The sequence below is a fragment of the Myodes glareolus genome, chromosome X, assembly GCF_982192425.1.
Source record: "Myodes glareolus chromosome X, mMyoGla1.1, whole genome shotgun sequence".
NCBI classification, from domain to species: Eukaryota; Metazoa; Chordata; class Mammalia; order Rodentia; family Cricetidae; genus Myodes; species Myodes glareolus.
This window is the reverse complement of record NC_142053.1, coordinates 42,562,810-42,634,898: the sequence shown is the minus strand read 5'-3', so window position 1 is coordinate 42,634,898 and position 72,089 is coordinate 42,562,810. Positions and strand designations below refer to the sequence as shown.

Below are 72,089 nucleotides of genomic sequence, written 5' to 3'. Positions count from 1 at the left end.
TTTGAATTGGAAAGGAAGAAGTCAAACTTTTATTTGCAGACGCTATTTGCAGCGACCTCAAAAACTCTACCAAAGAACTCCTAGAGCTGATAAATAGCTTCAGTGATGTGGCAGGTTACCAAACCAGCTCAAAAAAATTTGTAGTCCTTCTACACACAAAGGAAGTGAAAGATCTATTTGACAAGAACTTTAAGGCTTTGAAGAAAGAAATTGAAGAGGACACCAGAAAATGGAAGGATCTCCCATGCTCTTGGATGGGTAGGATCAACATAGTAAAAATGGCAGTGATACAAAGGCAATCTATAAATTCAATGCAATCCCTAACAAAATCCCAACAAAATTCTTTACAGACCTTGAGAGAACAATAATCAACTTTATATGGAAATCATTTACATCTTCATTGAATTCATTTACCATGAGAGTTTAATGAGAGTTCCTATGTGAGAACAAGTTGCGGGGAAGAGCAATTCTTGACCTGGTTCAGGAGGATGCTGGGAAACATGAACTATGTTAAGGGAGTGCCAGAGAGGGTCTCCAGTAGGATGGTTGAACATGCATCTATTCAGCAAATATTTATTAGCTCTGGGACAATTTAGGGCCCAAGAGAAAAATGAGGGCTAAGTGCTGGAGGAAAGGAGACAAAAAAAAAATGTGAGATTAATTCTTTTTTGTAATTAATTAATTTATTTGTTTATAAAAATTTCCACTTCCTCCCCTCCTCCCCATATCCTCCCATTCCCCCCACTCCCTCTCCTCCTCCCTCTCCAGTCCAAAGAGCAGTCAGGGTTTCCTGCCCTGTGGGAAGTTCAACTTCCTCTCTTCCTCCAGTTCTAGGAAGGTGAGCATCCAAACAGACTAAGATCCCAAAAAGCCAGTACATGCAGACAAAACAAGACCCAGTGCCATTGTCAATGGCTTCTCAGTCAGCCCCCATGTCAGTCACATTCAGAGACTCCGGTTTGATCACATGCTCGTTCAGTCCCAGTACAGCTAGCCTTGGTGAACTCTCATTAGATCAGTCCCCTTGTATCAGAGGTGAACGCACCCCTCGCGGTCCTGATTTCCTTTTTCATGGTCAGCCTCCTACTGCTCCTCATTTGGACCTTGGGGGCTCAGTCCAGTGTTCGAATGTGGGTCTCCATCTCTATCTCCATCTATTGTCAGGTGAAGGTTCCCTCTGGTCTAGCCTAACCCAGACTCAAAAAGAGGAATATGGTATGTACTCACTCATAAGTGGATTCTAGCCATAGTTAAAGGTCTTTGAACCTATAATTCGTGATCCTAGAGAAGTTAAATAAGAAGGTGAACCTGAAGAAAGTCATATAGTTATCCTCCTGGATATTGGAAGTAGACAAGATTGCCAGGCAAACTTGGGTGCACGGTGGGTGGGGGGTGGAAGTAAGGGGAGATGGTTAGAGAGAAGGGAGAGTGGGAGGATTGGGGATGGCTTGGGGTAATGGGATGGGGAGGAGGGAGGAAGGATGGATATAGGAGCAGGGAGGTATATATCTCAACTAAGGGAGCCATTTTAGAGTGTGCAAGAGACTTGATTCTGGAGGGGTTCCCAGACCCAAGGAGAGGTCCCCAGATTGTTCCCTGGGCAGCAGAGAAGAGGGTGCCTGAACTGGCCTTGATCCATAACCATACTGATGAATATTTTGCATATCACCATAGAACCTTCACCTGGTGGTGGATGGAGATAGAGACAGAGACACATATTGGAACACTGGACTTAACTTCCTAGGCCCAAATGAGAAGCAGAAGGAGGGAGAACGTGAGCGAGATTATTTCTTTGGACACTCAAAGAATGATTTTTCTCCAAACATCCTATCTCTTCTTTGTTTTAGATACTCTGGGAAATTTCCTTATCATTGTGTTCCCTATCTGTTCCTAGTTCCTTTGCTTGTTCATTGATGGCACTACTGAGAGCAGCTATGGTGTACTCTGGATTCCCATTTTATTCTTTATATCTACAGAAGACATTTGCTTTATGCTTTATGTTGCCTTGGTTGAGCTCTGGATATTTTCATAAAGAGATGTGCAAGAGTCTTTTGTGATGAATAACTGGTATTTCCTATAATTGTGTTGAAAATATAAACTACTTTGTTATAAGAAAAATTATAATGAATTAAAGATTACAGTTAGCTCCATTTTGTAATAGAAGAATTAAATGACATTTTCTTCTATCAAATAGAATAAATATCCCCATGGACAGATCAGAGTTGGTTTTATGTTCAGAGAAGAATTGAATGAAGAAGAAACAAAACAAAATTATATTAGGTCATTTTAGAGTTCTTTTTCTTGTAAAGTTGAGAACGTGAGACAGAACAATAGAAAAGTAACTGACAGGTTAATATCATATTCCCTCAGATGAAAGCTCATGAAATGTCATCATAGTGACAGAAAATGACTGCTTTGGAGTTTGACTGTCATCATAGTCTTGATTTCACAAAAGGCCAAACTAACAAATTAGTGTTTTTTTGGTGCCATGGCATCTCAACATTAATGACTCTATTTTGAATTTTAGTGCCGTTTGTTAGGGTCCAGTGCAGGATCCCAGCCCCAAGTAATGGCCCACACTGTTTTTATTTAATAGCTAATTATTTTAAATTAGTACCTTCTAGGCTAGGGCTATAACTCAGTTGAGTCAGAAGCAGGAGGCTTTGATTCTCAGTGCTAAACAAAAAAATAATTCACCAATTTGTCCCGTGGCTTTCATTGGTGAAAAGAAATGGTTTGCTAAGGACTGAAACTTCAACAAAGGTATCAAGTATTACACATTCTGAATTAAAAGCCTTCTAATACTCTCAGGTACAGCTATGCTTCCTCCTCACTAGTTATGCCCAATCTTTGCCATAACATGCTATCCTTTTAAATTGAGGCAGTTTCTGTTTAAACTTCCAATTTCAGCAAATAGCCTTGGGCACTAATTTTTATGTTTGCTTTTTAATTGTAAATGCAGCTTCGATATGAGTGTATTTGGCAATTCTGTTGACATTTAACTTCAACTAATAGTATGGGGTAATCCAAATAAAAACCTAAGCAACTTATTTTATTTTTTCAATTTATTTATTTTTAGAAACAGTTCCACTCAGTAGCCCCGGCTGGTCTGCAACACACTTATGTAGACCAGGCTGGCCTCAAACTCATAGAGATTCCCCTATCTCTGCTTCCTGAGTGCTGGGATTAAGAGTGTAACACCACACAGCCAATTCCTTTTCTTTTCTTTAAAGAATAAAACCCAAGTCACATAACAATTTGGAAAGCCAGATCTGGGAGCTATGACGGTGCTGCCTTTTTGGAAATTTAACTAATCTGAGTAGCTTGTATAGGTGGAATAGGACAGTGTCAGTGCATTTGTTAGCCATGTTTACTTTATTCAGTAGAGTGTCCTGATGACTCATGCAAGATACAACATGTATTAGACTTACATTCCCTTCTACAGTCAATATTATTTTAGTCTATGTATACAGAACACTTTTATTTATCCATACATCTGCTGATGGAAGTCTGGGTTCCACTATCTTTAGCTTATTTTTGAGTAAAGATGCAATGAATGCACATGTATAATTATTTATGTGAGTGAGTCCCTGATTTCAATATTTTCTATAAATCTGAAAGTTGAAGATTCATGTGCTGATTCTATATTTAACTTCCTGAGGAATCAGCAGCTGCAGTATTTTGCACCGTTACCACGAACGTGCAAGGTTTCCAGTTTTTCTTATCCTTAACAATACATAATTTACGTTTTAAAGATTATATCTGTCCCAAATGATTTGAAGTGATTATGGCTGTGATTTTCATTTCCCCATGTCTAATGATTGTGAACATTTTTTTCTGTGTACTTATCGGCTGTTTGTGCATATTCTTTGGGAAGGTCAAGTATTTTGCTCATTAAATATTGTTTTTGAAATAAGGTTCACTGTGTGTCTTTGATTGCTTTAGATTTATAATGTAGACTGTGATGGCTAAACCTAAAGCATTTTCTCAGCTTCTGTCACACCAGTGCTAGGATTATAGCTGTGAGCCACCACAATTTGTTCATTTTCTTTAAAAAGACTCTTTTTTTATTATTTTAATTCTGTGTCTTTGTGTATCAGTGTCTGCTTTTGGAGGCCTTTGAAGCTAGATTTACAGATGATTGTAAACCAATCACAGTGATGTTGCAAACTGAACTCTGGTCCTCTGCAACAACAGTACATGCTCTTGACCAGTGAACACTGAGCAATTTCTGGCTGTCCCATTTTGTTGTTGTTGTTGCGCTTCTGCTTCTTCTTCTTCTTCTTCTTCTTCTTCTTCCTCTTCCTCTTCCTCTTCCTCTTCCTCTTCCTCTTCCTCTTCCTCTTCTTCTTCTTCTTCTTCTTCTTCTTCTTCTTCTTCTTCTTCTTCTTCTTCTTCTTCCTCTTCTCCTTTATTCCTTCTTTTCTTTTTTCCTTCCTTCCTTCCTTCCTTCCTTCCTTCCTTCCTTCCTTTCTTTCTTCCTTCCTTCTTTCCTTCCTTACTTCCTTTCTTATTTCTTGATGTTATTTGGTACTTTTTTTTTCTTTTTTGTTTGCTTAATTTGTTTTGAGACAGGATCTTTCTGTGTAATCCTGTCTACCGGGACCTTGCTATGTGTAGACCAGGCTGGCCTTGAACTCACAGAAATCCTCCTGGTTCTGTCCACATCTAACCCTTTTACCCACTTAAAATTCATTTTGGGTAAAGTTAAAACTAGTTAAAAATCCAAGAGACTGGGCTGGAGAGAGCTCAGGTGTTAAGGGCTAGACTCATAACTTAAAAAGAAAAGAATACCGGACACAAAGTGGAAGAATGCCTTTGTAGGAATTGTGCAGAATCAGTTACATTTTCTGTGTGAAGGGGACAAAATGGAAAACATGTAAGAAGCAGAATGCTGCAGGGAGATGAAGAGACCTAATAAAATCCTTCAGTTTAGTTAGCTAGGCAGGGAATTTGGGTTTTGCTTAATCAAGTCAAATGGAGGGCTTTGTATGCAGAATAGGATTGTCCATTGAAGGTAAGAAAGCCAAGAACAGTTAATTACAAACAATTACATATATGAAAATTTACATTCTGCTAAAACACTGGTAAATTGTTGAAGAAAGTTAGGTTCTGTTATAACTTCAGAGAAATGATTAGTAAAACCCGAGGGATCATTTATCTGATGTTTGTTATAAAGTATTTTCCCGTTGAGTTATTATTTAAATTTATAATATGCTTTTGATAGGAACAACATGAAAAAAGAATTTCTCATGTCAATCCAACTTGTCTCAGATATGCCTTTTTGCTAATATCCTGGCGCTCATGGCTTGCAACTGCCATCTGGTGGTGGTATGTTGGCATAACAGCATTAAGTATTTTCAAACAAACAAACAAGCAGATAGACAGACAAACAATATTTGGGAGCAATACTCACAAAACAAGAGCGCTAAAACAATATAAAGTGCTTCTGGAACCTAAATTAAAAAGGGCATTAATAAATTCCAGGCCAGTCATGGCTACACAGTGAAACCCTGTCTCAAAAAATAAAATACATGTATTTCTCATTTATTATTGACAATATAAAGACTAATGTGTCCAGACAGTCTATAGTTGTGAATAGTTAAATTGTCTTGGTGATATGCTTTACACTTTAAAAATACTGAGAAAATTATTAAATAAAAACAAGTACATGTGAAAGTCTATATTTTGTGAGCTGGAAATAAACTAAATGCCCCTCGACTGAAGAATAGATAAGGAAAATGTGGCACATTTACACAATGGAGTACTACACAGCAGAAAAAATGATATTTTGAGATTTGCAGGCAAATGGATGGATCTAGAAAACATCACATTGAGTGAGGTAACCTAGACACAGAATGGTAGATGTCACATGCACTCACTCATAAGTTGCTATGGAGATAAATAATTTGCTGTGGTATGGATCTTGGTTTATTGATATGAATTTAAGATCAATTTTGTTATATGTATATCTATTTCTGCTCTTGATTCAGGTATTGCAATTGTGTAGCTTATTTAAAAATGTAATGTATAATTAAGAAATATAGATTAATAGATACTCATTTATAATAGTGAAGCTTGTAATCAGGTTAGTTAGATTTTCTAGATGTATAGAGATATATTTCAGATGGATAGGCATTCTTCAAACCTTTCAAAGACTACAGAATGTGGCATTTAAAATGTTTTAGAACTTAGGACTTTTAGTGACAATGAGACACATCTATTCGTGGCAGCACTAGCTACTTCAAGAGAAAGATGGACATCGAAGAGGCTCTTAATGTAGTTAGTTAGCCATTTGTGCAAGAAACTGCTCTTGCCTGGACTGCTTCACTGAACATGCAGGACCCACAGAGAAATAACTGCTGAACTTGCCTAAGGGTGAGATGATCCTTTGGGGTTCCTGCTTCATGAAAGAGTATGAGAGACATTCTGCAGAATACAGAAGAAAGTGACTGAACTGTCTTTGAAATTTCCTGCTTCATGGAAAAGTCTGCTGGATACTATGGGCCTGTGGGCTGAAGATTGGATGCCCCAATGGTACAGAAGAATGTTGGGTGACTGTCCAAGCAGCAAGATGTCTCTCTCAATTCTAGAGTTTTGGAAGTAGCTTACAATGCACTTCCTGTTTACTTAGGTAATATAATACTCTTCTGGAGTCTTTGATGCAGTTGAAGAATAGACATATAGTTATAGTTATATTTTTCCTTAGTTATAATAAAAAATAAATATTGTAACTTTAATTCTTGCTTGATACTTCTTTTGTTATATGTAATTTTATTATATTAAAGTTAAAACCTTCCTTTTTATTTAAACAGAAAAGGGGAGGTAATGTGGGAGGGCCCTCTGTGTTCTGTGATTACTATTAATGAATTAAGAAACTGCCTTGGCCTGTTGATAGGGCAGAACTTAGGTAGGTGAGGAAGATGGAACTGAATGCTGGGAGAAGGAAGGTGGAGAGAGAGATGCCAGAGAGCTGCCAGAGTCAGACATGCCTAATCTTTGCTGATAAGTCACTGTCACATGGTGATACACAGATTAATAGAAATGGGTTAAATTAATATGTAAGAGTTAGCCAATAAGAAGCTAGGACTACTGAACCAAGCAGTGTTTTAATTAATATAGTTTCTGTGTGGTTATTTTGGATCTAGTTGGCTGGGATAAACAAGCAGCCTCCTTACAACAATTAGTGACTTTTAGACATAAAGCAAAGAAAATAAGCCTACAATTCATAATTCCAGAGAACCTAGACAACAATGAGAACCCCAAGAGACACATACATGGATCTAATCTACATGGGAAGTAGAAAAAGACAAGATCGCCTGAGTAAGTTGGGAGCACAGGAACAATGGGAGAGGGTAGAAGGGGTGGGAAGAGGAAGGAAAGGGAGCAAAGAAAGATGTATAGCTCAATAAAATTAATAAAAAATAAATAAATAAGAACTAGTTACGGACAAGCATAAGTTATAGGCCAAGCTTTCATAATTAATAAGAAGTCTCTATGTTGTTATTTGGGAGACAGCCAGTGGGACAGAAAAAGACTTGCTACAGATAAAGGAATTATACATTGGAGGCTAACTTGACACAAGAACTCTAGGACTGTCTGGACTATATAGCCAGACCCTGATGCCATCAAACAATCCCACACCAGTTCAGAATTAGGATAATAGAAGAGTTGTTTGTTTAAAGGGAAAAATTACAGATCACTGTCCTAAACAACAATCCTCTGATCACAAACAGGAACAGAGTCCAGCACCCATAACAAGAGAGCAGAGAGCCTGAGCAAGAGAGTGGGCACACAGTTCCCACTGCTTTTTAAACTATAAGAGACATTGCCCAAGTGGGTTGGTATCTTAAAGGCTATTGACTGAAGGAGCAGAATGTGCTCCCACAGCACCTCTCCTTTTTGTTTAAATAAGAGAGTTCTAAACCCAATACAAAACTGAATACACTAGGAACAGATATCAAGTATAATTAGAATTACAACCAGCATAAACAATATTAAGCAAGGAACATATGCTAAATCTTTTAATAAACATTCTATCCTATGGAGTCTAAGTCTTGTATTGGAAATGGCTTGGTTAGATCATAAGAGTATAGTAACTATGACTAATCTTCAACCCCATTGGAGGCCTGAGAAAGGAGATAATATTACTTGATTAGGCAGGAAGTACAATCAAGTAGCTTCCAAAGTGAGCAATATATGTCGGAGACAATTAGATACCTGAGCAATCACCCACAGTCTCATTTTGCAATGTCAAAAGCAACCAACTTGGGCTAAGGCCTCCTGTAACTGACAGATGATTTTTAGAGGCAGGAAATTTTTCAAAACTGTTTTACCCTGTCTTGGCAAGAATTGACAGTCCTGCTTATCCATTTCCAGATACGATGTAACTTGTCAGTGGTTGAGTCATTGTCAGTTCCTTGACCGAAGGCCAGTTTTGCCAAGAAGAAAACAAGCCCCAAGTAGAGTGTCCTTGGTGCTTAACATTCTCTCGGGAATAGATGGGTACTGTCAGAAGCAATCATGTCTCATGTCAGCAGATCCTCAAATTATTTAAATGTCATGTTCCACAGATCTCTAAAGTGGTTGAAGAATACCTATCTAGACAGAATACAATCTCTGTGTATCTAAGGAACCAACTTGATCTCACTATATGTACAATAAACATGATCAACTATTGACCTATAATTATTAATACCTGTATAAATTAAAGAGTAAAATTTCATGTAAGAATATTTATTAATAATCTGTAAACAAATGTGCAACAAATGAGGACAATGACCTCAAAATGTAAACAATCTGTAAGTATCTTGATCAGAGGTAGGAGTAAAATATAATGCAATATGAAAATATACCCTAAAAGTTGTATAAATATACAAAATGTTCTAAACTGAGATAGAAACGTGCATATATACAATCTGACAAAATAACTTTATATATATATGTACAAATAATGTAAACAAAAGTAACATATAATTTGAACTTGTATCAATATACAAAAATTATACCAGTATAAATTGGCCATAAATAATAGCTCCCACAGCAAGACCCAGTTTCAAAATAATTTATGATTACATCAAATATATTAAATATTAAGAAGCTTGTCTCCCAAAGAGCATCAGTTGTTTCCCATTAGGGACTGGGAGTTGGGGCCTACTGACACTATCTGGCATCACAGGAGAATACTAGACTGCATATCTTTAGCTTGGAAAAAGATCCAACTCAGACTTGAAGTACAGTTCTGAATGTATATCTTTTGTAACAGCACACAGTTCAAAAATCTTAAATCAAATTATCATCTTATGTCAGACTATATTTTGTTGAATAACACTGGTTGAAGTTGCAACTTTCATTTCCTTGCAAGTCCCTTTGTGAGCAATTAGATTCCTATATCATTGTTTCATAGTCAGGAGTTGCAGACAAAGAAAAGAGGAATGTGATGGGGATATTTTGTTCAGTTTTCAAAAAAAATTTGCATTGGTTATTTTCTTGACCCTTGCTAGTACATTAAGTCTCTGACATCTTTAGTGGTAGCTCAAAAAGATAGGCATCTTTAAAAATATTTTTTCTCACTTTTATATCCATCTCCATCTTTTTACAGGTTCTGGGGGATTAAGTACTCCAGGCAAAGATCTCTACCACTGAGCTATGCTCCTAGTTTTTTCATCTCTTCTCTAAGGTTATTATCCATTTGAGGTGAGTAATTTCACCAGTGTTCCCCGATAATCAGTAGTCAGTGTCAAATGACACATTGCTATTCATAATTTTAGAACCTTATTTTAAATTTAATATTTATTTATTTTATGTGTATAAGGGTTTGCTTTCAAAAATGTATGTATACCAAGTGCATGCCTATTGCCTGCAGAGGCCAGAAGAAAGTGTCAGATTTCCTGGAATCGAAGTTACAAGTTATGGGTGTTTGAAACTGAACCTGGATCCTCTGCAAGAGCAACCAGATCTCTTATCCATTGAACCATCCTTTCAACCCTCTAGAAAGCTAGTCTTGAACTCTCTATGTACCTACCTGCAGGTAAATGTAAATGTTCGATCCTCTGGTCTCTGTATCTTTAATGCTCAGCTTACAGGCATGGCCATCACTTATTAATAAGTGTCTATTCATTTTTAAAAATTTATTCTTCTCTCCTATAGCACATCCTTCTTGAAGTTTCCCTCCCTCCACTCTTCCTACTCCCTACCTCCCCCAGATCTACTCCTCTGCTTCCCTTCAGATAAGAGCAGGCCACCAAGGGATATCAACTGGACACAGAATAATAAGATACAATAATACTAGGTATAAACCCTCATATCAAAGCTAAGTGGGACAGCCCAGTAGGAATAAAAGGGTGCCAAGAACAGGGAAGAGAGTCAGTCACCACTCCCACTGTCAAGAGTCCCACACATACACCAAACTACATAACTGTTACATATATGCAGAGGACCTAGCTCTGACCCATATAGGGTCCATGATTATCCCTTCAGTCTCTGTGATTCCCTATAAGCCATGCTTAGCTGATTTTGTGGGCTGTGTTCTCATGATGTCATTGACCTACCTCTTGCTACTACAATTCTCTTCTCCATCTTCTGCAGGGTTCACAGAGCTCCAAAGAGAGAAACCCAATGGAGATCTCTAATTTGAAATCTCTCTTTCTCTCTCTGGCTAATGTTTGGCTCTGGGTCTCTGCATCTGCTCCCATCAGCTGTTGAAGGAACCCTCTCTGATGATGAGTGGGCTAAGCATTGATCTATGAATATACAATATCATCAGGAATTATTTTATTGATTTTTTTTCTATCCAGATCTCTGGGATATCCAGTCTCCAGGTCCTGGTCATTCAGGCAATGTCAGGCTCCCTCACAAGGCATGGTCCTCAAATTAGATCAGTCATTGGTTGGTCACTCTTACAAGTTCTGTGTTTCCATTGCCCTATCAGATCTTACAGGCAGAATAGATTATAGGTTGAAGGTTTTCTGGCTGTGTCCTATTTCTACTATTGGAAACCTAGCCTGGTTACAGAAGATGGCCTGTTTAGGAGTCATAACTTCCATTATTAGGAGTCTTTGCTACTATAACCTTCAATGAATTCTGGGAGTTTCTGCTGCACTAGGTTTCCACATTACTTCCAAATGCCCTCCAATTCCACTTGTCTCTCCCTATACTTTCTCCCTCCAACTCCCCATCACATGATTTCTCATTTTCCCATTCTCAACCTGCAAAATTTATTATATTTCTTCTCCCTATTAGTCCACCTTAGAGTTCAACTTGTTACTCAGCATTTCTGTGCCTGTGGATTATCATTTACTTAAAAGTTACATTTTCTCAACAGAGTATGACCCAACTGTTAAAAAAAGTCACCATGAAATTTGCAGGAAAGTATATAGAACTAGAAAAAAAACATTCTGAAAGAGTTAACCCAGACCCACAAAGATGAACATGATATGTACTCACTCATAAGTGACTATTAGCTGTTAAGTGTTTATTGTTTATGTAACTTTTCAATGGATACTATTTGTCAGTGGGCATTACTATAAGAATTGTAATAACTAAGTGGTCTCTCTGATTCCAATTTTGATACCATCTAGTCCATAGTACATAGAGAAAAGTTACATCACTTTTATTGGGCATCATATTCTCATAGTAAAGTTTTTAGAAAGTTCATAAATTGTAGTAGGAAGCAAGACCCCTTGTTTGTCCTGGCGACCCCACTATCTTACACCCAAAATAATCACACAGAAATTGTATTAATTAAATTACTGCCTGGCCCATTATTTCTAGTATCTTATTGGCTAACTCTCACATATTAGTTAACCCATCTCCATTAATGTATATCACCACTTGACTGTGGCTTACCGGCATGAGTCTAACCAACATCTGTTTCGGGCAGGAGAACCATGGAGTCTGCCTGACTCTGATCTTCTTCCTTCCAGAATTTAGTTCTGTCACTCTGCCTATCTAATTGCTACCCTATCAAACAGACAAGGCAGTTTCTTTAGTCAACCAATGAAAGCAATACATAAACAGAAGAACCTCTTACACCAGTTCCCCTTTTTCTGTTTAAAAAAGAAAGGATTTCACTTGAGCATAGTAAAATTACAAATAACAAAACAGGCACCAAGCTAGAATTACAGTTATAATATTTAGATCTATTTTATCTTTTATTATAATAAAGGAAAACTATAACTATCTATCTATTCTTCAACTTCATCAAAGATTCCAGAAGAATATAATATTACCCAAGTAAATGAGAAGCAGGCCACTTCCAAAACACTAGAAATGACAGAGATATCTCGTTGCCTGGATAGTCACCCAAAGTTTTTCCGTAACTTGGGGGCATCCATCTTCAGCCTACAGGCCTATAGTATCCAGCAGATTTTTCCATGAAGCAGTAAATTTCAAAGATAGTGCAGTCACTTTCTTCTGTGTCCTGCAGAATGTCTCACAGACTCTTTCATGAAACAGGAACCCCGAATGATCATCTCACCTTTAGGCAAGTTAAGCAGTCCTCTCTCTGCAGGTTCTTCATGTCCAGTTTATGTATCAGTCCAGGCAAGAGCAGTTTTTTGCCCAAATGGCTAACCAACTCCATAAGGAACCTCTTCGATGCCCATCTTCCTCTTGAAGTAGATTGGTGCTACCAGGATCAGACATGTCTCATTGACATGAAAAGTCCTGAGTTATTAAAAACATTTTAAATGCCATATTCTGTAGTCTTTGAAAGATATGAAGAATGCCCATTTGAAATATATCTATGCACATCTAGAAAATCTAACTAACATGACTACAAACTTGACTATCATAGATGATTATCTATTAACCTTTATTTCTTAATTATACATTGCATTTTTAAATGAACTACACAATCACAACACCTTAATCAAGAGCATAAATATGCATATACATATAATAAAATTGACCTTAAATTTATATCCATAAATCAAGATTTATACCAATACAAATTGTTCATATCTATATCAGATCCCTCTTTAAATGTAAAAGAACATTTATAAACAATATTTGAAAATATGGGCATAGTTATTTCTCTCCAAACTTCTTCCTGATGTATGGGGGTACTGTTAATCAGGTCTTTCATGGTATATCCTGTTTGCTAGGTTCATCTCAGTTAGCAGTTTAGCAAAGTAATTTTTTGAGGGTGTTCACAGTTACCTTTCAGGAGGGCATGGTCTATCATACCATATTTCTCTAGAAGCAATCCACAGGGTCTCATCCTCTGTGAAAATAAAAGAAGAACCTCTTTTCCAAAGCATCATATCCTTAGACCCAAATTCTGAAGTCAAGATACCTTTATAATATACATGCTGACTTAGTTTAGCAGCCCATATAATGAAATATATTTCTGTACTTAGCTCCTTCACAGTAAAAAAAAATTCAAAGAAAACACAATATACAAAATCCAGACTCTCTGTGGATTTTCCATTTTGATGTGGCTTATTTTTATTTCTTTTAATCTATTTTATTTCTTTTAATCTGTACTGTCTCTTTAAAGACTTTACCCTTTTTTAAAGCATTAACTTTATATTGTGTCTTTGTATACTCTTTTTTCTTCCTCTACCAAGCCTACATTTATTTAACACTATGACCCATTTAGAGGTCTTTTATGTTTAAATCTGTCTTATTGCATTGTCTTTAATTCTCTACTGTCTTGAACAGCATTTAAAATGTTAAGCAGCTTGGTTGCAACTGCTCTGGATGTTGTCTCCACCTCTCTCCAATTTCAAAATGGTGGATGTAGCATTTCTGCTAGCTCTGCGACTGCCAGGTAGGAGCCACACTCAACACTTTAATTCTGAGAATGAGCGTGAAATACATAAACTCTTTTTATCTGAGTTATAGACAAATCTGCCACACAGAGCACTGTGCAGCCTGAAAACATCTCTCTGTATGGTGGCAAAACTCTGCCATTCTCTCCTGCTTGTGTATGCCTATTAAACCTGATCCAGCTGCCTGCTCAGGCAGGGAGTGCTGAGTCACATGCATGGTCTCAGCCAGTTTCCTCCCAATCCTAGTGGGCACAGAAACACCCAGGCCCCACAAATGTCATTTAAATGCTTTATAGCTAGAGTTCGCACTGGTGGCACAGCCCAGGAAGCCACGTTTTAAAATGGCATGGCTTTTTTTTTCTGCTACAGCTGAATCAGGAAAATCTCTCTTAAGGGAGCTATGATACTCTGCCAGCAAACAGCAAAAAGTTACGTTAAACTCTGTATTTTTTGTTGATTGTTCTAGAATTTCTTTTTAAGCACTCTTAAAAAAGAAAAAAAAAGAGTGTTAGTAGAGTAAGTAGATGTTGGAACACCACTCTGTAGTAAGAGAACAGTGGTGCAGGAGAATTGTCTGTATTCTGTCAATCATGTTTTAAATAAACGCTGATTGGCCAGGCAGGAGGTGTAGGTGAGAAAACCAGACAGGAAGTGTAAATGATGCAAAGAGAACAAGAGAATTCTGGGGAGGAGGAAGTTGATTTCTCCCACTCCTGCTCAGGCCACCGAAGCAGCAGGATGTGAGCTGCCCCACTGAAAAAGGTACTGAGCCACATAGCTAAAATAGACCAGATAAATGGGTTAATCAAGATGTAAGAGTTAGCTAATAAGTAGCCTGACCTAATGGGCCAATCAGCTTTATAACTTATAGAGATCTCTTGTGTGATTTTTCTCTGAGACTAAACAGCTGGGGGGCAGGGTGGGAAAGAAGCCCAAACAAGCAGGTTCCCCTCATGTTACAGAACAGGGCCCCTTTATTCCTTCCTGCCTGGCTAGCTTAACCCCCAAAATAACCATACAGAAATTGTATTAATTAAATTACTCCCTGACCCATTAGCTCAGTCCTCTTATTGGCTAACTCTCACATCTTGATTAACCCATTTCTATTAAATCTGTGTATCACCACGTGACTGTGGCTTACTGGCAAGATTCTAACCTACATCCATCTCAGGCCAGAGATTCATGGCATCTGCCTGACTCTGTTCTTCTTCCTCCCAGAATTCAGTTCTGTCTACTCCACCTACCTAATTGCTGCCCTATCAAAAGGCCAAGGGCAGTTTCTTTATTCAACCAATGAAAGCAATACCAGAAGGACCTCCTACACCAATAAATCATGCATCCAGTTCAAAATTCATGACTTGATCTTTAAAATTCTCCTTATGGCTCCCATTCCTAATTTCCTCAGTATTAACTTGTTATAATTTTCAGTTATTGAATTATGAGTATTGTCTGTGTATAAGTTTTGTGTATGTAGGTGTAGTGCCTTCAGAGGCCAGAAGTGAACGTTGAATTCCCTGAAGCTATAACTACAAGTAGTTGTGAGTCACCTAGTATATTTTATGGGAATCAAATTCAGGTCTTCTGGAAAAGCAACTGTTGTGGAATATTATTTTAACTTTGTAAAGATGTGTTACATTTGTTTATGATGCATTTGTTTAATGATGTAAGGATGTGAGCTTAATTATGTAAACATGTCTTGCATCTGTTTTACATTGCCTGCTTAAGGAACCTGATTGATCTAATAAAAAGCTGAATAGCTAATGGCTAGGCAAAAGAGGGATAGGCGAGGCTTTTGGGCAAAGAAAATAAACAGGAAAAAGAATGAGAGAATAAAAGGAGTAGAGAATGAGAGGGAAAGAAAGGGACATACCTGGGGCAAGAAGCCAGGCAGCTGCCAGCCGGACAGACATGAGAATCAATAAAAGTAAGACATACAGAAAGTAAGAAAAGTAAAAACTCCCGAGGCAAAAGGTAGATGAAGCGAAACAGGTTAATTTAAAAGAGCTAGCCAGAAATGAACCTAAGCTAGATTGAGTGTTCATAACTAATAAGTAGTTTCTGTGTCATGAATAGGGAGCTGATTGGTGGCCCAAACGAGAAAACCTGGTACGAGCATCATGTACTCTTAACTGATGATTGATATCACCAACCCAAGTATATTCTGTTTAGAGTTCTCAGTGTGTGTACTCTTCACAAGCTCAACATGTCATAGATATTGCATTATCTTATTCCACCTGCACTATGACTTCATGATGTAAGTATTTTCAAATATTTTGTTGTCATTCTTGTTTGTGACAGATATCCCTGTGTAGTCTGGGCTGGTCTCAAGTTGGCAATTCTTTCTCTCTCAGCCTTCTTTTTATAAGCCTAAGCCATCAATCTAGACTACTGTTGTTCATTACTCTCTTTTTTTTAATTGTAGTGAAGATTGAACCTAGGCTCATGCAAGTGCTTTCCACTGAGTTATAGTCCCAGTTGTCCTTCACTGTTATTAATTCTTACTTTCATTTTATAGATGAGACTTTCTCCTGGTACACCAAGGCTAGAATAATTGTTGGAATACCTAAGGGCTGACTTTCAGCATTTTCTATTTCTGAAAATGTGTTTAAAAAGTTAGTATTTAAAATAAGTAAATTACAAAAAGAAAGAAAAAAGAAAAAACAAACAAACAAATAATAAAAAAATTAAGTTTTTTTTAAAAGGAGGGAAATTCTGATGTGAGCTATAGCGTGGATTGACCTCTAAGATGTGCCTAGTGAAAATTGTCAGTCACAAAAGAACCAATGCTGTGTGGCTCCATCTGAGGTAGCCAGAGTGGGCATATTCGTGTGGACAAAGGGTGGATTAGAGGTATCCAGAGGCTTGGCTGGGGAACGGGAAGTCAGTCTAACATGGATTCAGGGTTTCATCTAAGGAGGATGGAAAGATTGTGGGGATGGTGGGTGTGGTGGCTGCAAGTCCTTAACAGTGCGGAACTGTTGGCATGGAGAAGGCTATGCTCAGTTTACGGTAGCTTAGCTTTAACAATAATAAAATATCTGTTAAACAAAAACAAAAAAGTTAGTATTTAGATTAATGGGAAGGAGAAATTATGGGGAATAAAATTAGAGCTTTCCAAATGTTTATTACATTGTTTTTATTTCCCCCAATTAATGCTATTGAACTGCATTGGTTTTAATAGAAGAGATTACTAAGAAAAGTAATAGGTGAATTAAAATATATCTTTTATAAATTTGCATTATTGAAAATTTGGACTGTAAAACAACACTAAGATTTTATCTCACTGTATTCATAATAGTCAAGATCAGCAAAACAACAGACAGAAAATGCTGTTGAGGTTATGGATAAAGGAGAACCCTCATTGCTGGTGAGAAGGCAAATTGATGCAGTACCTCTGAATATCAGTATATAAAACTCTCAAAAAAAAACCTATCATATGATGCAGTTATTTCATTCTTTGGCATGTGCCCAGAGGACACTTGATGGAGGAGGGTTATCTGTCTATTGTGTTATTTTCATTGGTCAATAAAGAGACTGCCTTGGCCCTTTGATAGGACAAAAAATTAGGTAGGCGGAGTAAACAGAACAAAATGCTGAAAAGAGGGCTATGAGGCAGACGCCATGGAGCCAGCCACCGGGTCAGACATGCTGAATCTTTTCCGGTAAGCCATTACCTCATGGTGCTACCACAAGATTATTAGAAATGGGTTAATATCAAGATATGAGAGTTAGTCAGTAACTAACTCTCTAGAGATAATGGGCCAGGCAGTGTTTAAATGAATATAACTTGTATGTTATTATTTCTGGGGCTAAGCTAGCTGTGCGGGAGCCGGGCAGGATGAAAAGCAGGCCTGCCCACAGCCCCTCACTACAGATACTTGCTCAGCCATGGTCATTGCCACCCTATTCACAATAACTAGGCAGTGGAAACAACCTAAATATCCTTCAGATGTAAATGATAGACTTGTCTGTACATCCAGCGGTTCAGAAAAAATAGGCTATATTCTGTAATTTTGAAATACAAAATCACTGGCTGAGGTAGTTTGGATGGAGGAAGTAAGGGGCTGTCAAAACCAAAAGAGGTGTGAAGTTTGTATTATTATTATCAGAAAATTAATTACCAGTGAACTGCAACATTTATAGAGATAGTCACATGTGTGTGACAGCTGGGTTAATTGAAGATCTGATGAATCTTTTTACACATAACATAGTTTTTTTGTGCACACTTTAAGGAAGAAAGAAAATGTGACCAGTCAGTGGACAAATGAAGCAAATAAACATCAACCAGGGGATGTTCTGATCTACCAAACATAATGCTTTGTTTTCCTTAGCTTGTAAGATACCCTAGAAATTCAGTTCTGATGGTAAAAAAAATTACACCTTGAAAGTCCATACTATGGTAAAACTATATGGTAATGAGTTGTTCTGTAGTGTGTCCTAGATTTAGCTGTTATATGGAGGTGTTGTAAAAGGTGAAGTACTGAAGATCACCCACTTCTCAACAACAGTATATATAAATATAAGTGACCCTGATGTCATTCACTTTGATGGATACACTGACTTAGAATGTAGAATATTAGCAATGTCTGTGTGGCTTACCCAAACAAAATTACCTTATCTAAGAGGCTTAATTTGATTTTTTCCTTGTTTATATTCTCTTATACTCTTGTAAATTATTTTGTTTTTTTCATTTGCATGCACTAATACTGATGTATAATATAATATACAAAATTCAGGCTATCCTGTAGCTCTATTCCAGTGGTTTCAATTTGCTTTGTCATGAGTATACAGTATGTGCTTGTGTCCTCTGTGCTGTATGTGAGAGTCAGGAAATCAAATGAGATCTCTCAGTCTAAGTTGTACTTGGGATAAACTTGGAAGAATAGGACAAGCCTCATGAGAAATGTGTTGACTATAAGAAACTTCAATATAGACTCATACATAAAGTTAAGAGGTAAAGACCAGTCCAACTGGCCTTGGTGAACTCTCCTTAGATCAGTCCCCTTATATCAGTGGATGATCGCACCCCTCGCAGTCCTGATTTCCTTTTTCATGTTCTTCCTCCTTCTACTCCTCATTTGAACCTTGGGGGGCTCAGTCCGGTGCTCCAATGTGGGTCTCCGTCTGTATCGGCATCCATCGTCGGATGAAGGTTCCCTCTGGTCTTGCCTTCTTTGCTCACGTTCTCTTTCCTTCTGTTTCTCGTTTGGACCTAGGGAATAAACTTTGAAAAAAAAAAGAGGTAAAGACCAATAAGTCCGGTTTATATAATAAAAAGAAAGCTAGAGGATTTGGGTTGTTATTATATATTATATCCACACTTAAAAGCAAGAAAAGATCCAGGGACTAAAAAAGAGTGATTAAAAACAGAATTAAACTGTCCAAGAAGACTTAGCAGTCTTGAATGCATATATGCCAAACAATGGTTTGTTAACAGGACAGGTAAAGCATCATATAGCAAAAACAGAAAGAAGTGCTCCATGATACCTCAGACATTACCACCCCTCTATCAGCAGTTGATAAATACAGCTACTAGAAAATCAGTGAAGGACATAGGTAAACTGGATCTAAGTGATATTTACAGAATATTTTAGCTAACAGTAGCAGATGGCATGTTCTCAAGATCACAATGAATGTCCACCTAAATAAAAAAAAGTATTTGAAGCCTAATCAAATACTAATTTTAAAAGACTATCAATCACATAAGTTTGTTTTAAGATAATGTATTATTAGTCAGGGTTCTCTAGAGTTACAGAACTTATGGAATGAATCACCACCTTAAATTGTACTCTCAACAAGGGGATTTATTGAAATGAGTTACAGGTTGCAGTCCAGCCAATCCACAATGGCTATCTGTGAACAGTAAGTCAAAAAACATAGTAGTTTCTCAGTCCCACAAGGATGGGTGTCTCAACTGATCTTCAGTATGTGTTGGAATCCTGGAGACGTAGGCTCCAATGCCAGTGGGGAAATGGATGCTCTAACAAAGCAAGGACAAACAGGCAAAGAGCAAATCTTCCTTCTTTCCTTATGTTCCAGCAGAAGATGTGGCCCATCATCCCTTCCTGTCTCAATATTTGGATTAAAGGTGTGTGTCTTCCTGAATCAAGATCCAAATAAAGGGTTGTGTCTTCCCATCTCAAGATTTGGATCAAAGGTATGTGTCTTCCTACCTCAAAGGTTCAAACTGGGAGTGGATGGACCTACTTCAAACCAACAAAGAATCTCTCACAGGTGTGCTGTCCATTTCTGGAATGCAGTTTATTCAAGTATAGTCAACTAGACAATCAAGGATAACCATCAAAGATGACAATGGATTATAGATGAAATACATAAAATAATTACATATAGAATATCCTAAAGCTGGATATTAAACAGTGTAAGTTTTTATAGAACATGGGTAAAACGAGAAATCTTAAGGGGAATTTAAAAAATACTTGAAGCTTAGAGTATAGCTCAGGGTAGAGGAGGTGCTAATTTAGCATGAGGTCCTGTGTTGACACTCACCACCAAAGCAAATAAATAAACCCTGTTATTTTGAAGAAATGTGAAAAGACAGTTTATCAAATTTCTAAAATATAATAAAAGCAATGCTTAGGGGAAATTCTGTGGCATTGAACTTATGTCTATAAAAATCATAAGATTTAAAATCAATAACACAAACTTCTACTTCAGAAAGTAGAAAAAGAAGTTTCCTAAATAAAAATAATGAAATAATACTAAATTCAGAACAGATTTTTTTCTTCAGATGATAAAATCAGAGAAAAGACTCCATAACTCATTTTCTGAGTCTAGAATTATGTGAATACCTAATGAAAGATAAAATAAGAGGAAACTTTTATACCATTATCTTTCATAATGATAGATGTAAAATTCCTCAGTAAAATATGTGTGTATTAGACCTAATGGCATATAAAAAGAATTATACCTCACAATTATGTAAGATTTATTAAAAATATGGAAGGGCAGCTCAACATTTGAAAATTAATTAATGCAATCCATCATATTGACAGGCTCAAGAAGAAAGGTCATGTGATTATATTAATAGATGCTAAAATATATTTGATAAAATATAAACATGAGGTTAATAGATTATACTCAACTGCTTTCCTATACATCTATGATAGATTAGAATTTAAAATGAAAACCATGGGGCAAGGAGATGGCTCAGTAGTGAGCCCTCGTGCCATCAAGCCTGAAGATTAGAGTTTGATCTCCTGAACCTGTGCACTAGAAGAAGAGAACAGACTCTCACAAGTTGTCCCCTGATTTTGATCTAAAAGCCATTGCACATACATCCTGTCAGCTCACACACAGAGACACACATACACACACACACATTTACACACACACAAATAGATAACCCCTAATACTTGTAATCTAAATTTTGATTTGCTTTACTGTAATTTTGTTGAAGCTTATATATATATTTTTCTGTCTACAGTTTGATAGGAATCTATCACCCTGTACTCTCAACAAGCAACTAAACGGAAATAACTTTTTCAAATTTATAACAACCACTACAGAAAACCTAAATTCTATTTTGGTATGATAGATCAAACTCAAGACCTTCTGGACTCCATATAAACAATGTACTATTACATTTGCAACCAAATATGCAATTTTTCTTAATATTTTTAATAATTTGAGAATTTTATGCAATTCATCTTGACCATATTCACCCCTAATTCTCCAACATAGTTCTTCACAATCCACCCTTCCTCCTTACCCTTGTACTTCATGTCTTTTTTTTTTCTCTTAAAATTTTTAGAAGAGGCTATCTTGAAGCAGATTTCTGCATCTTCAGGCAATTACAATTTTCTGTCCCTTCTTTCAACAATGTTCCCTGAGTCATAATTGAAAGGCTTGGGTTGTAACATATATTAAACAAGGACTAGTACTCCATGGTCAATTGGTCTCCACATTTTGAGCAGAGTTACTTTCTTTAATGATCTACATCTGCTTTCATAAGAAGCTCCTTTGATGAGAGGTCAAGGAAGGGATCCATATCTGACCTGAGACTCACATAGGATTAAAAGGAGCCATGCAAGCTTCCAAGAAAAAAAAAAAGCAATAAATAGTTCTACCTAGCTGGAATGCTTACGGACTACAATGACACTATATCATCCTCAATGGTCAGAAACTAGATGTTTTTTTGTTTTATTTAGTTTTTTTTGGGGGGGGGTCAAGAAATGCATTTTGCTGACAGTGCTTCCCATCTCTTGAAACCAATCTTCCAAACTGTACTGGACACCATTATGAATGCAGTAAGACAATAAAATAAAATGTGTACAGATTATAAAGAATAAAAGATCCCCATATTTGGAGGGATCAGATAACATAACTATCCATGTAGAAAATAGAAAAGAACCAACAAACTTTCTTGCAACTAATAAGGAATTACAGCCAAATTATAGAACACAAGGTTAATATATAATGCTCAATTGCTTTTTTCTATGGAAATGATGAAAATTAGGATGTAAACTGAAAAAAATATTAGACTTTACATTAATTATTTATTCTATGGTTGGGTTTGCTTCTCTCTAGTTTTTTTTATAACTTTCTTTTTTGTCCATTCTTTATATCTTTCACATCATGCATCTGGATCCACACATCTCCTGTCCCCTCAATTCACCCTCTGCTCCTGCAACCTGTCCCTGCTAATTAAACCAAAATAAAATTCAAGATAAAAAAAGAAGAGAAAAAGAAAAAAAAAGGAAGAAAGGGAATATTTCATCATGGAAGCTGTAGTGTGACACAGTGAGTCACACAGTAAACCCCTTTATCCATACATCTTTATATGCAGGTGTTCATCACAAGGAATCATTGGTTTGAATCTGAGGTCCCTGGTCTCTGCTACACTATCGACACAGGACCCTCAGTGAAATTATTCTTGGATATCCAGTTGCTACAGGTCGCTTGTTTATCCCAGCCACCCAGGACTGAAATAATCACACAGAAATTGCATTATTTAAATCACTGCTTTGCCCATTAGCTATAGCTTCTCATTGGCTAACTCTTGCATATTAATTTAACCCATCCCCATTAATCTGTGTATCACCATGTGACAGTGGCTTACCACCAAAGTTTCAACATGTATGACTCCGGCAGCGGGCATCTCTCTGACTTCACTCTTCTTTCTCCAAGCATTCAGCCTAGCTTTCCATGCCTACCTAAGTTCTGCCTATAGGTCCAAAGCAGCTTCTTTATTCATTAATGGTAATAACAGCACACAGAGGGAGCTCCCAATCACCTTCCCATTTCTGTTTAAATAAAAAGGAAGGTTTTAACTTTAACATAGCAAAATCACATATAACAAAGAGGTATCAAGCAAGAATTAAAGTTACAATATTTCTATTTACTATCTTTTAGTATAACTAAGGAAAACTATAACTCTAACTATCTATCTATTCTTCAACTCCATCAAACACTCCAGAAGGATATTATATTAACTAAGTAAACAGGAAGTGCATTGTAAGCAATTTCCAAAACTCTAGAATTGACAGGGACATCTCACTTCCTGAATAGTCACTCAAAGTTCTTCTATATCATTGGGGCATCCATCTTCAGCCTATAGGCCCATAGTATACAGCAGACATTTTAGTCATTTTTCTCTGTGTTCTTCAGAATGTCTGACAGACTCTTTTATGTAGTAGGAACTCAAAAGAACCTTACCTTTAGGCAAGTTCAGCAGTCATTTCACTGTGGGTTCTGCATGTCCGGTTTATCAAGCAGTTCAGGCAAGGGCAGTTTCTTGCACAAATGGCTAACCAACTCCCTAAGGAGCCTCTTTGATGCCCATCTTCTTCTTGAAGTAGCTTGTGCTGCAAGGAGCAGATGTGTCTCATTGTATGAAAAGTCCTAAGTTATTAAAACACTTTAAATGCCATATTCTGAAGGTCTCTGAAAGATTTTATGAATAACTGAAATATAACCCTATACATCGAGAAAATCTAAATAACATGACTATAAGCTTGACTATTAACTTATATTTCTTAAAGTTTACATTACATTTTTAAATGAGCTAAACAAACATAATACCTTAATCAAGATCAGAAATACATGTACATGTAACAAAATTGACCTTAAATTTGTATCAATAAACCAAGATCTATATCAAAGCAAATTATTCATCTCTATATCATATCCCCCTTTAAATGTAAACAAACATTTATAAACAATATTTGGAAATATGGGTGTAGTATCTCCAAACTGCTTCCTGCTGTTTGAGGGTGCTGTTAATCAGGTCTTTCATGGTATATCCTGTGTGCTATGTTCATTTCAGTCATCAGGTGGGTGAAGTAATTTTGGGGAGATATTCACCATGACCTTTCAAGAGGTTGTGGTATATCAAAACATATTAGCCTGGAAGGCATAAAAAATATTAATCAAGGAACATATGCTAAATGTTTTAGTAAGCATTTTAACCTAAGGAGTCTAAGTCTTGTATAGGAAATGGCTTGGCTACATCGTAAGAGGACAGTAACTATGACTATCTAATCTTCAACCCCATCGAAGGCCAGAGAAGGGAGGGAGATAATATTACTTGCACAGGCAGGAAGTACAATCAAGCAGCTTCCAAAGTAAGCAATATATGATGGAGACAAAGCTGGGTGGCTGGGAACCAACAGGTGGCTTCCTCTAACACTACCTTGTGTTATGGAGCTCCTATATAGCTCTGGGTCCACAGGATAGTCCTCACCCCCAGCAGATCACAGGTTGGGGTGGATATTGATGTGGGTCAACACTTAGCCCTAGTTCTGGGCCTGGGTAGTTGCAGGGTTGGTCAGCCTGCCAGCTCTCCCATTTTCACCACTAGAGTGAGTTTGTGTTGTTTTTTGACGATGTCAAAATAAGTGATGCCAGTCAATCTTGTTGGCTACTTTAGACGTGAAGGCCGCACAACTTAAGGTGGGAAATACTTTTTCTATTGCTTTGGGAGAGATTGTGAGGACTAAGTGCTGATAATACCTTGTCTACATCATAAATGAAGTTTACAAACCTGGAGTTTTCTTAATTTTCTAACAATTTCCTCTCTTTATTTACTATGAATCTATTCAGACTTTCTATTTCTTATTGAATAAGCTTCAGAAGATTTTAGAATTTCTAAGTTAATCACAGTTTTTATAATTTTACTTTCACTAAGAAAATAACTGGAGAACATAGTATTCCCTCACCTCTCCCTAACAGCCTTCCATAGTAATGATTAATGATTAGTAGTGATTATTTCATTAACTTGTATTAGCATGTTATATGTGTGAAACTTAAGATAGTATGATCCATTAATGCTTATTAGTCTGGTCTGTCCTAGAAATTGCTATGAAGGCCAAATTCACATCAAATTCTCAGCCATCATACTGCTTCTGCCTCCAGTGGACTGGAATTATACACATACACTTCAGGTATTTTTCTCATCTTGTTTTTGCTCCTATTTAAAATAGGTTGGCCTGCTACCTTCTATGGAGTCTAGTGATATGGGATTCCCCTCTATATCCTGTGAATCTGTCTTATTACCATTAGGTAATAAAGAAGCTACTTCAACCTATGGCAGGTCAACCTACAATCCAGCTTTGCTTCAAACTCTTAACAATCCTGTTGCTTCAGCCTTCCAATACTTCTGCCTGTACTTCCAAGCATTAGGTTTTGTTTTTTTTTAACCACGTACCACCATGCCTAGCCTGCGTATGTTGCAAAGTCTCTTAGTTTTAAAATTCTGTGATGAGCTTATATCTACCGTAAAACCGTAATTTAGAATAATCAGTTTCACTATCAATCCCATAAAACTGCCCTAATTTTTCTTATTTCTCTCCCACTTTGAGCATCCAGTATCCACTGATGGTTTTACCCTTTGTAAAATGCCAAAGAGTTTGGAATATACAATATGTAGTCCTTGCAGATTGTCTCTTTTCAATTAGGATTGTACATTTCAATTTTATTCATGTCTTTGCAAGGTTTAATACCTGTTATTTACTTTTATTTTTGGTTTTTCATGACAGGTTGTCTCTGTGTAGGTTTGGAACTCATTCTGGCACTAGTTCTGTAGACCAGACTGGCCTCAAATTTACAGAGATCTTCCTGCCTCTGTCTCCCAAGTGTTGGAATTGAAAGGCAGGTGCCACCAAATCAGTCTTCACTATTTGTTCTTACATATTCCTTTTTTAGTCATTATATTTTTTTGTATAGACTCGTCCAGCCTGAAGCAGGAGACAAAAGAAAGCTTCAATGTCTCCAGTTAAGGAAGATTCTTCAAAAAGGTTTTCTTTTGTTTACAAAGGCAGAGGACTCTGAGAGCATGTGCATTCATTGAATAAAATGCATGCTAGATGGAAACTACAGTCTGCATACAAAATATGTTATTCAGGAGAATGTAAAAATATCATTAACCAGTATATGCCAGTAAAAATACCATTAACTTTTTAAAAAACATTACTATTTATTTTATGTGTATAGGTGCTTTACTTGCATGTATGCTTGTAGCGTGTTCATACATGGTGCCCACAGAGGTATAAAATTCCCTGGAACTGGAGTTATAAATGATGACTGAGGAATATAACTCAGATGCTTAAAGAGCATTCAGTGATCTTAACCATTGATCTATTTCTCCAGATCACAATTAACATTTTAAAATTATGGTACTTTAGCTGGGTGGTGGTGGCACATGTCTTTAATCCCAGCACTTGGGAGGCAGAGGCAGGAATATCTCAGTGAGTTTGAGGCCATCCACATCTACAAAGCGATTTCCAGGACAGCCAGAACTGTTACTACAAAAAATCCTGTCTCTAAAAAAATATCAAAAATAAGGTGCTTTATTTAAACAAATTAATTTGAGTAAGTCTTTTGGTACTTTTAGTTTCCTAGGAAGATACTTAAGCTGCAAACACAATACATGGCGTCATGATCTTAATTTTCTTTCATCCTTGATGTATATGAACAGAGGAATTCAGAATTTTTGTTTGTTTGATTAGTTTTCGAGAAGTGGTTTCTCTATGTTACAGTTCTAACTGTACTGGAACTCGTTTTGTAGATTGGACTGTTCTCAGACTCACAGAGATCCTCCTGCCTCTGTGTCCCAAGTGCTGATATTAAAGGTGTGCACCACCACCACCCAACTGATGAACACAGTTTTGTATCTCGAACCCAGTGTTCTATAGTAACCTAATACAATATATTTGACTAGTATTTAATAAATATGACAGATTTTAATATTTTTATTAAGAAAGTTTGTCCACTTTACATAATAAGCCCTGAGCAAGAAAGTCCGAATGCAGGTAGGATTCAAAAGAACTCACTCTACACTTAGCAGTGTCCCCTTAGGATCAATAAGTAGAAACAGAATCTAGTATTTTTGTTAGTTCTCTTTCTCTGCACACTACTGCCCAACATTCCATTTCCTAAAACTCCCCATTTTCTTTCTAACATGAAGAGGTTTTCTTTCTAAAGTCAAGGGCTCCTCATGAACATTTCCTTGCACAAAGAGAACTGTACAAATGAACCACAGTGTTAATTGGCAGCCCCTTGAAAACCGTTGGTTTGTACAAAGAACAGTAGTTTCCCGAAAACTGGAAATGTTCTGTATACAATCTAGCCTGTACTTCCCTGCAGGATTGCTTTTGAATAAGTCCTCCCCTAGTGGCTCTAAATCATTACCCATCATGTTTTATAGAACTCTAGAGAAGGTGTTTGGCACAACTTTGCACTGTTAATGTTTAATGTTCCACAAACTATCGTCAGGAAGAAATTCTCTTACGTTTTTTTTTAAACCTACCACTTCAGTGTGCTGCCATTTCATTTTCTCAAAAGATGGCACCTGCTTGTAAAATTCGTTCCTATCCTGAAGAATGTTATCAAAAAGTAGTGCATGATGCTTATGTTTTTAACTCCAGTGATCAATTTTCAGCTATCATTTCCTTGATCTGTTAGCATTACTGGTTCCTAGGGCGACACATTCCAAACTAATATCCTTTCTTCATTTTTTACCAGTACATAGAACTATCCCCTTTTTGTTTTAGCTCCCAAAGGAAGGTTACTTTATCCTATTTATAGCTGGTATGTAAAGATTGTGCATGCTTGTGGATTATAATATGATGTTCTGATACATGCACATAGTATGTCAGTTCATATTTGGGTACTTACCATTCATGTGTGGTGAGAACACTCAATGACCTCTCTTGTAAAATCTTTCTAAAATTCAGCATGAGATTTATTAACTGTAGTATCCTTAGAAAATAGCATGAGCAAGAGGTACAGATATATGAATTTTTAAAAATATGTGATTTGAATAATTGCAAATAATGTGAGTTCCCTGAGATTTGGAAAGTGAGGCGAACAGAGAAAATCAGAGATTTTTCTGAGCAGTGGATTATAAATTAGATTCCTACAGTGGAAAACTATTCATCAGTTAAAAGGAAAATTTAATATATCAATCCAAACCACATTATTCTATTGTTACTGCTCCTAGGGTCATTTTAATTTTGCAGTATGATGCTAGAGAGAAATTGGTCAGTACAAGTTTTGACATTGGTAGGAATGTTGGGTTTCCTCTAAGGAGTTTCTAGATACTTATCCTATTCTTTGAGAGAAAATCACACCACTGTTATCTCTGTCTGCCATGCTAATTTATTTTTCCTTACAGTACTCTGTCTGAAAGGAACAAGAAATTGCTTTTGGCATTTTTTTATTTTGTTGTACGTGTATTGGCCTTTTGACTGCATTAATGTCAGTGTCGCACATGTGTGCCTGGTGCTTGAAGAAGATAGTGGAGATCATCGGATCCCCTGGAACTGGAGTTCCAGCAGATTATGAGCTGACACGTCGGCGCCTGGGAAACAGAGGCAGGTCCTCTGAAGAAGTAGCCAGAGCTACTTCACTGCTAAACCATTCTTACAGTCCTCCATAAAGGAAGTTTTAAATAATATAAAACAGCTAAAAAAAAAAAAAACAACCCAAAGAGCATCCTGCAGATGCCATAGAGAACTTATATCCAAACTCAGTTCTTAAAATCAGAATTGTTATGCTCCCCAGGTGAGGTGCAGAGCCTAGTCTCCTGAAACAATATTGCAGCTAGTGAGGGGCAGGGTCAGCTCTCCTTCCTCTATGACCTCAGAGCCTGCTCTCCCTCCCCTATGACCTCAGCACCAGCTCTCCCTCTGTCTTCAGGTGTTCCTGTGTGGGGAGGCCACCACACTCTAGACGAGGCGGTACCACCTATGGCCCTCTCACACTCTCAAGTCTGCCACACCTACACCCCTGTCTACAGCGTCAGCTCTACTTAATGAGGTGGAGAGTCCGTCTTCTTGAGTGCTGAAGCTGGTGAGTGGTTGGGTCAAGAGAGTTGGCCCTGAGGACACAAGAGCAGGAGAGCTGCTCTGTCTCCCATAAGTTGCAACACTCAAGAGAGCATGCCTTGCACCTTGTCTGGGCAGCAAAATCGAGCCAATCCTGTTGGCAGGGTTGTCAGTAAGCCAGCCCTGAAGTTTCCAGCTTCAGTGAGCTGTTCTCATTACTCATCTGTCACATGACTGCATGGGTTCAGGGAGAGATGCCTTTCCCCACCCCTCCCCACCCCACACCATCCCGCCCCACCCCATCCCGCCCATCGTTGCCTGAAGCTGGTGGGAGATCTATCCCTGAGGTCCTAAGAGCAAGTAAGTTGTCATTCCCATGGTCAGCTGCAGCACTGGGGAGGGTGGCCTCTGACCCACGCATCTGGGCAACACAGCAGAGCTGGCCCTGAAGGTATAGGTGTGGGAGAAGTAACCCTGAGGATATGAAAGCGAGAGAACTGATCCTGCCCCTTGGTCATCGCTGCAAGAGTGTGAACTAGGGAGGGCATTGTAGGACCACGGAGCCTGGGGGTGAGAACAAGAGAGAGCTGGCAGGCTGACCAACCTTGTAATTACCCAGGCCTAAAACCAGGGTTAGGAATTGGTCCATCTCAAAATTCACCTCATCTGTGATCTGCTAGAGCAGGTGAAGGAACCAGTCCTGCATACCCAAAGCTGCAGGATCTCCCCAACACAGGGCAACAACAGGATATCCAAGAGGAGTCCCAGTGAGGGCCAGCATCAACAGTATAGCAGAAACCAGAGGCCTCAAAACAAACTCGTAATGAACACTTTCAAGTAAAGATAAGTAACAAAGGGGTTTACTATGTGACTCACTGTATCATACTACAACTTCCATGTTGAGATTGATTTTTCTATTATTTTTTCTTCTTTTTTTCTCTTAAATTTTATTTTGTTTTATTTGGGGCAGTTGCAAGGGCAGATACAAAAAGCCAGGGAAATAAATGGGATGGAGATGCATGAGGTGAAAGACACCAAGAATAAATTAAAAAGAAAGTTAAAAAAAGGAACAGATTTTTTTTTTCTACAGGTCTCCTGGTGGGCTATAGCTTCCCCTTGCTCAGTCTAAGTAAATGAGCTACAGATATAGTATTTAGTAAACACTAAATTGCAATACCTCAGTTGGAACATTTGAGTTTATTGTTTGTATATATCCTCAGCACCAAACTAGAAACGGATTTTAAAACTAAACATGATGAACAGTTTCTTTTATTTTTAAGTAGAACAACAATGAATTTGATGTAGAAAACTGAAACAAGTAAGTGATTTGGCTTTTTAGAAATGGAAATCTAACTATGAAGACAAGGGAATGTATAAACCCACTTTCATTTCTGTGTCATTAGTTTTAGATTGTCTTTAAGTCTTAACAGGGTTCTATTCATAGATTATTAATATTCACATAATCACTCATGTTTCTTATTACTACAGGAAATATCTTTAAGGAGATGATTGAGCCATAAACACCGTCTTTGGCGAAACTAATACGAAGAAAATGAATCTCTGTCCTTGGCTTAGACTAGAATTATGGAAGCAACTCCCATACTTGAAGACAATCAAGGTGCTGGCAGAAATCACTTGGCATGAACATACAAATTCAAGATGTAGGTATTTCAAGAAATGGAATAGATTCTGAAGATAAAAGTGTAGGCTGGGTATCTAATTTTAAGGAAAAGAGTGATTTCTATTATTTTGATTTGCTTTTATTAACAAGCATTAATTGGGAAAGGTAACGGGTTTCCCTGAACTTCCCTTCCGTGTGAATACAAATGCTTTGATCCTGTCCAGCTTCCTCTTATGTCTGTCTCTGTCCCTACCCATACTCCCATCCCTTCCTCCCTTCCCAGTCTCTAGCTACCTGTTGTTTTCTACTTTTAAGTCGAGAAGATGTATCTTAAGATTATACTTGAAAGAAAAAGATTTGGGGCAGGTTTGATCCGTTGAGAGGGAGAAAAGAAAACATTTTCGATGCAAAGAAGAGGCCTGTGTGAAGGGATGGAGGCAGGAATGTGGCATGCGGCTCGGCTCCAGGGAGATGAGTGTGACAGAACTGTGGTCAGTGGTCATGCTGGGGATTAGTGGGAGGACAGGATGAATAGGTTGGGTGGAGACAATTGACAGAAGACCTGGAATTTCAGTTGATCCCACAGGCATGGCCTTGTAGGAGAGTGAACTTGCTGAAAGCAATTTCTTAAGAAGATTAGTCTTGCATGGGTTTTTAGGAAGGATTTGCCTGTCTGTGTGTGGCATGAGCCAGATGATGGGGGATCACTGAAAGAGTTAACTCTGTGCATTTAAGCTTATCAGAAGCAAATCTTTCAATTCTTGCCTCAGTGATTGGTAAGGGCCATAAAACCATACAGGTTTCTTGTTTCTTTTTTGTTTTCATTTCTTCTGCCTACATTGTCCTAATTTATTTGAACTCCCTTCTTATCCTAATTGCACATGATCCTCCAGGAAAGCACATGGTGGGGGGGGGGAGAATTTGAGACTGTGTGCACTGCCCTCCAAAACTCTAGTCCCCTCATACTCACATGCCCTTGCTCAATGCTTAGAAAAGGTCTTTTACAACAGATTTGTGATTGATTTTCCTTGTCCCTGATGAGTTATTCAGCTTGTATTTGTTAGAAGCTCCTAAGTCTGGGTTTCATGCCTTTCTTCAGGCCTCACCACAAGTATATACTGAGTTGCTTCCTAAGTTTTTTTAATGCCTTTTCACAGTATGACTTCATTATGTGAAATTATAAAAAGCCCTAATGTCCCAGACAGATCTCTATTAAAATAAAAATACAAACATACATCAAAATGCCAAATAATGATGAACTGGGGATTACTTACTTTATTGTTTTCCTTCAATTCAATTCAATTCAATTCAATTCAGGTTAGCTTAATAATTATTTATTGAACACCCTCACCAGGGATTTACAGATTCCACACGCACAAAGCCTTACCTATATACCATACACATATTAGCACCATCCAAAATAAATAAATCACATAACAGCAATATTAAATAGAAAATTAGGTGACAAAATGAAGGGGCACAGACCATTGCAAGAGAGACTTGCAAGTTATTTAAAATGAAACACATGAAAAAAAATCTCAGACTCTTAATTGTGTGTGAATTGTGTTAAATTATTTTAGATATGTCATTGTCAAATCTCCCTAATCCAGTCTGAGAGGCACAGAGAGAAACCAATGGCTAGTGATTTCATTGCTGTAGCATAATTTGTTTCAATCCATTATTTGTTCTTGTTTTTGAACAAGTGCTTTTACAGCACTCTTTCTGAGTAGTTGATTCAGCCTTTACTGAAGTGGCTTTTAACCTTTCTAAGGCTGTTGCTCATGTCATGGTGACCCCCAATCATAAAATTATTTTTGTTGCTACTTCATAACTGTAATTTTGCTGCTGTTATGAATTGCTAACATAAAAGTCTGTGTTTTGGAGGGGTCTTAGGTGATCACTGTGAAAGGATCATTCCGACCCAAAAGGCGTTGCAACCCACAGGTTGAGAACCACCAATTCACTGTCTGCCGGTTTCCCTCTTGCAAGTACAGAAATCAATTTCCCACAAAAAAATATTATGTTTTATACAACAGCCTTATTTTGGTTGAAGAGAAATGATAGGATTATTCAGGGAGAGAAGGTGCCCACTCTATCTGCAGATTGATGAGGTCGAGCTGAGGGCTCCCATGCTGCTGCATTCACATCTATCTGGTAGTAGATTTTGTTTTTGTACCCTTAACTATGTGCCTGTTCTCACAGAAATATCTTGAGGAGGCTGATACTTTTCGGGGGGCAGATTTGAGACTGCGAAGATAAATGAAAATAACTAAAAATTGCCTTGGAGTCTTTCTGACAAGGAAGGGATGAGTTGGTTCTTGAACAGGGTTACAATGCACTGGGCTGCCTGGTCTAACACCTTGTAATAAGCATTCAGTCAGACAAACTCTATTCCATACACGTTGTGGGTATTTCCTGATTGAGAGAAATGTCCAAATGGGAAGAAGATACAGGAAATGATGAAGATAATAATAAGAGAAGGGTAAAGAAGGAAGAGAAAAGGAGGAAGAAAGAAAGGGAAGGGTAGAGGGAAAGAGGGAGGGAACTTGGATAGAGGGATTAGTGATATATCAAATAGAAATGGGGGTCTAAGTTTCTTGATATTCCTAATACCAATGTTTGCTCAAAGGACAAAGGATATGAATGAAAAACAAAATTTGTTAGTTTAAGAATGTCTGATTCTCTAAAACCTTTCCTTCCATTTCCATGGGAGGTATATAAAATCAGAGGAAAGGACATTGCTCCAAGGCTGTGTTTGCTTTGTTTGTTACAAAGTTGCTGTGATTGGAGGAATTCAACATGTCAAAATAACAGTTCAAGTAGAATGGAGTTCAGATGTGCTGTCCTGAGCCTACAATCCCTGCTCTTTGAAATGCTGAGACAGGAGGAACACACATTCAAGATCTACTTGGGCAAGTAAGTTGAAGGTTAATCTGAGTAACTCAGTATTGTCTGATATATTTTTTTGCTCAAAAGAATGTCAATATCTTTTGGAAACCTTAAAAGTTTTCGCCTTTAAGATTCCCACACAGGGACTAATATGGACCTATGTTTATTTCTTCCCAGTCCAGTTAGAGTTGGTGAGTTCCCATTAGCTGAGGTAGACTATCTAAGCGGGGTGTACGCATCATGGTCTCTGTGGAGTGGATGGTGGGTGGGGTGAAAAGGTAAGTGGAGGTAGTGTAAGGAGGGGAGGGATTGGGAACTTGGATTGGTATGTATAATGAAAAAAGTTTGTTTTCTTTTTTAAAAAAATAAAAATAAAAAAATAAATGAAAAAACAAAAGAAAAAAATCCCATACATGGTTTAATTAATGATGCCATAAATAGCTAAAGGGGGACTAAAGATCTGAGGGGTAAGAAATCTACACACAACAGGAATCAGCCATCCATATTTCTTCATTCTTCTTCCTTCTCTTCTTTCTCATTTCTATCACTTCTTCATTATCCTCTTTTGTTCTTTCTTCTACATCACTCTACCAGTTACAAATGTTCCCAGCCATATATACTCCTAAAACCAACAATTCCACAGCCCTAGCATGTTCTAGGGTTAGAATTTTTTTGCCCTATAGAAAATCAGATAAGGGTTTACACACACACACACACACACACACACACACACACACAGAGAGAGAGAGAGAGAGAGAGAGAGAGAGAGAGAGAGAGAGAGAGGAGAATGGCTATTATACCTCCGGTGAACTCCTTAATGGAGTAAGTTAGTTAAGAAAGGCATGAAATCATCAGAGAATACTAGAGGTGAAGGTTAGTGTGCTGTACTACATTTTAAGGAGGTTAGTAACAGGCTAAACGGTTTATTTTCAGTAAAATTATGACTAGAGCATGGATTGTTTAAATCAGCATGCCACTTCTTTTATCCCAGTATGCATAGAGGCTGTGTAATCAAGAGGAAGCTGATGGCTCTTGATCAGATAGCACATACATCAGACACTGCAGTTTCTATGGACCTGGGTTTGGAGTTAGACTCACTGCTCTATGCAAAGAAGTGTGACCCAGGCCTCTCTAAATGATCAGTTACAGGCTATGATGTTATCAGCCGTTCTGATTGTGGGTGTTGTGCGTCTTTCTCTGGGTTTTAGTTAATTATCCCTTTTGCTGTCCTTGAGAGTCCCGAACTAAAATTATCAGTAAACTGAGATGAAAGTGAGTATAAAGAGTTAAGAATTTTGTCCTTTCCTTTTATTTTATTTTATTACTTTAAAAATATATCAATCCCCTCCCCTCCTCCCACTCCATCTACATACACTCCCACCCCACCCCTCCAACCCTTGCCCTCTCTTAGAGTTAAGAATCTTATTTATTTATTTAAACTTGTTTTCTTTTTTCAAATTTATTTATTTATTTGTTTATAAAAATTTCCACTTCCTCCCCTCCTCCCCACACCTTCCCATTCCCCCCACTCCTTCTCCTCCTCCCCCCCAGTTCCTCTCCTCCTCCCTCTCCAGTCCTAATAGCAGTCAGGGTTTCCTGCCCTGTGGGAAGTTCAAGTTCCTCCCCTCTCCCTCCTAGTCTAGGAAGGTGAGCATCCAACCAGACTAGGATCCCAAAAAGCCAGTATATGCAGACAAAACAAGACCCAGTGCCATTGTCAATGGCTTCTCAGTCAGCCCCCATGTCAGCCACATTCAGAGACTCCGGTTTGATCACATGCTCATTCAGTCCCAGTCCAGCTGGCCTTGGTGAGCTCTCATTCAATCAGTCCCCTTGTATCAGTGGGTGAACGCACCCCTTGCGGTTCTGATTTCCTTTTTCATGGTCTCCCTCCTTCTCCTCCTCATTTGGACCTTGGGGGCTCAGTCCAGTGCTCCAATGTGGGTCTCCGTCTCTATCTCCATCTATTGTCAGATGAAGGTTCCCTCTGGTCCTGCCTTTATTGCTCACGTTCTCCCTCCTTCTGCTTCTCATTTGGACCTAGCGAGTTAAGTCCAGTGTTCTAATATTTGTCTCTGTCTCTATCTCCATCTATCGCCAGATGAAGGTTCTATGGTGATATGCAAAATATTCATCAGTATGGTTATGGGACAAGGCCAGTTCAGGCACCCTCTCCTCTGCTGCCCAGGGAACAATCTGGGGACCTCTCCTTGGGTCTGGGAACCCCTCTAGAATCAAGTCTCTTGCAAACCCTAAAATGGCTCCCTTAGTTGAGATATATACTTTCTGCTCCCACATTCATCCTTCCTCCCTCCCCCCATCCCATTCCTCCAAGTCATCCCCAATCCTCCCCCTCTCCCTTCTCTCTAACCATCTCTCCTTACTTCCACCCCCCATCCCCCGTGCACCCAAGTTTGCCTGGCAATCTTCTCTATTTCCAATATCCAGGAGGATAACCATAAGATTTTCTTCAGGTTCACCTTCTTATTTAGCTTTTCTAGGATCGCGAATTATAGGCTCAAAGACCTTTAACTATGGCTAGAATCCACTTATGAGTGAGTACATACCATATTCCTCTTTTTGGGTCTGGGTTACCTCACTCAGTAAAGCGTTTTCTATTTCCATCCATTTGCATGCAAAATTCAAGAATTGGGAGTCAACCTCCCTCAGGATCCAGCAATTCCGCTTTTGGGAATATACCCAAGAGATGCCCTATCATACTACAAAAGCATTTGTTCAACTATGTTCATAGCTGCACTATTTGTAATAGCCAGAACCTGGAAACAACCTAGGTGCCCCTCAATAGAAGAATGGTTAAAAAAGGTGTGGAATATATACACATTAGAGTTTTACTCAGTGGTTAAACTTGTTTTCTGAGTTCCCACTCCCCTCCCTCTCTCTTCACAGACTCTCCCACCCCACCCCTCCAATCTTAAGAGAGGGCCATGCACCCATCCCTGTGTAAAGTCCCCAGGATCTCCCCACTACATATAGGTTAATCAAGGTTTACATCTATAGGGAATAGGATCCCAAGAATCTTTAAGTCGTGTAAAACCAGAACAGCAGCTTTGGGCAGTAGTAATTCTATGCCCTTGGAGATCTATGAATATCTTAGATGGGGTGCTCTCTGCCTGAACCCTGAGCATTGACCAAATGACTGCTGATAAAGATAATCGCAGGAAGGCAAATCTCTGCGCTTACCTAGGAGAGAGGAACACTGGCCAGTGGGAAGCTGTTTTCATTAAACAGTTCTGAACTGTTTCCAAACTGTTACATGTTTGGAATTAATTTCCAAACATGTAACAGAAAGGGAGTTAGCTAAAGTGAAAATTCTACAACGAAGGACACTTTATTCTCAAAGCAATAACACCAAAATACCTTGCCTTTTGGTTTAGCCTTTACCAGATCCCTTAGTTTTGATAAGTCACTTGTGAAAAGATGGCCGAGCAATTACTGTATAATGTTGCAGCTTGTCGCAAATATCTGGTATGGGATGAGGCCCCCAAACAGGGGAATTAACCATATTTAACATTTATTGCACAGTAATATTACTATACAGGATGATGTAGTCAATCTTTATACCTTCCTCTTAGCAAGACTTGTATAACTTGGAAATTTGAAATATGCAGTGATTTGTTTTCCAAACATTAGCTATATATTATTAGGCTCGCCATCTTGGGTACCTGACTGCACACTATAGTTGTTGGGTCATCGCAAGTCATTATTTGAAAGTCTCTAGTTCAATCCCTTAGAGTTGTACCAGTATGAGATGAGACCTGGGACGTTGTTCAAGGAACACACATGATACACTGTTAACAGTGAAACACGTTCACTTTTGTGAAGGTAGTAAATCTAATACATTTTAAAGTCAGCATTAAAAATGTTCCCTTTCAGAGGTTGAAATCCTAGAAATGAGTTTTCTGCAGCTCCATGTTCTTTTCCCTGTTTTTTTTTTTTTATAGCTCTACTAGTGTTACCAGGATTCATACCGACCTCTGCTACCCCCAGGGACTCAAGAGGGCAACCTGGCTTTCCAGTTCTCTGCTTTCACAAGACACTCTACACACAGCTGAATGCAATGCTTTTTATTACTTCCAAGATGGTTTTTGTCCAAAGGTTTAACGAGACAGATGGGAAACATAACTTTTCAGAATAGCAGTGTAAGGGGTGATTTCCTACATAACTGTCTCAACAAGACTCCAAGTGAAAGAGGAAGAAATCTCATCTAACTCTAGAAGGAAGAAGTTCTGCATCGTTTGGTTAAGGTTGATCAACTTCTTCTTTAAAGAAACAAGGCATTAAAGATAGAGGAGCCTTTGCTCATGTCTGTGAGTTTCTGTTTTGATATCATAAGTGTTCCCATCAATCCAAATGAATGAATTCATCTCAGATCTCAGGAAAAATTTGCCTTCATTCGTCATGAAAACTCTGTAACAAAAATTATAAAAAATTCACAAAGCTGCTGCTGTGTGGATTACTCTGCTGGCTATAAGGAATGATCTGTCGTGAATACTCAGTAGAATAATCTTGAGTTAGATCTTCTGTTAATGAGAACTATCTTTAAAAAGTTGAAAGACCTAAAAAAAGTATAGCATTTTGATTGTTCACCATCACTAACAAAGCAATTGATTCAATCCTCGCTTTCTAATGTGCTGTAGCTCCATGCTGTTATGTTCTACCAAACTGTGGGTTACTGACATGAAAATGTCAATCCAATTTAAGGTCAATATTTCGGGAAAGTCACCTTTCCCTTCTCTTCCAGCACTTTGTTATTCTTGTCTGACAATTTTGTAGATTGCAATTAATGTGATAAAAATTAAAAATTGGTTTTAACTGCAAGATTTTATAAATTTTGGTGGTTTGTGCAATTTTATAGATAGCACTACTCTCCATAAATGTAAAGGCAGGCAATGGTTGTATCAGTCTAAAATGTTTCCTCATGTCCCCTTAACTTGGTTGGTGTTTTCCCATCTATAGACCCAGGCTACTGACATTTGGTTTTGCCTTCTCACTAATATGATGTAAATCAATCGTTCAGCATGTAGTGTTTTTTGTTGAACATTTTTCATTTAGGTTGTTTTTTCTCCACCATAGCACTACTGTCATTGCTTTGTTGTATATATGGCCTATTCTAGGTTTGGTAAGATATTGAGCGGCACTGCTGATCTCTGCTATCAGGAGCATCACCCAGTTGTGACAGTCTGAAATGTAGCCTAATGGCTGAGATATATAATTCAGTGGTACACTTGTCTAGCAGTCAAACAAACAAACAAACAAACAAAAAAACAAAAAAACCTCTGTGTGTGTACTCATGTATGTGTGTGAGCTTGCATGTACTGCAGAGGTGAGAAGGCAAGTTAAGAGGGTTTGTTCTCCCCGTTCACTGAGTAAGAACAATTGAATTCAGACCATAAAACTTGGTGGCAAATTCCTCTACTTGCTGGGCCATCTTACAGGCTTCAGGAGCCACATTTTAAAGGTTATTCTTGAGTGCTTCGAAGTTGGCCAGGTAGTTCAGTCTATGGCATATTCAATAAATGATCATTGTTTACACATATACTCATGATCTCCCAGCAAGTTTCTATGGAAATAAAGAGTAATTTGCATATTGCTTATTTAGTGCTAGATGATTTAAGAAATGGACTTTGAGGATTGGAATAATCAAGGATACTGCCTTAGGGGCAAGGTCTTAAATTAAAATTCAGAAGATGAAAAAGATTTGAGCAAGAACAACACTTTCAATAAAGACAGGCTAGGCAGACAACAACATGTCAAAATACAGAAAATAGTGGATTCTGAGGGGTAGAAGGAGCAAGCTTGGATAGCAAGAGTAGTATCAGCAAGTACAATGGTTGCAAATACAGCTGATTAAATCAGCAGAAAAGCAACTTCAGCAGAAATCACACAAAAAAGGTTGCAGAGTTTTAAATTTAGGTCGTTCACCACTCTTAAATTAGTCAATTCATTTGGTAGGTATGATTCGCCTTTATAAAGTAATAAGGCCCCAATTTAAGTTATTATATATTTTCTAGTGGAAATAGTAAATTTACAAAAAAACATTATCACAAAAACAGAATCTTCTTTCCTTTCATATTCTTTTCTGTTAAAATGTTTCTCCATAGAACTACAAACACAGTCCTCATAAATTCAAGCGCCAGCAGTGACCCCTGCTCCTGGGCATTAATCCAAGTTCTCTGGTACATAGATCATAAAATTTAGATTGAGCCCTTTGAACTCACTGGAGAAAATGGTATTCCTCAACAGAGAAGTGAAACTTATTTCTTAAGTTGGCACTCATCTTTCTTTAGCTCCAACTCATTAAAATACTGTGAAATTAGTTTGTAGGCCATCATATTGAGTTTTTAATACATCTATTGTTAAAGATTTTTTTTTTTCCTCTAGTAAGGGTGGATGTTCCAAGAGAATATTTCAAATCTAATAATTGGAATTTGAATTGCCTTATTCCGGGAATGTATTTTCTAAGTTTGTCAGAGTTCAATTAAATGAAAGCTCTTAAATAGTTCAGTCTAAGTTCTACTCTGTTGGAAGTGATAAATTCAAATTTTCCTGCACATTTTTAAATAAAAACTCTACTTTGATACATCTGTTCCATGCTATAAATGATCAAGGAAGGTAGCAGAAAACAACTTTCATGTGTATATTAAGTACCTTTAAATTATGATATGCGATTTAAGTTAATTTGGTAGTTATAACACCCTTTATTATTGTGCGGTTGGCTTATTCTAGATGGCATTGGTAGATAAGTATATTTTGCATAATGATAGGAATTCTCTTCAATACTGGAGGTAAAAATATACAAACTGCTCATACATATAAGAATGGCAATACATCCTTAAAATGATCTTTCTAAGTAACTCAGCTTTTCTTTTCAAAACTGTTTTCATTTTAGTTGGCACATCATAAATGTATTTATAGATAGGCTAAAGAATGACATTTCAATACAGGTACTCAATGTAATTGATGCATCTGTCATCTTAAACACTTATTATTTCTTTATATATGGAACATTTAAAACCCTTTCTCAAAGTTATTTTAAAATGTATAATGAAATCTTGTAAACTATACTTATCCTACTGTGCTATAGAACATTAGAAGTCATTTCTCCTATCCAACTGCATTCCTATAAGTCTTAATCATCCTTGCTTTAAGCCTTCCCCCACATGCTATTTCTAGGCTCTGGTAACACTGCTGTTCCAGTCTCATCTTTTTGAGATTAACTTTTTACCTCCATCTAAAAGTGAAACTAAAAACATTTCTCTAAAGTAATTTTTAAAAATTAATTTACTGTATTGAAGATCAATAAATGATAAATTACCAGTCTGGTCAGGCCTTGCTAAATGTATATAAATATTAATTTATGTGGCCACAGATTTCTCCTTCATTGTGACCTTTATGTTGTCAATAACAAATATAATACTGAATATATCACAGTTCTTAGGAAATGAATGGTGAGCAAGCACATCGTAATCACTGTAATCATCTTTGAATTTATGTTAATTGAACTTATAATGGTGACAATAAAGCATATTAAGTACATTTTCAAAAATTAGCTCTTAAGAACTTATGAACTCTAAGGCTAGAAATGTGGACCAGGGGTTAAGAACAGCATATACTGCTCTTGTAGAGGACCCAACTTTGATCCCCAGTACTGGGTTCAAAACAGGATTCATAGACAATTGTCTTCAAGCTCCATAGACAATTATATTCACATGCACATATCTAACCACAGACACTAGCATATACACTTAATTAAAGATAAAGGTAACGTCTTCAGAAAGAGAACTTATGAGCTCTGTTAAAGCATGGTACACATACTTTTAAATAAAACGGACATAGTCAACATCAGTCCTGTCTGGTTTAGAAAGCAATTATTCCTTTTTAGTAATTATTAATTCAGGACTACATTTTTATTTTGAAACTTTCTAAGAGATTATTTTTATAATTATAATTTTTATGCTCTGACAATGGCTAATATTAAGATGCCTTGATTTTCAAAGAAAGTTTTCATATGCAAATACTACATTTTCTGTACTCTAAGCTTCATTGCTCTGCTAATCTTATGTAAGAGGAAATAAACTTGCTACAGCTACTTAAAAATAGCTTCAGTCTATCAGGAATCTGGCATGTAGCTGACTTAGAAGGCTTCTGGAAATTTATGTTGAAATGATTACATTAGGGAACAAAAGGTGGAAAAATTCCAACTCACTCGTTAAACTTTACTCACAACAGATTAATTAAAGTACTGAGAATTTTTTTTTTGTTTTTTTTTTGGTTTTTTTACAATGGCAAATGGGAAAGTAAGTTTGCTCATTTAGTCAAATAATGAAAATTCAGAGGCCAGTTGAGGGTGTTAATGTCATGGTAAAAATAAAATGGTGCCATTCCCATGTGGCAGCAGTGGGCAGGAGGCTATGAGACAACAGCAGGCCATGATGGCAGCTGATTTCAGGCAGGGAGCACATGGTGGGTGAGAGATTGGCGGACAGCCAGCCCCGTGGGGAGCCACAGCCGTGGCTGGTGAGAGACAGAGACATATTAGGCATGGCATGCAGAGATAGTGGGTATTTATTTATTAGGTTATGCAGGGGAAAGGGAAGGAGAAGGAAGAAGAGCAGAGAGAGAGAAGCAGAGAGAGAGAAAGAAAAAAAAAACATAGAGAGGGGGTGAAGGGGAGAAATGGGGAAAAGAGAGAGAGGCAGAAGCTACCTCTTCTGGAGAAAGATGGAAAGGAAAGAACTCCGGATGGAAGCAGAAGAAAGATCTGCTGCCTCAGTGTGGGGGGGGGTGGTGGTGGTGGGGTGGGCAGACCTTGTCTCTTAAAGGGACAGGACAGACCATTACATTCTTTTCTTTTTTATAATTAAAAAGATAGGAGGTTAGGCACATCAGGTTAAAGGAATTGGGACGGTGGATTCTCAAGACTGCTTCTTTCTTATTTGAGAGTGTCATATTGGGGAGGGAACCTGAGAAAGCTGGGCACTGGTCACATCCTGGCATAGCTGGTCTCTCTGCTCCTGCCTGATGTTTGTGGCATGGAAATATCTGGTGTCTCTTACACCTGTTTAAGGTATTGGCAGAACAGAGGACAAAGTTAAGTTTAGGAAAAAAATTTTTAGGACCAGGGACTTGAGAGGGGTGTATCTGATCTTTTTAAGGTGTATCCTTCAATTCGGCTCCCTATAACTCATAAGAAATTTTGGGGTTTCTGAAAACACGAGTTTTAGATATATGCATTATATAAACTGTAGTATATTTATGTCAGAATGACCATGACCGATGTTTTTGCACAGTGAAAAATATTTTAAGACTATGGAAGGCAGCATGAGAGAGAAATTTGATTAACTTGTATTTGTCCTCACACCTTTATAACTTACAGGTACATACCTTAATAGTTTGTATTTATGTTTTGCTGAAATTTGTTTGATGAGGTTCTCCTTTTAAACTGATAAAACCTCTTAGCATTCAAACTGCAACAGAGATCTTTGAGAAGGATAAAATTTTACTTGAGTTATTGATTAAAAAACAACAGAGAATTTGATTGACAACCAGAGCTACTCCTCATGGTCCTCCATAGTTGCTGAGGGTCGTATTTGCCTTTTACTGTTTAGCACAGGGCCTGGCAAGCTCCAGAAGATCCTGTGGGCTAAGCCTACATTGACCTGAGCAGCTAGGCTGTCGATTGCAGCGATTCTGTTCACTGTCTGGTGATCTTCAGTTAAGATAAAAGATAGTTTTTCCCAGTGGTCAGTGCTTGTCAGTTGAAACAAATTGCAGATGGATGTTGTTTTGTGCCCATTTGTCTTCAGTCTTCTTTGGAGGAAGTAGAGTGCTGCTGCTAAGAGCCAACCTGTCTCTTTGTTATGAAAAATCTTTTAAAAGTTAAGCCTTTAAATGCCATATTTTTCAGATCTCTGAGCACTTAAAGGCTGTTTACCAGGTATAGATGAGTTATAACTATAGTATAGAATCTTCCTGGAGAGATGGGTCTGAGCTTAACTGTACTGGCTGTCAGATTAACAGGTAAAGCAGGGTTAGATTAAGAGACTTAAAAGTACATACCAATTTAAAATACGAGACTTACTGCTTTGTAGTCTAGAATGAGATACAATGAACAGACAATTATAACATTTAACAGTAAGCACAGGTGCATTTAAGTTACATGTATGCATAAACTATGTGAACAGGATTTGGGTGAAGTGAATGCTTTGGTGGTCCCTATCAAAGGCATGCCACTATACAAAACACACACGCAACAGAGTCAGCACCAGGGAACCAGGCAGGGAATATCTCAGTAAAGATGGCAGGACTTGGTCACCTGACCTCATTCAAAATGGCGGCAGTCATGTACTGTATGGAGAAACCAATTTTTGAGCCACAGGAGTTTTAAACACAATAACAAGAAAGACCCAGAGGTGTCATCCACCGTGTTGCCGAGCTGCCACACTACAAGCAGCAGTGAGAAGCAAAAGCTGGAATTGAAAACAGCTGCCTCACAACTCCAACTAATCTTGTTGGTTTCCATGGGACCAGTGGTAGCAGTGGCAGGGATAGTTTGAGGAAAAGCAGAGCCAGCAGGACACTGGCTGAACATTCACAGGTGGGTGGCTGATAGTTTGAGTGTTTACACCATAGTTGAAAATGTGAAAACCCGCGAAAACTGCGAATAAACACCACAGGGCCTATAGGAGGATAAATGAAACAGCAACACCGCAAAGCCTATAGGAAAACATTTTCTCTACAGGCAGGATGGGTGTGAAGCCTGACTGGCTTCAGGTCTGGGTAACTCTGAAGCCAGAGCCTAGAGGCCACTCTGTGGTCTCTCACGACATGGATCACTTATGAGTATCTCCAAAGAAAAGAAAAGAAAAAGAAAGGAGAAAAAAAACTTCAAGGAACCATGGGCCCCAACATGAATGCACAGCACAGCATATGCAGTGTTTGCGTGGGAGGACAAACTCAGTTAGTCCGGTCACATTTTTAGCTATGGAAAGCAACCCGAGACGAATGTTAGTGAAGGGCTCAACCATAGCTATGAAAGATGTGGGTGGTTGACTGGAAAGGGAAAACTTACCCCAAAATCTGCTGGTGTGCATAGAAGTTGGCATTCTGGCATATAGAACACAGAGCTATTGCAAAGAAATCTGGTTCTGGAGCTTAGGGTTCCATGTGTTTTCAGCCAGCCCGCCCACAGACCAGAGGTGGTGCAGGATAATTGTCTGTATTATGTCAGTCATGTTTTAAATAAACGCTAATTGGCCAGGCAGGAAGTATAGGCGGGTCAACCAACAGGAAGTAAAGGCAGGGAGATGAAAACAGGAGAATTCTAGAAAGGAGGAAGCCCATTCCTTCCAGTCCTGCCCAGATCACCGAAGAAGCAGAATGTGACCTGCCACACTGAAAAGGGTACTGAGCAATATGGTTAACATATACAAGAATAATGGGTTAATACAAGTTATAAGACTTAATAAGAAGCCTGAGCTAACGGGCCAATCAGTTTATATCTAATGTAAACTTCTGTGTGATTATTTGGGGCTAAATGGCTGTGGGAACTGGACAGAAAGAAAGCCCCAACAAGCAAGCCCTGCATGTTACACAGAGGGTACATGGAGAGAGCCTGGCTGTGTCACGAGCATTAAATGTTATGGTGAAAATAAAATGATGCCATTCCCTGAGTGGCAGCGGTGGACAGTGGGCTATGAGACCATGGCGGGCCACAGAGGCAGCCAGTTCCAGGCAGGGAGCCACATGGTGGATGAGATAGCTTGACTGGTAGCCAGTCACATAAAGAGCCACAGGTGTGGCAGGTGAAAGGCAGAGATATATTAGGCATGCCATGCAGAGAAAGTGGGTATTTATTTAGTGAGTTATGGAGGATAAAGGGAAAGGGTGGAAGGGGAGAAGGGAGAAGAGCAGAGAGAGAGGCAGAGAGGCAGAGAGAGAGAAAGAGAAACAGAGAGAGGGGGTGAATGGGAGAAGTGGGGAGAAGGGAGAAAGGCAGAAGCTTCCTCTTCAGGAGAGAGAAGGAAAGGAAGGAACTCAGGCTGGAAGCAGAAGAAAGATCTGCTTGCCTCAGTGCAGGAGGTGGGGAGAGTGGGCAGACCTTATCTCTTAAAGGGACAGGACAAACCATTATAATTAAAACCTTTGAGACTTGAGTTACAGATGGTTGTGGGCCATCATATTGGTGCTGGGAATCAGAACCAAATTCTCTGCAAAGTTACAGAATACAAGATCAATGTCCAAAAATTGGTTGTATTTGTATATACAAGCAATGAAAAATTCATTTAAGCAAGGAAGTTTGTGATATGTACACTGAAAACGACAAAATGTTTTCAATGCAATGAGACGGCATCTAAATAAATGAGACATAATTCAATGCTACTGATTTTTTTTTAAAAAAAGTCTACTGTAGGAAGTCTTACAGCCAGTGGTTACCCACCCACTGGGGCATGGCCTCTTATACTATACAAGCTCATATAGAGTATGTATCTACTCTCTTTTTCTGACTGTGGGATTCAGTTTTTGATCTCTGTTCATGCAGAGGATTCTGATTTGCTAGTCTATTCCTAAATAAATAACCATCTATTTCTTTCTCAATTCTGAGCTAGTATGGGATTTCCTTTAAGTGTCCTTCTTCATTTGGTGCCCAGTGTGGGGCTCGAACTCACAACACCGAGATTAAGAGTCTCATGCTCTACTGACTGAGCTAGCCCATCCTTCTTCAAAAGTCAAATTGTTTAAATGGCAATGAGAAATAGTTGCTAGGAAGGAAATCAGGTTAGGGATAATGACCAGTGTATAATGTTCCACTGTTGGCACTCAGCCTGAAAAAGGCAAATTTGAGGGAAAATTGACCGTCCATCATATATTTGATTGCTTCAAATCAATAATACCTAGGTATACTTATGCAATACATTATGTAACTTTATTACAAATGTTATAACTATTCCAGTGGTTTCCATAAGACACTTCCCTCCCACCATCATCCTTGAGACCATTAAAAACAACACAAAACAATCTCAGTTCAATCTTCACTGGTCATATTGGCCACATTGGTCCTCAGAGTGTGGAATTTTGCTTTCTCAAATTCTTCTGTTTCTTCTTCTTTCAAATTACTTATTTATATTTTAATTTGTATCTTTGGGTACTTTTCTATATCTATGCATGCCTTTTACCTGAGAATGTCAGAAATCATTGGATCCCCTGGAACTGGAATCACAGATGACTTTGTGTCACCGTGATTGTTCTGAGAATTAAACCTGGATCTCCTGGAAGAGCAACCACTGCTATTAACCATGATCCATCTTTCCATTACCACTTTTCTTTTTCTTTAGGAAGGGTCTTGCTGTGTAGTCTGGGCTACTGGCATTGAATAAGACATGTATATTTTCTATTCTCAGCCTCAGGCAACATCTCAGAAGAGGAAGCATGGAAAATTTGAAAGAATAGAAGATATAGGACTGTGAACTGCTTTTCCAACACCGTGCCTGCATGCATGCTGCCATGCTCCCTGCCATGAGGATAATGGGCCAAACTTCTGAACCTGTATTAAACTTAAACCCTATTAAATGTTTTCATTTATAAGAGTTACTGTGGTTGGGGTGTATCTTCACAACATTAGAAACCCCAACAAGGACAGAAGTTGATACCAGGGACTGGTATGCCAGACCATATTTTTGTTTGGAGAGATATGGACTTTGGGAATTTGAGTTAGGAAAGCAGTGGAATACTTTAAGCACTGCTTAATTGGCCATCTAGTAGGAACATGAAAGGCGATGAAGCTAAGAGTTATTTTTCCTGTGGGGAGCTCACTCAAGAGGTTTCAGAGAAGAAATTTAGTACATTGACTGGAGATCGTTTTTGTGATATTTTAGTGAAGAAATTGGCTACTTTTTGCCCTTGTCTGAAAAGTCTACCTGAGGCTAAAATAAAGAGTTTTGGAATAATTCCATTGTCAGTGGAAATATCAATACAGCCTACTATAGACTCTATCATTGGGTCATTAGTGGTAACTCTAATGAATATTTATAATGAAAAGGAGTAAGCAGAGTAAATAAAATTACAAAATGTAAATTTTGAGGAGAAAAAGAGCACCAGAAAGTAAAATGAGGCTAAATCCAGTATTCAAGGAAATAAAGAGATTAAGAGATTAAGTAAAGGGAGTGGTGACCACAGGGCAATATCCTACCCAATTTAATTTCAAACTTGTGAATGGAAACTAAAGAAAAGGCACCTTTAATTCCAGCACTAAGAAGGAAGAGGCTAGAAGATGTTTGAGTTTTAGGCCAGTCTGGTCTAAAGAGCAAGCTTCAGGACAGCCAGGCTTAGGCAGTGGATGACAGAAAGCTGGTGAAAATATAATGGAATGAGGGGCCATGTTCCAGTCACAGCAAACAGAAGAACTTGGCAGCTTTGGTCATGTGGTTCTAGCTTTAGAGTTCAGAAGAAACAGGTTATGTAATTTGCCTGTGTACCCAAGGAAAGCTGCTGAGGCCAGGATGTATCAAGGATGGCCCTGAATGGAGGCCCAGAGAGGCCATTTCCTTCCTTCCTTGTGTGCATTCTTTCCCTGACTTCTTTTGATGACCAACTGTGATGTGGAAGCTTAAGCTGAATAAATACTTTTCTCCTCATCTTTTTTTGGTGTTGGTGTTTAATCACAGTGTTAGTAAACTAGACTAAGACAAATTGACTGATAAATGAAGTCTAATCTTTAATAGGATATTATTCATCCAGAAGAGGAATAAAGAATTTATCAATCTGCTAAACCACTGATATGAGGTCAACATATTATGTTAAGTGAAAAGAAGTAAGTCATATTAACTATATGTATCCATTCTGTGACACAATATAACTAATATTATCTTGCTGATTTCTTTACTCTGGATAGCACAGAAAACAGTGTGATGTACCACTCAGTGGTCTTGGCAGTGTTTGTGGCAATGTAGTAAGTGAGAAAACTAAAGGACAAATGAAAACGATACCCAGAAAAACTCCCAGCTTAAAATACATTGATGTTTTTCTTTGAGACAGTGTTTCTCTGTTTAACAATACTGGCTGTCTGGAACTCATTTTGTAGACCAGGCTGACCCCGAACTCGCTGAGATCCACCAGCTTCTGCCTCCCAAGGGCTGGGGTTAAAGGCATGCCCTCTCCACAACCCAGCCCTAAATTATGTTACTTTAAAGAAGACTGAAATATCACAAGGACAAAGCTTTAATATCTGACATATAAAACATATAAAAGGGAAAATTATTGTTTTGCAGAATAAAAGGTCGTTTATTTTCTCTTGGTGAATAATTTTCAAGGATCAACTGTCATATGTGCTATGTGTAAATTACTGGCTTAGGCACTGTAGGAGAGAAAAAACCTTACAATGCAATAGTTGACAGAGTTTAAAATCTGTTCAAAAAAAGAAGGCATTTCTCTAAACTATTGTGGAACTTTAACTAGACAGTGTAAGTATATGAGAGCGAGCATTTCAGACATATTGGATTACAGAGGAAAGAGGGTGCATACTTGACTGTGTGGACAAATTTGTAAATAACATTGCACTTGAACTTGGAGGATAAATAGGATTAAATTGAAAAATGAGATGGGGAAATTTCATGGAGTTTCTAAACAATGAGCAACATTTTGAAATAAAAATCCTCTTTGAACCTTTTCTCAGTTTTTTAAAAATCAGAATTGTGCAATGTTACATCTAGTAATTGGGAGATGAATACTTGACATGAATACACATGTGCATGTGCACATACACACACAAACACATGTCTGTAACTAAAAACAATGAATTGAATCATTTCATTAAAAAAGATCCAATGAATTCTTAAGAGTTGTATATTTAAATCTACTTTTAAATCAAGTGGACTGACTTTTGTCTGTAATTCCAACATTTGTGACCTCAGTGGGAAAAATGATCTATGTTCAAGGCCAGACTTGTCTACAGAATGAGAGTCTATCTTCTAAAACAACAAAAAGCCTATAATCAATAAAATAATAATATGTGACTGTGGAGCACTCAATTGCAAATGATACCTATAAATTTAGAAAAATGAAATGGGTCATTTCAGTTTGTGTTTAATCATGTGTGATGACAAACAATTGATGGACCTTCACACAGTCAGTTAATGGATTGATTTTGTGTATACAGATCACATGGGCACAAGGAAACTCATATCAGAAGTACATCTTTTAAATTTTATCATGATTTCACATTGCTGACTTTATGGCTACCTCCTTTAGGCACAAAACAGAACAGCTGTATTTTTATACTTGTGTGTATCCCCCTAGATTTCTGAATATAATATGTGCTATATTTATTAAAATAATCAAGGAAGTTGGTAGCAGTAACTGAGTTAATCTTATTATGAACTGCTTTTCCCTTTTCAGATCAAGTTTCCACTTCTAAAAAGCTGTTAGAATGTGGAAAAAGGTCAAGTTTTCTATTAAATACTTGTGAGTGACCTTTAAGTACATGGAATATGCACCACACACAAAAATTAAGAATTTATGTCATATATACACTCACTTAGTTGATGCAGGAGAATTGTCTGTATTCTGTCAATCATATTTTAATAAAACGCTGATTGGCCAAGCAGGCAGTACAGGCAGGAAAGCCAGACAGGAAGTAGAGGTGGAGTAAAGAGACTGGGAGTATTCTGGGAAGCAGGAAGCTCCCTCCCCAGTTCTACTCAGGCCACCGGAGAGGCAAGATGTAAGCTGACCTGCTGGAAAAGGTACTGAGCCATGTGCTAACATAGATAAGGATAATGGGGTAACATAAGTTATAAGAGCTAATAAGTAGTCTGATCTAATGGACCAGTCAGCTTTATAACTTATAGAGATCTCTGTGTGATTGATTTTCTCTGGGACTTGCCGGTTTTGGGGTACCGGGTGGGTACAGATACCCCAACAAGCCAACCCCATCATGTTACACTTAGTTAACTTTAATATGATTTCAATGCAAGCACATATTCATAGAATTTTGATATGATCACATTTACATTTGTGAGTAAACCAGTTTGATGAAGCCTTTCAAATGATTTATTCTTCTTTCAAAGGTAAAATTACAGTTTAGAACTTTGCCTGATTTATTCTTTCTCATGTAATGTTTTTATCTAGTTTAGTATAATCCAATCTCCTTAAGTATGGAGCTATATAAAATAATGCTCATATATTTGACTCTGAGTCAATAGTTAATTCTAGAGGTTTTTGATTTGGAGCTTGTTGACATAGGTTTTCTGTCCTGCCAGGTCCCACAGCTGTTCAGTTCTAAAGAAACACAGAGAAGTCTACATTAAATATAAACTGGTTGGTATATTAGTTCAGGCTTTATTATTAACTAATTCTTGCATCTTAAATTAGCTGTTAATTCTTGTCTGTGTTAGCCATGTGGCTTGGTACGTTTTATCAGTGAAGCATTCTTATCTCTCTTCCTCTGTGTCTGGGTGATGACTACTGACTGAACCTTTCCTCTTCCCAGAATTCTACTGTTCTTGTCACCCCACCTATACTTCCTCTCTGGCTAATGGCCAATCAGCATTTCATTAAACCAGTACAAGTGAAAAAAACTTTACAGGGTACAAGATCATTGTCCCACAGCAGGGGCTAAATGAGTAAATACAAGCAGCCATGTAAATGGCTCTCATATACCCTGTTTTTTAGTTCCCACTTTTATTTCACTCCAGAATTCCAAATTTTAAAACTTAATTCTATTTTGTCAAGAAAGGATTTCATGTAATCCAGGCTAGCCTCAAACTTCTTCCATAGTCTAAAATGATTGTGACTCTTCTGTAAAGATCCTTGTGAGTGTAATAGCAGTATGCCACTACACCCATTTTATGCTCTACTGCAAGTTGAATTCAGGCCTTCATGTATGGTAGTTGAATACTCTATCAAATGAAATGCATCTCCAGACAATTCTATATTACACACACACACCCACATGTGCACACACACTCACACACACATAAAATATCAATCAAAAATAGAATTGTCTGGGGCTGTATCTCATTTGGTAGAGTATATATACTCACATGTATAAATATGTATAGATAGTATATATATTAAAAAGTATAATGTTTCTTATTAAGTATATCTCAAAAGTATAAAAGTATAATACATCTCATTAAAATAGATTGATTCGTGTGTACACTGCTTAATAATCACATTAAGGTAATTAGAACACCCATCACCATAACTTTCATCATTCATTCTTTGTTAAGTACATTTTAGATCCACCTTTGTGACTATTTTGATGATAGTCATCTACAGTCAAATTACCCAGTATTTACTTTCCCTGTCTAACTGTAATACTGTAGCCATTGAACAACTCTTTCTACTCCCTACCCACTGTTCATTTCATACTTAATAAATATTCTCCTCTCAACTCCTTTAGGATCATGGTTCCTTAGCTTCTACTTGAGGAATACCATGTGGTGTGTCTCTTTCTGTTCTGTACCTTACTTAAAATGCCCTCCAGTTCCAACCATATTGTCACAAATAACATGGTCTTATTCTTTTTATAGTAGAAAAGCATCCATTGCATAAATGAACCATGATTTCTTTGTCCATTTGTTCATTTATAACCACTTAGGCTGGTTCTATAATCTAGTGACTGAATTTTCTTGTAATGAATGTGACAATGTAAGATTCTCCTCAAAATATTGAGTTCTTCTTTGGCTACATACCAAAATATTGCATTCTCCAACATTTTAATTTAAAGATTACATCATGACTTTTTATTTTCCTAATAAAATTTAAATAATATTTTTACAGTTCAAACAATTACTAATGATTAGAAAAAGACTTTATGCATCATTGGGGTCTATAATTTATGTACTAATTTTAACTGTTGGACAAACCACTTCCCTATTTTTTTATTATTGTGCTTTACCAATGAGGAAACAAAGGCAAGAGGGATAAATTAATCCAAAAGTAGCATCCACATTCAGAAGAGAAAGCTAAACATGTGAAACAGTAGTTGACTGATTCAATGTCTGTATGCTATAATTCTGATCCAGCTACAACAATGCATATTTTATCCTCTTTTTATAGCTTTTATTTTTGAGACAAGATATCATGTAATCCACATTGCCCTAATTTTTCTAGTCTTCTGCCTTAGACTCTCAAAACCTGCATTTTCAGATTGGTGATGTTAGATCTTAATGTTCCTACATTTTTTCCCCTTTCTGGAGACTTTCTTAGTTTCATTTAGAACACCTGTATGTGCTACTCCTAATTTTTTTAAACCAGAAAATCAATCACTTGTGTGGATGCATGTCATGAACTGTTGAGGGCCATGACACAATTATAGTAAACGACAATTGATGTTTATAAGGCTGACTCCCGATGTGATCAACTAGTCTGATGGAGCAAATTCATAGGCAAGGTTTATGAAAATATTGCCTATAAATACTGACTGTTCTTGTCTGCAAATTCACATGTACGAAGACAGCTATGGTATCTTTCCTACAGTTACACCGTGATGTGCAATCTTATGTGATGTATATATGTAGTCTTGTGATTGCACCTCATTCTTATGGGCACATATATCCATGGATGGTTAACAGGATGACTTCTTATTAAGCTTAATAATTTTGATATATAGAAAATTTACTAGCATATGCTTCATAACTAGATCTATTGTCCCATGAGGACTGTAAGATGTTTAAAAGCTTTCTTTGTTCCTTTAACTCAAACACAGAAAACAACTTCTCCCCAGTCTAAGACAAACTACACACAATTAGCTCATTTTTACGTCAAAGCAAGTTTAAACTAGATTGAATGCTTCTGTAAATAGATCCTAAGTTAAAAACTTTACAGATATGCACAAAGTCACTGACGTCTAACCAAGGTTACGAACACAAAGCAACCTAAGAGAGTATGCCAAGTCTTCACTTTCTAAAGTCTGACTGATAAAGACCTGACTCTTTGTGCAGATCTCTCTGCAGATTGTCTCACCATAGTAAATGACTCTGCCTTTTCATCATTTCTTCAAAGAGAATGCTATGACCTTCAGAGGTAGCTTAGTAACTCTTTTATTATTGCAAAAAGCCTCTTATAAAATATATGTGGCTATGTAGAAAAGAGAAAGAGGAGAGAAAAAATTAGAGTTTAGAAGGAAGTAAAAAAGCATTAGGAATTATAACTGAGAACTGAAGCTGCAGAGGTAGAATTAACGGTTTAACACAAAGTAGACAAAATGGTAAAGAGAATGACTCAACCAGCATGTGCGTGAGTTTATTTCGTTCCCCTCGGATAATAAAACTAAGTTTTGCTGCACTGCTGACTTTCTCCTCAAACCCTGGGTGTAGCTTTGAGAGCTGGTGTCTCTAACTACAATAGATGCACAAGTATATGTGTCTATTTACTCATGTGCATTAGTTTAGGGGTCATGTGACTAGGTTTTGAGATAGGGTCACACTTTTAGACTTTGCTGAATATGCAAGGCTAGTTGTCAGCTGAGCTCTAGGAGACTCTTTGTCTCTTCCTCTTCTCCCCTTAGGATTGTTGGGATCACAGACAACTTGCATCCACTTTTTATTTGGGTTCTGGAGATTCAAACTCTGGTCCTCTCTTTGCCTGATAAATGCAATTAACCACTGAACCGTCCCCCCAGGACCAACACAAACTACTTTGAATTTCAACTCCTTTAGCAAGTGTAGACATTTCTGTGGGTATTTGAACTCTATGTCTCCTTGCTGCTTTCCTTAGCTCTCCATCACATTCCTATCCTGTTTTCTTTCCCTCCTCTTCATTAGGTATTCGTGTTAGTCAGTCATTCTTGGATTGCTTCTGGTGATCCTCTCCCAAGTCTGCAAGGTTGTCCCTATCTTGTCTCACTGCTCTGGCCTCAATGCATTGAATATATTTTAACTCTTGCACTAGAGAAGAAAAATGCCCCATGATAGTTTCTCTTGTCTTTATCTATGTTTATACAAAGTTCTTCCCATTTCTAACTTCTTTCTATTCCAAAGGTTATTTTGTGCCCTTGAACCCATGCCCTATCTACCACCAATCATTCTATTGTTTCTTCACGATCTATTTTTTTCTTTTTCATGAATTACCTTAATCTGTGTTTAAGACAGTGGGTTTCATCATTTGATTCATCTTATCTCCCCACTATTCTCCCATCTCACCATCCCTGTTCTCCCTTTTTCATCGATCCTCCTTTCTCTTCAAAATGTTCCTATTCTACTCTCATCCCACATGTATTTACACATGTATGAAAAATTTTAGATATTTATCATTCATTACCCACTTTATTCTTTCCTACTTCCTCATAGTCCTCCTACTTTCATTCCAAACGTAGTCCCATTTATTCTTCTCCAATTGTCATTTTTTTAATCTTACGACTAAAAACAAAACCTTTCATTGTGTGTATATACCACATTTTCTCTATTCCTTCCTGGGTGACTCTAGATCCTGCCAGACTAATGGTGTTAATCAATACAGATGGATCAAACGATAGCTCTATTTTCAAAAATCTCTATGACAGTTTTCATAGTGATTGCATCAGTTCGCATTCCCACCAGAAGTGTAGAAGAATTCTGCTTTGTTCATATTCTTTTCTGTATTGGTTGTCATTTGTTTTCTTGATAATCCGCATTTTAATCTTGATACATCAATTCTTTGTGATATTCCTACTGTTTTATGTCTCTTAAATATTTATTTGAAGACAGTAAAAGAAGTCAAATTGGATCAAGCACTAGGTACCAGTGAATAAAACAAAAGAAACACTGAAAAATCTTCATTTGACCCAGATTGTCCCTTGGGAACTGTCTCTCAAGTTTTTTGAAGAATATTCTATACTCCATCCATTGTATTAACTTTGATTCCTCCTTAAATTTGATAAAATCAGCTCATTTTCATCACATATTCTGCAATCATACCAACTAGAGATTTAGCTAATTTGTAAATGTAAATGCTCTTGAAGAGGCCAGAGAAAGACAGCAAGTATCATATTTATTCTTACCCTATTGTGATTAATTTATATTGGATTAATTTTATAATAATAGTGAGCAGATGTTTTTAGATGAGTGTATTATTTGGTTAGAGGGCGCTGGTGAGTTGGGTAATCAGGTTGACAAAAAATATTAGAAAAAATCCTAATTCTTAGAGCACTTACAATATAATATGAGAGCCTGGTGCTGATTCCACAAACGTCAGCAAAAAACTGGAGAGGGGCAATTCAAAGCAGATAGGAAGGTATTGAGAAAAAGTTAGTCGTACTTAAATTTTTTTTTAATTTTTTTTTCTCAATCCAACCCAATCCTATTTGATAGTTAAACCAGTATAGTGAAATAGAATCAACATATGAAATTTTATAGAGTTTGTAAAATAGATTAGTCTTGATTTCTGGTACATTGGTTACATCAAGGAGTCAAATGGTGAGGCTTTGTGAGCTATTCCCCACTCTATGATAGAATGCTGATGTGTGCAATGTGAGCTCTAGAGTGCAATACCCCATCCCTTTCTCCTACTCTTTCATTCTTTTCACCACACTCTAGATTTCTCCTGAGCCTTGGTGAGGTGACATAGATATTCCACTTAAATAATCACCTATTTACAGTATTTTGACCAATTATGATGTTTTGTAGTAACTAACAAGGCTGACATAAGCACTATTTTATGAGCCCACAAATATTTAAAAGGCATTTTGATAGGTGTATTTTGTTCATTTAGCAAAACAATACCTTCTCTAGTAGGGCCTAGGACCTCTCCAGCTATGTCGTTTTTTCATTTGTCTCCATCCCCTCATTCTTTATTTAGTTTCTCTTTTATTGCTTGACAGTTTCATACATTTATATGATGAATTTAAGTTGGAGGTGATGTGGGGTTTCCCTCTGTATGATGTGAATACCATTGGTTAATAAAGGACTGCTTTGGGTCTATAATAGAGCAGCACAGAAAGAGCTAGGAGGGGAAATCTAAAGTGAATGCTGAGAAAAAGAAGGACAGAGTTAGAGAGAAACCATGTAACCCTGCCAGAGACTGATGCCAGAACTTTAGCCAGTAAGTCACAGCCACATAGTGATACACAGATAAATAGAAATGGGTGTAGCAATGAAGGGCCTGCTTGTTGGGGTTTCTGTCCTGCCTGGTACCCCACAGCTGGCAATCCCCAAGGAAAATCACACAGAGGATTCCATAAGATTATAAACTGATTGGCCCATTGGCTCGGGCTACTTATTAGCTCTTATAACTTATGTTAGCCCATTATTTTTATCTATGTTAGTCACACGGCTCAGTACCTTTCTCAGGGGGGCATCTTACATCTGGCCTCTCCGGTGGTCTGGGCAGAATTGTGGAGGGGGCTTTCTGCTTCCCAGAATACTCCTGTTCTCATCGCCCTGCCTTTACTTCCTGTCTGATTGACCCACCTATACTTCCTGTCTGGCCAATCAGTGTTTATTTAAAATGGTTAACAGAATACAGACAATTCTCCTGCACCAAATGGGTTAAATTAATATGTAACAGTTACCCAATAAGAAGCTAGAGCTAATGGGTCAAGCAGTGATTTAATTAATATAGTTTCTGTGTGATTATTTCAGGGTTAAGCTGCCGGGAACAAACTAGTGGCCTACTTACTGCAAATACTAAATTTACTAATACTAATACTAATACTAATACTTAAACTAATACTAATACTAATCTGTTCTTGTTCATTCATCACAATAGTAGCAATGACTAATTTTATGATCTATTTATGTAAAAAATATAGCTAAGTAAATTTCCTTAGTTTTTAAACATTTCTTCCCTCTAAACTCTCCCATATACTACCCAATCTCTTTCAAATTTATGACCTCTTTTGAAATTGCTATTATGTGTATATATATGTACATTCATATAAATAATGTTCTTAATTATAGCCTGTCAAGTCTATACATATGATTTCAGGGCTGAAGTTTGGCATTGGGCAACCAATTTGTTTGCTCTTCCCTGGGGAAAGCTACCTATCACAGTTTGAGCTTACCTCAGTTGCTTATAATTCTTTCTGTAGGATGGAGGCCTCATGGAATTTTCCCTGTTCACGTTGACATGTCTATTGGTGTTGTCCATGCTCAACTCCTTAGTTATGTTCTTTTGCAGGAGATGACTCAAGTTGATCATATTTTGCATTATAGCTGGTCTTATTTATTGAACATAGGTTTTATTCTCCCTCTTGTTTTGTTTTGAACAGGCAGTAAATGAAGTTTCATGTTGTCTGTGTACCACTTGTATGTCTGGTGTCCTGAGAAGCCAGAGAAGGGGGATATCCTGGAGCTAGAGTTACACTTGGTTATGAGCCACCATGTGAAGGCTGGGAACCAAACTCAGGTCCTCTGGAAGAGCATCTAATACTCTTAATTGCTGAGCCATCTCTCCAGCCCCTAAAAAATTTCTAGTTCATGATTTCATTTATAATAAATTTCAAATACTTTCATATTCTAACTGTTGTTAAATTATAACAGTTTATGTTAACTCTAAAATTAATTTGAATGAATGTTTAAATTAATGGTAATTTCCAGGGCATTGAATCTTAGGAGTTTTTTTTAAAAATAATTTTTTTTATTTAAAGAATCAGTCTTTAAGTGTCTTAATTATGTCTTTTTCCCCCTTATTTATTTATTTAAAGAATTTCCATTTCCTCCCCTCCTCCCAAAACAATTGCTGGAATTCTGCTTCTACTTGTTTTTTTTTTTTAAATATTTATTTATTTATTTATTATGTATACAATATTCTGTCTGTCTGTGTGCCTGCAGACCAGAAGAGGGCACCAGACCCCATTACAGATGGTTGTGAGCCACCATGTGGTTGCTGGGAATTGAACTCAGGACCTTTGGAAGAGCAGGCAATGCTCTTAACCTCTGAGCCATCTCTCCAGCCCCTCTTAGGAACTTTTTGTTTGTTTGTTTGTTTGTTTGATTGATTTTTTGAGAGACAAGATTTCTTTGTGTAACATCTCTGGATGTCCTGGAACTGGCTTTGGAAACCAAGCCTCAAACTTACAGGGATATGCCTGAGTCCATTTCCAGAGTGCTGGAATTAAAGGCATGTTTCACCAATGCCCAGCAATATTAACAGTTTTTTAAACTCTAAAATTCATGAGGACTTCACTTCTGGTTAGGTCTATTAAGTCTGTCAACCCTTCCATAATTTAGTTTAAAAACCAAAAATAACCAATACAATATGTATTCATATAAACATTTGGTTAAATAAAAATTTCTATATTAAAATTCATGGAGAATGACTATCTTTTTTGAATTAAAATTAATTTGGGGAAAATAAAGCAATATAGAAAGACAAGGAAAATCAAGAGAACATTAAAATGGAAAAAAGTCTTTCACTCTCACTGATCTGATTTAAGTCTCTTTCTGGCTGAGACTCAAAAATTTCAACACAGCTGACCAAACCACCTGCAAAGAACTGTATTTGCTTTTCTGAGAAAAACCTCAGAGTCAAAATTATGAGCTATGTTTACACTTCAACCATATAATTTAACCTCCATGTAATCTATGTATAGTGAGACTTTCTTCTGACTATTGAAAAACTGTGTTTTTATCCTCTCAACACTTTTCATATCTGTAAATTTATATTTAAGTTCTTCATAACTTATCATATAATATCATTTATAAAAGAAAAACTCGTTAGATACAAGGAAGTACTCCAAACGCTTTACTTAATCCTTTAAATCTAGATATAACTTGTATATTTTCAAAAATTTGACATATATATATACATACATACATATATACATGTATTTGTTTATAGCACTTAAATACATGCCTATCTTAATGCCTACTTTGATTTTATCTCTGAGTTTGTACTTTACTTAATACACTTTGACATCACTTCATTCTGACATGTCCTGCAATTCTTTTATGTAGCATAAGTTAACATTCCAGCTGTACTGTATAGGGGCTATACAAAAGCTTTCAGGCTGCATAGTTGACAATGTTTAGTTGTATCTTCCTTTGTTGTTGATAAAAAAGAATATTAAGAACTTTGCTATTTTTTAAAAAAAATTCTCTATGCAATTATCTTTTAATTTATTTTTCCTTTTTCTGAAAATAGATTATTTTCTTATACAATACATCCTGATTACATCTCCTTTCTCTATTTCTTTCAGTTTCTCTCCACCTCCCTTCCCCTCAAGATCCATTCTCTTTCTTTCTCTGACCATAAAAGAACAGGTTTTTAAGAGATAACAACCAAACATGGCAAAATAAAATATAATAACAAAAAACAAAAAATATCACATCAATGTTGGACAAGGCAACCAATCAGAAGAAAAAGAGCCTCAGGATCAGGCAAAATTTCTTAAAAAAACCAAAATTTGTGTAGCTTTTGAATGCTCAAATATACATATATAATGCAATAAAAATAATTCAATCATAAATTATAATTTTTTTGTGACAAGGCCTCACTCTGTAGCTCTAGCTGGCCATAACCTCACTAAGTAGACCATTATGCAGCTTTTAACTCACAGAGATTCACCTGGCCCTATCTCCTGAGAATAAAGCCATGTACCACTATCCCTGATTAATTTTATTTACCTCATAGTTATCCCAGTAATATCTAAGAATAAGAATGACATGCATAGGCTCATATGTTTGAACATTTAGTCTCCAGCTGATGGAACAGTTTTGGAAGAAGTGGGAGGTGTGGCCTTGTTGGAGGAGGTATGCCACTCGGGTCCAAATTTGAGGTTTGAGAAGCCAATTGTCAGTTCTTATTAACTCTCTTTGCCTTGCAGTTGTGTCTCAAAACCCAAGCTCTCAGTTACTGCTCCAATGTTATTCCTGCCTGTTAACTTGTTATAATACCTAGGGAAAACTGTTTGGAAGCATTGATGGGCTTGAATAACATAATATCTCAACGCTAAGTAACTCTAATGTTATGTAAATAACAACAGGAATGCATGCAATTCGTCAGCAAGAAGAAATACTAAAATGTTTACATCAAGCTAAAGTACCCAAAATATTGAAAATTTCTCACATGCTCATCAACAGCATTATTATTTAAAATGAATAAATTAATTGTAGACTATAATCAATGTAATATCAAAGAATAATAATGAATAATAGTATATATGATTTTTATTATGTTAATCCAAACCTAAAATATAAAATACATTTTCTATGCATTTGTAGTAAGGAGGCCACTTGTTTGTCCTAGCCACTCAGAACCGAAATAATCACACAGAAACTGTATTAATTAAATCACTGCTTCTCCCATTAGCTCTAGCTTCTTATTGGCTAACTCTTACATCTTAATTTAACTCATCGCCATTAATCTGTGCATCAACATGAGGTTGTTTGCTACCAGCCAAGTTTCAGCATGTGTGTCTCTGGTGGCAGCTCCATGACTTCTCTCTGACTCCACCCTTCTTTCTCCCAGCAATCACTTTAGTTTCCCCTCCTACCTCTTTCTACCCTGCTCTGCTATGGGCTCAAATGGCTAGCCAACTCCAGAAGGAGCCGCTTCAATGTCCATCTTCCTCTTGAAGTAGGTGCTGCCAGGAGGAGATGTGTCTCATTGTCATGATAAGTCCTAAATTCTTAAAACATTTTAAAGGTCATATTCTGTAGTCTTTGAAAGGTTTGAAGAATGCCTATCCATCTGAATGAAATCCATCTCCGTGCATCTAGAAAATCTAATTAACATGACTATAAACCTGGCTATTATATATGATTATTTCTTAATAATAAACCTATATTTTAATAATAATAATCTTAATAATAAACCTATATTTCTTAATTAAACATTACATTTTTAATGAGCTGCACAGACACAATACATTAATCCAGAACAGAAATATACATATAACAAAATTGGCTTTAAATCTGTATCAATAAACCAAATTCCATAACAATGCAAATCTCTATAGTATATCCCCCTTTAAATGTTAAAAAAACACTTATAAACAATATTTGGGAATATGGGTATAGTCCTCTTAGACTACTTCCTGCTGATTGGGGCACTGTTAATCAGGTCTTTCATGTTGTATCCTGTGTGCTAGGTTCATCTCAGCCAACAGTTAAGTGGAGTAATTTTTGGAGGTTGTTCATGGCAACTTTTCATGGGGTCTTAGTCCATCAAACCATATTAGTCTGGAAGCAATCCACAAGTTCTCATCCTTTATGGAAACAAAAGAAGAACCTCTTTCGCAAAGCAACATATCTTTACATCCATATTTTGAAATCAAGATACCTTTAAAATAAATATGCTGGTTTAGCTTAGCAACCCATACAATGAAATGTCTCTCTGTACGTGGCTCCTTCACAGTCAAAAATTCAAAGAAAACACAATAATATACATAATCCAGACTTTGCATATTCCATCTTTACATGGTTTTTCTTACTCTATTACCTGTTAATATTTATTTTCTTTACTCCTTTAATCTCTGACTGTCTGTACTCTGTCTCTTTAAGGACTTCTGTTTTATTATATTTATAAATCTTTTACTTCTTTTAAAACTGCCTATGTTCTTTTTCTTATCTCTCCCAAGCCTGCATACATTTTTAAAACACATTTTGTCTCATTTCTAGGTCTTTTATGTCTGAATCTGTCCTATTGTGAATCTGTAATTCTTTACTGCCAGGAATGCTTCTTAAAATGCTAAGTGTTTCTTAAAAACTTAAGCTGTGCCATTACTAGGGTATATATGGCCCTATCTGCTTACTCTACACAGTCCAACATGGTGGAAGTCCATTTACTGTCTCTGCAAACTGTGTTCATTGCCCCAGTTCCAAGTATGCAGCTGATCTATGTTGAGCCAGTAAGTAGTTTGTAACATGCTCCTTACAAAGGCCATTTAAATCCTCAGCCTGCTGAAAGAGCTGGTATGCGTTGGCAGCACAGCCCAGCCCAGAAAGCTGGCATTTCAAAGCTGTGGCTTTTTTTTTCTGCTACTGCTGAATAAGGAAAGCTTCTCTTAAAGGAGGTGTGGCACGCCCCCAGCAAATGCTGGCTACCAAGAAGCCATGCTTAACTATATTCTTTTGTTCCTAAATTTACTTTTTATGCTTTCTCAGGTTTTATGTGGTTTTAGTTGGTCACAATGGTGCACCAATTTGTTCTAAGGAGGCTGCTTGTTGGTTTCCGGCTGCTAAGCCCTGAAATAATCACACAGAAACGCTATTAATTAAGTCAGTGCTTGGTCCATTAGCTCTAGCTTTTTATTATTCCATCTCAATTTAATCCATCACCATTAATCTGTGAATCACCACGATGTCATGGCCTACCAGCAAAGTTTCAGCACATCTGTCTCCGGCAGCAGCTCCATGGATTTTCTCTGACTCCACCCTTCTTTCTCTCAACATTCATTTTAGTTTTCCCCTCCTAGTTCTTTCTGTCCTGCTCTGCTCTGGGCTCAAAGCAGTCCTTTATTAATCAATTGTTTTCACAGCATACAGAGTAGAGTCCCACATTATACATTTTTTGATACACAGAGCAAAACAACATAGATCTACATATGCTTTTCTTTTCTTTTCTCAGATTATTTTTTAAAACAATCTTTTTTCATTTTGCATACCATTTCCCTTTCTCTTTCCTCCAATCTCTTCCCTATCTTTCCCCACCACACCACCCATTCACTCCTCAGAGAGGATAAGGCTTTGCATGTGCTTTTAAATACCAGTATGGTAGTTATTCTTTGGAATTAGAAGCCCGCTCAATCTTTTTTTCTCCTCCTCTCCTCTCTTACTCTCTGTTTCTTTTTTCTCCCTCTTAAACTATTTTCTCATTTATTTCTTTCCTCCCTCCCTTCCTTTCTACTCTCTCCTTTCTTCCTTGTCTTTATAAAGCCAGGATCTCTCTGTATAGCACAACTGTCCTGATTCTCAAGCTTGGTCTCCCTATTGTTGAGACTATAGGTATGGCCAACCATGCCTCACTGGAACTTTCTGTTGCCATTTTAATAGTATTGGGGGGGTATATTAATATTTGCACAATTGCACTTTGGTTTATGTGTATGCTGATGTAAAAACTTTAAAAATATTTATATATAGTCTTGATGAACTCCTGATAGTATTATGTTGTGAACCAACCATCGTGGTCACTTGAAATACTCTTGAGATGCTTTAGAAGTACAGGAAACACTGTTAATCTTCTATCTCTCTAGTCCCTAAACCAAAAACTTAAGGCCATATGATTGTTTTTTCTTACTTCGCATTCCAAATCAAGTCTTTTAGCTGTTTCTCCTGGGATAATTGTGCTTACTTCCAATGTTAAAAATATTACTAAAAATCCTATTATCTCACCAGTCTTTAGCTAGTTTTCATGTCTTATAATAGAAGAGCCCACAATACATCTTTTAAATAATCAATCATAAAACACATTATATAATTCTCTAAATTACCATATTTAGGGTATGATAATAGCTGCATTTCATTCTCTTCAGGAGTCTTTCAGGTAATGAATGGGGAAGAAATAAAATAGGAAATTACTAATTTGTACTACTTATTGAGATCATTGATTTGGGGAAATACTGTCATCTGATTGATGATTGAAAGCACTGAGAAAGGAATTATGGGGGTGGTTACAATAAAAGGGACAGGATGCCACAACATGACACATTGATCTATTATGGTTACCCAAATCTGAGTCTTTTCTCAAGATAAAGAGAGTACAACCTGTAAAATTGAACCTGAGTCTAATTAAGGTCAGGACTAGCTTTCATTAAAAAGAAAATTCATGTGAGTTAGTGGAACAAATTGAATTGCATTAAAAGGAAATAAATTTGGGGCATCTCGACCTTTTCTAAGGAAAGGGATTTTGTCCTTCTAGCTAGCAGTTAGTGACAAGAAAAAAGGCAGGAGCTACTGTGATATAGTGAAAAAGAATATATTTTAAATGAATTTGATGCAATGCCTTTGGACTGTACTTTCAACAGAGCAATGATGAAAAGACACTTGTGGCATAATCAGATGAATGAATACATTCTATTATTTGTTTGTAGTTAGATGATAGGAACGACTCATTGTTATCTGTATTAGATGTGATATAGCATTGTGCCTATATAAGGACACAAGCTTTTCAGAGTTACTATCTGAAATATATATATATATATATATATATATATATATATATATATATATATACAAAGTACCGGAAATCTCATTGAGTACTCAGGGCTAGTGAAGTCATGGATCTTTGGAAAACCTTACAACTGCCTCTTTTCTAAGTATAATCCACAACTACATTCTGTATATTTATCCTTATATTCACAGATTAGTGTAGTCTTGATGCCCCTCAAGGAAACTTCTTTTTTCAACAGACAGAGCCTGTTGCAGAAAGCTGCAATTTATCAGAATGCAGAGTGATGGAGCCAGTCTTAATGGATATATCCACAATGCAACTACTGTACTAAAGGCTCAATGGCTCATTTCAAAAGAGGGAGAATAATGATTGTAAAAGCCAAAGGGCTGGGTGGTGTTGGCACATGTCTTTAATCCCACCACTCAGCAGATAGATGCAGGCAGATCTCTGTGAGTTTGAGGACAGCTTGATTTACAGAGCTAACTCCAAGGCAGTCAGAACTGTGACACAGAGAATCCCTGTATTGAGAAAAATTTATAAAAGAGCCAGTCGAATAGAACGTTTTATATAAGATTGTGTCTCCTACAAATGTCAGAAGTTAAAAACTAGTCTCATCCACATGATTGCCCGAACATGAGCTGAACAAGGACAACAACAATAGATGGGCCAAAGCAGGCTGGGAAATCTCATGAAGATTCAATCCCACACAAAGAACTATAGGCAACTAAGAAATGCTGAGAGAGGGAGAAATAGCCCTCTCCAGGGAAGACCGCACTAACTGGTTATCCAATATCAAAAAGTCAGCACTGAAAACATACAAACAAGTAATACACAGATTGAGCAAGTTATGTTTAGGAATTATATTTGCATGTACATAAACATAAATACATGCTGCAACAATTAATGAAAAAGAGGGCATGGGTTTGAAACAGAGCAACAAGGGTAAATGGGGTCTTTTAGGGTGGAAAGTGAAGGAGTAAATGGTATAATTATATTATAGTCTCAACCTTCAAGAGAAATGAAAAACACTATGAAGTTATGTTCTGGTTTTAATATTTAGGCAGAAGGAAAAACAAGGTCAATTAAAGTAAATATCAGAAAACACTGACAATTAGGAAACCTGGGTGATGGCTCTGTGAAGTTATTATTTCCCTCTGCATTGTATTTAGGGTTAGAACTTTATTTCATTCTCTGTGCTGTATTTAGGCTTCGAAGTTTACATTAAGAATTTGCAGTGGTTCCCATACCACCAGTCGTAAAAGCCTCGTCCCGTATCTTGTAAACTTCACAGGATGTGCTCTTTTTGACCTTTTCCATGCTTGCACATATCCAGCTCGCTACTTTCTCAGAGCCTTCGAGTTGATTTTTTCCTTTGCTTGGAGAAGGCTTTCTCCAGAGTCCCACACTTCTCTTCTTCTCACCATTGTGCATTATACTCAACTGTTACCTCTTTGGAACGGTTGCCCCCAACACTGATCACAAAGAAAGTATCTGTACTTATGTTATGGTAAACTATAACATTCAATGGGGGAAGATCTGAAAGGGAATGATTCCTCTCTCTGACATTGTTAAGCTGAGCTAAGTGAGTTGTTTGGGACAATTTGAGCAATTAGTACAAGTACAAGTAGACTTGGAATGAACTTCTTACTGTCCCCCACAGAGTCACAGAAAGCTGATATACCTGTATTATTAATCCTACTGATTAAAAATAATGTCCAGATATTTATTGTAATTGTCCACATATAGCTCAGTGCTTATCAAAACATGGCTGTTCAATAACATCTTATTGACTAAATGAATGAGTCAGCCCACAAACATTATGAAAGAGCTTGATTAATTGTCCTTTGGCCACTGCCTTGTGTTTGCAGGATTAATGCAGAATGCTGTGTGCTTGTAAGTAGGATAAAATAACCTGTCCAACAAGGAAAAATCAAATTTCATGGTTTTAATAGCTCATATTAAGAACTTTATCTGTCCTCTAAGAACCTTTTTAAATTCTTGGTAGAGAAATGTTTTTCAGACAGTAGTATTACTGATCCTGTGAGAAAATAGTTGAAGAAGAGGAGATGGTCGAGATAACACAGCCATCCCTTTCATGGTAGTTTCTCAGATGGTTTGTTTATGTATATTTTATCAGAATGAAAGCGTTTGTCATCATTATAGAACAAATATCACCATATCTCTTGCCTTACAGTTTTGACAGCTCTCACATACTTTCAACTTCTCTTACTCTTTGAAACTGAGATGGTATGTTGGAAAGTCACAGATTACAACTTCCTGAGGATTACTACTATTTCCGATCATTAGGAAAGTTGTATTCAGGAACCAAGTAGTGATTCTTTCCCATGAATAAAGTATGGGAAGTTTCCTATCCTTCCCACGGCTATCTGAATATATCTTGTTAAAAAAAAAAAAGAAGTGTTCCATAGTGTTCAAGACCAAAAAATGGTACATAGTGAGGCATCATTGTTTTGATCTAGTTCTTTTTATTATATCCTAATAAATGTTCTTATTTTTTATTGATTTTTATTGAGCTATACATTTTTCTCTGCTCCCCTCCCTGCATTTCTCCTCCCCTCCTCCCCTCTCCCATGGTCCCCATGCTCCCAATTTACTCAGGAGATCTTGTCTTCTGCTATAGTTCTTATTAAACCTAATATATTGGAGCTAGGAATGTTTCTCAGTGATAGAACACAATCCCAGAATATGTAAGACTTTGGATTCTAACCCAGCACTTCCTCAACAAATTATTAGTGAATATCATAGATAAAGTTTGTGTGTTAAGGGAGCTAAAATTATGATATCAGCTGATGATTCACATATATGTAGTTAAGATTATTTTAAAATATATAAATCATTAACCATGCCTTACTTTGAGGTTGATTTAACTATAACTTGTAATTGTGTATAATGGGTGGCCTGATTCAAATAGTCACTGGTCTTTTTATATCTTCATAACATCACTCATCCAATGCTTTATCTCCAAAAATATATGAAAGTATGCAACAGGATACTATGGTTCCTCCTAAGATCATATGAATCCTTTGCCTTTCAGTAAAGTCCAACAAATACATGAAAAAATGCTCAATGTCACTAATCACAAGGGCAATGAAAATCAAATTTCAGATCTGTAAGTAACAGCACAAAACTTAAAAAGAAAACAATTGCCATAGCGGTGCATACATACCTGTAATATCACAATTTGGAAATGAAGACAAGAAGATCATGGCATGAAGTCAGCCTGATTGGCAAGAACAAGGAAACTTAAAGAGAAAGTAGTGTGGCTACATGACTCATCAGGTAAAGGTTCTTAAAACTCAAAGAAGTCAGTCTAACCTGAGTTCAATCCATGTATGGGTGGAAAGATCACTGATTCCAGAATGCTGTCATCTGACCTCAACTTGGAGGTTTTGGCACCCTTCTTCACATATCACACTCACAATACATAATAATAGTGATGATAATAATATAATAATAATACCAGTGAAGATATGGAGAAATTGCAACCTTTACACGCTATTTCTGGGGATGTAAAAGAGTGTGACTGCCATAGAAACTCATCTTTAACATATAAACAAAAGCACACGTGCTCTAGCAACCCTACCTTTGGATATGTAACTAAAAGAAATGAAGTATCCTGAAGAGTCATCTGAAGTCTTATATTCATTGAGGTCCTATGCCCAAAGATGTGTATACTGCCTAAAAGTCCATCAATAGATTAAAGTATAAAGAAAATGGAATATATATGGAACTTACTGAGCCTTAACAACAGGAGATTCTGAATCATATGACAATATAGATGGACTTTGAAAACATTATGCTAAGTACAAGAAGCCAGTCACAGAAAGACAAGTAGTATGGTTTCACTCAAGCAAGACAGACATCTTTTTTTGTTTGTTTTTTTCAAGACAGGGTTTCTCTGTAGATTTGGAACCTGTACTGAAACTAGCTCTTGTAGACCAGGCTGAACTCAAACTCACAGAGATCCTCCTGTCTCTGCTTCCTGAGTTCTGGGATTAAGGCTGGGAAGTGGTGACATTTTCTCTCTTTTTTAAACATTCTTTTTTCTATTTTTGAATTTGTTAGATTTTTTAAAAATATACCAATCCAAGTTCCCACTACCTCCCCTCCTCCCATTCCCTTCACACACCCTCCTACCACACCCTCATCCACTCCTCAGAGAGGGTAACACACATTGCTTTGTAGAAGCTCTAAGGTCCTCCTTACTGTATCTAGGCTGAGAAATGTATATATCCAAAGAGAATAGGATCCAAAAAAAGCCAGTACATGCAGTATGGATAAATTCTGGTGCCATTGCCAGTGGCCCCTCAATCTGCCCCAGCCATGCAACTGTCAACCACATTCAGAGGGACTAGCTTGGTTCTATGCTTGTTCACTCCCAGTCCAGCTAAAGTTGGTGAGCTCCCATTAGCTCAGGCAAACTCTTTCAGTGGGTGAACCCATCATGGTCTTGATCTCCTTGCTCATATTCTCATTCCTTCCACTCTTCAATTTGGACTGTGGGAGCTCAGTCCACTGCTTCTATGTGGGCCTCTACCTCTGCCTCCATCAGTTGCTGGATTAAGGCTATACAGTGATATTTAAGATAATCATCAGTCAGACTACAGTGCAAGTCAAGATTTGAACCCCACCTCTATTATTTAGGGACTTAGGCAGGATCATCATTGTGGATTCCTAGCAATTTCTCTAGAGCCAGGTTTCTGCTAGCCTTATAATGGCTTCCTCAATCAAGATATCTCTCTCCTTGCTCTCATCTTTGCAAGACAGACATTTTCAAAAATATGCATATGTGTGTGTGTATGTCTCTGTGTGGGGAATATATACATGAAAAAATAAAATATGAGTTTTAGTGGGTTTTGCTGAATGTTTTTAAATCTAGCTATTTTGCTACTTCAAAAGCTGGGGATATCCTATCCCCATGCTTTGGTTCTAGTTATTGGAAGTTTTGGTGATGGGATTCATTGCCTGCTACTTATATATGTCCCTATGGTTAGTCACTTTTGTGGATAAGGAATGAAAAGGTCTCAAATTTTTGTAGTGTATGAAGAAAGCTAGAATTGTACAGTATTGAGAGGCTACAATGTTTTTCAAAAGTTTTACAGAAATGATAAATGTGTGAGGGATCTTCTAAGGCCCATTTACTGAAATTGGCAGGGGATCTATCTGAAGAACTGTCATGTACATATTAGTCTTGGCAGAAGATCAACATTACGGTAGCATTAATAGCTAACTACCATAATGATATCTGAAAACATATATAGATTCTATGTGACTTTGTAGTTTTGAAATTCTTATGACCACTACTAAAACCTAGGAGAATAATGGTTTTACTTTCTAGGTTGCCAACAATTTTACACTTTGGAAACAAAACAATGAACCATTGAGACATGAATAGTGTTATAATATTATTTCTGACTTCATCAATTACTATATTTTCTCCTATATCAGTTTGGTTTCTGATACCAAAATTGTAAGGTCTGCCTTCCTCTGGCTTTGGAGTGTGGGGATTAAAGGCATGTACCAACATGTCCTGCTCATCTCTTAAGTTAATCAGATACTAATAATCAATCACAAATCCCCTGTGGTAATTCGAGAGCACTCCTTCAGTTGAAATATTAGAACTATGGGAATAAGGAGGGTTAACTGTTACAGTAAGAAGTGAAGAATGGGTTTTTGGACCATGCTTTCAAAATTCTATCTTATTTGACTCTATGATTAAATAGTGAATAAGAGCTTTCACTGCATAGAGAAGAAAATGCATACTGAATTTTCAAACCATACAGATTTTTATTAAGGGTGTGACATCACTTCAGAAATGACAGAGAAAAATAGGTTTCAAGGAAATAAATAATCTGAATGCTGTAATTACTTATAATATTCAGCCTTAGCGAAACACCTGTAATCTAAATTCAAAATAGCCAAAGCAGTAGCTGGAATTCTCTGCCTCAACAACACCTAAGTCTTCAGAGCAGATACTTGAGACTGTGTCTTGCCAATGAAGGCTAGAAATGCATTTATGTTTTCTGGAAGGGAAAGGCTTGCAGTGTTATTCAGTTTACACTAGGAAAAGAAAATCCCTTTCTATGCAAATTTGATGCTATCATAAAGTTCTGTCACTGAAGAGTTAAGGTGAGGTGGCCTATTCTCCAAGGTACAGTCAGAATGCTGAAGACTTTTGGGGTAATGCTCCTTGCTCTGTGTGTGTACCTGTACTATACTATAGAAGTATTACCATTTTATTTGCTTTGGAAACCACAGACGTCAGCACTTTAGTATATACTTGCACATTTCAGGGTTGTTTAGGTCCGTGTTTCCTCCGCTTGTGTTCAACTGCCTCAATAACATGTTTTTCTTCTTTTAGCTTTCTGTGTTTCTCTACACCATCTAGCATATGTCGGCTCCCATATAAGGTGCTGGATTAAATTATTGATTAATCAATGTGCTTTGATGAAAAATGATTTGGAATGACAGGAACTACATGAAAATTTGAGAAAACAAATGTGACACTTTAACGTCCTGAAGGATGTGCCATTTGAATGTCTGATCAATGGGGACTCTCTTCAATTCATCATCTTCCTATCAATGACCAGCAGCATACGCCATGAATGGTGCTGCAGAGGATCTCATCTTAGGAACATACTGCTGTCAGTAATGTTATAAAACTATTATCAGAATTTACCAAACTGTGATTTTTTTTGTTTGTTATGACAAGTTCTATTCACTCTTCGTTTTACAAAATTTCAAATTTTCATGTAGTTTTAGGTTCAGTTGAGTTCATTTGGGATGCTTCCTATCTGTATGAATATGACAGAATTATCTTTCTTCAGCTATTCTCTTAACTAATTCTGATAGAATTTGTGATGGCTAATTATACATATCAACTCCGAATAGCACAGTCTCAGTTGTACTTAATCTAGAAAAGATGCACTCCTTCTTCACCACCACGTTCGTTTAGACTGCCTCATTACAATGCCCCCATTCAAAGCAGATAACCCTGTTAAAGCTAATTAGTTTCATAAACCTACTCTCACACCCCAATTTTTCTTTGTGTTACTGGGTCTGACTCAGAACTACTGCCTCATTAGTTGCAAGGACTACCATTTGTATTAAAATACCAGAATATGGAGGAAAGCAGTCTGGAAAAGGACTCGATTGTCTAAAAGAATGAGAGTCTTATAATGATTTTCACAAGGGCATTGCATAGACTAACAGTGGTCTTGACCTGACTATGGCATTTTCAACTTCAGTTTAATTTTAGCCTTGATTGTGATATATGAATTAAAACTACCCTGTCTCTTTTCTACTTCAGTTCTCCTGCACAGTCTGTAACTTACAGTGTTCATTTAGGTATCCCCTGCAAGCCACCACTTTCGGTATACTACTGGAAGTGGCCGTATAACATAGTTATTCTCAGCCCTGCAAAGAAACAACTTTCATTGTTACTTTTTG

The 72,089-nt window shown here is 37.3% G+C and overlaps 1 long non-coding RNA gene across 1 annotated transcript; it reads left to right on the top strand.

The window, feature by feature from the left end:
• Positions 1-28,945: 28,945 nt before the first annotated feature.
• Positions 28,946-38,043, top strand: LOC125405521 (uncharacterized). Its single transcript, XR_007233596.1, has 4 exons — positions 28,946-29,084; positions 30,548-30,720; positions 33,456-33,596; positions 37,532-38,043. It is a non-coding gene; the product is annotated as an uncharacterized LOC125405521 (long non-coding RNA).
• The last annotated feature ends 34,046 nt before the right edge of the window (positions 38,044-72,089 follow it).